At 32.4% G+C, this 64,503-nt stretch overlaps 7 protein-coding genes and 1 pseudogene across 14 annotated transcripts in view; 3 read left to right on the top strand and 5 right to left on the bottom strand.

Moving 5' to 3' along the window:
- Nucleotides 1–8,554: 8,554 nt before the first annotated feature.
- Nucleotides 8,555–11,463, bottom strand: LOC145954616 (glycosyl hydrolase 5 family protein-like; annotated as a pseudogene).
- Nucleotides 11,464–12,992: 1,529 nt separating this feature from the next.
- LOC109799341 (glycosyl hydrolase 5 family protein) lies at nt 12,993–16,293 on the bottom strand. The gene is given in 5 exon segments (XM_020359870.3): nt 12,993–13,052; nt 13,054–13,514; nt 13,838–14,358; nt 14,667–14,914; nt 15,625–16,293. Coding segments are annotated over 5 exon segments (1,665 nt in total). The 5' UTR covers nt 16,045–16,293; the 3' UTR covers nt 12,993–13,037.
- Nucleotides 16,294–18,941: 2,648 nt separating this feature from the next.
- LOC109799499 (E3 ubiquitin-protein ligase RGLG5) lies at nt 18,942–23,996 on the bottom strand. 3 transcript variants are annotated; one of them, XM_020360070.3, is made up of 13 exons: nt 23,751–23,996; nt 23,007–23,315; nt 21,819–21,903; nt 21,598–21,738; nt 21,388–21,501; nt 21,215–21,312; nt 20,501–20,580; nt 20,328–20,433; nt 20,108–20,235; nt 19,806–19,986; nt 19,609–19,665; nt 19,377–19,510; nt 18,942–19,294 (listed from the first exon to the last, which is right to left on the bottom strand). In XM_020360070.3, the coding sequence occupies exons 1-12, from the start codon at nt 23,760–23,762 to the stop codon at nt 19,430–19,432; spliced, it is 1,392 nt and encodes a 463-aa protein (XP_020215659.1). In that variant the 5' UTR covers nt 23,763–23,996; the 3' UTR covers nt 18,942–19,294; nt 19,377–19,429. The 3 variants fall into 3 exon arrangements, with proteins under 3 accessions (XP_020215659.1, XP_082925404.1, XP_082925405.1); XM_083069278.1 differs by lacking the exon at nt 23,751–23,996 and adding an exon at nt 23,508–23,715; XM_083069279.1 differs by lacking the exons at nt 21,388–21,501; nt 23,751–23,996 and adding an exon at nt 23,508–23,717.
- Nucleotides 23,997–28,218: 4,222 nt separating this feature from the next.
- Nucleotides 28,219–33,007, top strand: LOC109799408 (paramyosin). The gene is made up of 5 exons (XM_020359959.3): nt 28,219–30,126; nt 30,222–30,298; nt 30,479–30,590; nt 30,787–30,903; nt 32,345–33,007. Exons 1-5 carry the CDS (start codon nt 28,780–28,782, stop codon nt 32,696–32,698), a joined length of 2,007 nt encoding a protein of 668 aa, XP_020215548.1. The 5' UTR covers nt 28,219–28,779; the 3' UTR covers nt 32,699–33,007.
- Nucleotides 33,008–39,241: 6,234 nt separating this feature from the next.
- On the bottom strand, nt 39,242–43,329 carry LOC109799766 (Pentatricopeptide repeat (PPR-like) superfamily protein). 2 transcript variants are annotated; one of them, XM_020360389.3, is made up of 3 exons: nt 41,384–43,329; nt 40,242–41,263; nt 39,242–39,708 (listed from the first exon to the last, which is right to left on the bottom strand). In XM_020360389.3, exon 1 carries the CDS (start codon nt 43,091–43,093, stop codon nt 41,516–41,518), a length of 1,578 nt encoding a protein of 525 aa, XP_020215978.1. In that variant the 5' UTR covers nt 43,094–43,329; the 3' UTR covers nt 39,242–39,708; nt 40,242–41,263; nt 41,384–41,515. The 2 variants fall into 2 exon arrangements, with proteins under 2 accessions (XP_020215978.1, XP_020215977.1); XM_020360388.3 differs by having other exon boundaries at nt 40,242–43,329.
- A 7,740-nt stretch (nt 43,330–51,069) lies between these two features.
- LOC109790732 (protein-tyrosine-phosphatase MKP1) lies at nt 51,070–53,553 on the top strand. The gene has a single exon (XM_083069277.1). The coding sequence runs from the start codon at nt 51,277–51,279 to the stop codon at nt 53,176–53,178; it is 1,902 nt and encodes a 633-aa protein (XP_082925403.1). The 5' UTR covers nt 51,070–51,276; the 3' UTR covers nt 53,179–53,553.
- Nucleotides 53,554–55,862: 2,309 nt separating this feature from the next.
- On the bottom strand, nt 55,863–58,865 carry LOC109790726 (uncharacterized). 2 transcript variants are annotated; one of them, XR_014431848.1, is made up of 7 exons: nt 58,571–58,865; nt 58,311–58,410; nt 58,107–58,227; nt 57,874–57,995; nt 57,046–57,167; nt 56,653–56,956; nt 55,863–56,209 (listed from the first exon to the last, which is right to left on the bottom strand). XR_014431848.1 is itself a non-coding variant. In XM_020349935.3 (7 exons), exons 1-7 carry the CDS (start codon nt 58,695–58,697, stop codon nt 56,195–56,197), a joined length of 777 nt encoding a protein of 258 aa, XP_020205524.1. In that variant the 5' UTR covers nt 58,698–58,860; the 3' UTR covers nt 55,863–56,194. The 2 variants fall into 2 exon arrangements, 1 of the variants encoding a protein (XP_020205524.1); XM_020349935.3 differs by having other exon boundaries at nt 56,787–56,956; nt 58,571–58,860.
- A 4,027-nt stretch (nt 58,866–62,892) lies between these two features.
- Nucleotides 62,893–64,503, top strand: part of LOC109790734 (uncharacterized) — a 6,012-nt gene continuing 4,401 nt past the window's right edge. For 2 of the 4 annotated variants that reach the window (XM_083069275.1, XM_083069273.1), the window contains exons 1-3: nt 63,178–63,223; nt 63,359–63,422; nt 64,476–64,503. The exon at nt 64,476–64,503 is cut by the window's right edge and continues 132 nt beyond it. In XM_083069275.1, coding sequence (XP_082925401.1) covers nt 63,193–63,223; nt 63,359–63,422; nt 64,476–64,503 — 123 coding nt within the window. In that variant the 5' untranslated portion in view covers nt 63,178–63,192. Of the gene's footprint in view, nt 63,091–63,177; nt 63,224–63,358; nt 63,423–64,475 lie in introns of those variants that run through there. The other 2 variants (XM_083069276.1, XM_083069274.1) reach the window with 2 other exon arrangements.

The raw sequence follows: 64,503 nt of genomic DNA, 5'->3' as shown, positions 1-64,503 counted from the left end.
GAGCTGAAAAGTTTGATAAAAGATGTCTTAGATCTTAACTAACCTTTAAAGATATTTAAACCATCGGTTGGACGACTGCATTGGAAAAAATATTTCCCTGAAAGTATATAAGTGCTAGATTTATTGAAGCAAGTTTAAACAAGTAATAAACATTTGATTTTTGATTTTCTGACAATATTTTCTCTCGGATGTCTTTGAAGCAGTATGAATATTTATAAAATATCAATAAAATATTTTTTAGGAATTGACTTGTAGATAAAAATATTAGTCAGATTGAATTTTATGTTTGGAATTGTTTTAATAAATACTTTTTTTGAATCGCCTCATTGAAGTTTTATGTTTCAAATTGTTTTGTGGCATATCTGGCATGCCCGGAATGCATTGGTCTTCTCAAATCGGAGTTGAAATATTGTTCAAATCATTTATAAAGCAAAGTTCAAAATAGTTTAGTATCATTTGGTTGCCAGTTCAGAAGTTTGGAGTCCTCTTCCTCTTGGTTTGGGTCAAATACAATGTTGATGGGGTTGTTCGTAGTGGCTTCTCAGTTGGGTGTGGGGGAGTCATCCAAGATAACCATGGTCTCTAGTTACTTAGGTGGATCATCTTCTTTACCATACCCTTTGTATGGGTCACTTATTAATTAATTAAGAGTGGTTAGTTAAGGTTAATCATGTTTTGCGGGAAGCCAAAAGGGTGGCTAATTCTTTGGCAAATTTTTCCTTTTCTATGTCGGATGATTTATCTTTCATGACCCTCGAGCTAGTTCCTACATCTTTGGCAAGATAGTTTAACTCCCTTATAGTTGGGTTGTTCTCCCTTAAACCCTAAATCCTATACTCGAAGTCAAACGTATCACACCATAGGCTCTATGACAATTAGAATATTCATTTTAATTTTTGTTTTGCTTTTTCTGTGATATTTTCATAGATGTTTTATTCCCCAAGTTGGACTTACATTACACTTTAAAACTATATTGCATGATTAAATATGCATATATAAAAAATAAAGATAAAAGAATGTTTTGAACTAACCCAATCCAAAAGTGACTGATCAAATTGTATCAGCCAATAGTGCAAGGTCCCATGTTTCCTCATTCCACTGTGCTTCTTCCTTTGAGCTGGGAAAAGGATAAGCTACCCCAAATGCACATCATGGGTATTGTATTAAGATTCACTACCTTTCCTTGTGGATCCAACACTACAAGGATTGGCTTCATTTTGAAATGTCATACCTTCTTCATGTATATGATGGTTGCATGCTCCAAAAGAGAAGGGTCATAAAGTAAGTACTATGACATTTTCACTTTAAACCATTGGATTGCCTTTTCCACAACTCGAGTCCAAATAGTTCGTATTGATTCTCTAACTTAAATGAATTTTCACGTGACTATAGGTACATTTGTTCAAAAATCACAAACTCTTGATTAGAGACGTTGTGTAGGTCTATTATGTAGAGTAGCACAATTTTCTTCCTCAACACCTCAATGCTAATATGAAGACAAATATCACAACATATAATATATCCATATACTAAAGATTAAGAATGAGAGGGAATTCAAGGTTAACTTTTTGTTTGGAAGAACCATCAAAAAGTGGTAACAAACCATCCTTCTTGGAAATCAAGGTTTTGAGAACCTTAAAATTATCTTGGTGGGGATCTGAAAAAGGATCCGAAGTATTTTAAATGCTTCTATCTGTTTGTTTTCATACGAGTCATATATAACAGATAAAATAGATTAGAGATATTTCAGACAAAAGAAAACTGGACAATTCTTCTTTTGAAGTGCATATATAATGTAACTCGATAATTAGTTTGATCTACCTAAAAGTTGTTGACAAAGGCGAGTTGCTTTCATAGGTGATTATTTATGTTATCAAGCCTATGGGCCAAATTGGAAAGCTCCCAAGTCTCTGTTGTTGATGTCATGTATCTAAAATCAACCAAAGAAAAGTTAATAATAATGATAACAAAACAAACAAATTTTGATTAAAGATTTTTTGGTTTTAAAAAAGAATAGATCAACAAGACTTACCAAAATAAAGTTGTGATGATTATAATGTGTAATTAATGGACGTATACCCTTTACCCTAGTTAATTATGCCTAAAATATGCGACACACGAGTCACAATACAATAGATAGCATCGAGAATAAGAGTGGAGGTAGTCAAGATCGTTGGGGCCTTAAAGTCAATATATTGTGAGGGAAGCTCATGGAATTGAACGATGTAATTTATTAAATCCAATTAAAAGATTGTTGGTTATTTCGAACTTTGGTCCCAAATCTTCCCTTTGTTTCAGTGTTTGATGGATGTGCTTCAACATTGCAACAAACTTAACAAGACGGTTGGTGGCATAAAGTCGAGTCACCAGCCAAAACTCCCCAAAAGTTGGCTCAAATGCTACAAATGTTATCACAACCTTTGCAACCCATGAACATCTTGAGAGCATGCTAGTATTCCCATGGTTATGACACATACATCTTCACCACACAATCATTTGCAACATATATGTGACTAAAACATGAAAACATGATTAAGTTATAGCGTTAAAATTCTAAGAGAGATTTATTCTTCAGAATAAGAAAACCTCATCGAGAATTTAATTAATTGTGGTACAATATATCTAGAATGTTAGCTAAATCAAATTGCAGATTGGTGGGCACCGCCCTTCATGGTACTCATTTGCCCTTGTTGTCCTTTTGTAAATTTTCAAAACCTTAATAACCAAGTTAATTAAGAACCAAAATGCAAAAAGATTATAGAGATTATTATGCAATTAATCTTCACGTAACATACTTTTATTAACTTTTTTTACAATACATAAATATTGTGTAGTGTATGTTGAGATTTCCATTGAAATACTTTTGTTATAATTGTAAATCAGTTTAATTCTATCAATGGTTTCAAACACGGTAAGTATACCGATCGTTCAAGTAGTAAAATTATCGTATCTACTGGGATTAGAAGGTAACATAAGCATTTATTGACTATTCGTGACTAAAGAATAATTTCAATTTCATAGTTTGTCATGCAAGTGTAAATTGAAAGTTATGACTATTGGAATGTTTAAACTATAAAATTTGTTTGGTTATGAGTGGAAAATGCTAGACATGGTATAATGGTTTTTGTGAGATTGTGGGGTCAGATTTCACTGAACATTATACTAATGAATCCTTAATCTCTTGTTACATACATTACTTAGTCAACCCATAAGTTTACTCAAACCTAATCCCTTAGAGCAAGAGCCTAGGTGCGGATATTGAATATCAATCCCTTGAGTACCCAATATCTACACCCGCATTACGGACTATGATTTAAGACTACTAATGGGCCAAGCTCCATTCCTAGATACATTTCCCACTAGGCATTTGTTTCAGAGCTAGTTTCAATGGTTATTTTCCAATACCCAATGGAACTTATATCATGCAAGGAGAATCAATCCAAAGCAAGCATTAAGAATAGAAACATACACAACAATGAATGAACAACATATATATATATATATATATATATATATATATATATATATATATATATATATATATATCATTGAAAACGTAAGGATTACAATAGAATACGTTGGTTACATCTAACCCCACAAAAAATGGGTAGAACCACTCAAAACAATGAGGGTAAATACAAAATAGAGATGAGGGGAGAATGAAGAAACCGAAGGAAAGGCCCACACGCGAACGGCTCCAAGCTCCGGGAATCCCTTCCACAGCTCCTAAAACACGCCCAATGTGTGAATGAGGAGCAAAGCCTCGCTTCAAATACGAGCTTGGGGAGTCAGATAAGGGTTACGCGCCCGACACATAAGTCTTTGCGCCCGGCGCAGGGCCTTCCAGTGAGGTCAAGTATTCTCTGCCTCAGAACATGCCCGGCGCAATTCCTTTTACGCCCGGTGCAATACCTTCCAGAGAGTTTGAGGTACTCTCTGTCTCGATCACGCCTGGCGAGGGTAGTCTCGCGCCTGGCGCAGGTGTGACTTGCAGAGGTGGAACACTCTGTTCTTCTCAAGCCCGGCGTGGGTCATCTTGCGCCCGGCGCAACTACTTTGCTCTGCTCCTTAGCTCCTTAGATTTCCAATCCTAAGGGTCTTCAATCTTCAATTCTCTAGCTCAATACTTGCACAAAAAATGAGGTGTATTAAGGTATTGTTAGCTAAATTCTGGGTTAGCTATATCTGCATAGAAACTAAATCAAAAAGAGAACAATGATGTTGTAATGGTTCAAAGAATGAGTGGAATTGTTCATTAAGTCTTGTCCAAAAGAAGTATAATTAAGACTTAACAGTGTACCATGCTTAACATAAGTTTTCATATTGATATGATATTGTCCAATTTGAGTTTAAAATATCATGGATTTATTTTTTATCATCACCCGAAAGGCTTCATATTAATGAAAGCTTTTGTGTGTTTAAAAATCCATATTTCTGTTGTTCAATTAATGCAAAACTTTGATTGTATCTCAACAGATTAACTAAGGTTATAGACTCAAAATGATATTGAACTATATAATAATCATTAGAAAGTGAAAGGAAGCACACACATATACCAGAACAATGGGATGGGTTAGAGAGGTAGTGTTAAGTCTCAATTTTACCTCTTTTTGGATGAGACTTATTGAACAAATTTCACTCATCCTTTGAACCATTGCAATATAATTGTTCTCTTTTTTGTTCATTTTGCGTGCAGATATAACTAACCCAAATTCAGCTAACAATACCTTAATACACCTCATTTTTTGTGCAGGTATTGAGCTAGAGATTTGAGGATTGAAGATCTTTGGGATTGGAAACATAAGGAGCCAAGGAGTAGAGCAGAGTGGCTGCGCCGGGTGCAAGATGACGCCGCGCCGGGCTTGAGAAGAACAGAGCAGTGGACTTCTGGAAGTCATACATGCACCGGGCGCGAGACTCCACCACGCCGGGCGTGATCGAGGCAGAGAGTACCTCAAAACTCTCTGGAATGAATTGCGCCGGACTTAATAGAGAATTGCCCCGGGCGAGATCTAAGGCAAAGAATGTTTGAAAGCCTCTGGAAGACACTGCGCCGGGCGTAAAAAGTAATTGCGCCGGGCTTATAATGAGGCAGAAAGTGCTCAGAAGACGCTGCGCCAGGCGCGAAGACTTAGGCGCCGGGCGCGAAACCCTAATCTGACCTCCCAGGCTCATATTTGAAGCCATTTTCGAGGGTTTCTCCCTCATTCACACATTGGACGAGTTTTAGGAGCTGTGGAAGGGATTCCCGGAGCTTGGAGTTGTTCGTGTGTGTGGGTCTTTCCTTCGGTTTCTTCATTTCTCCCTTCATCTCTATTTTGTTTTGCCCTCAATTTTGAGTGGTTCCACCCATTTTTTGTGGGGTTAGATGTAACCAACGAATTCTAGTGTAATCCTAACGTTTTCAATGATATATATATATATATATATATATATGTTGTTCATTCATTGTTGTGTTGTTTCTATTCTTAATGCTTGCCTTGGATTGATTCTCCTTGCATGATATAGGTTCCATGGGTATTGGAAAATAACCTTTGAAACTAGCTCTGAAACAAATGCCTAGTGGGAAATGTATCTAGGAATGGAGCTTGGCCCATTAGTAGTCTTAAACCCTAGCCCGTAATGCGGGTGTAGATATTGGATACTCAAGGGATTGATATTCAATATCCACACCTAGGCTCTTGCTCTAAGGGATTAAGTTTGAGTAAACTATTGGGTTGACTAAGCAATGAATTTAACAAGAGATTAAGGATTCATTAGTTTAACGTTTGGTGAAATCTGACCCCACAACCTCACAATACCACAATATCATTTCTAACCTTTTCCACTCACAACCAAATATTTTTATAATTTTCATTCTAGTAGTCATGATCTTTAATTCACATTCACATGACAAACTACAAATTGGAATCATTCTTTAGTCACGAATAGTCAATAAATGCTTATATTACCTTCTAATCCCTGTGCATACGATATTTTTACTACTTGAACGGCCGGTATACTTGCCGTGTTTGAGACCTTTGATGGAATTAAACTGATTTACAATTATAACAAAAGTACTTCAACGAAAATCTCAACAGGTAGCATAGTGAAAAATGTCATGAATAACACTAAAAGAGGTCTAACATGAATGTGACTAGCAACATGAGTGGTACAAATATGTTTGGTTAATGTAGACATGTAGTGTCATCTCATGATGAAAAAATATGGTAGCTAGGTCGGGATTGCATTTTCTAGGGTACATTGCCATTTTCTTTGACGAAAATTAAGGATACAACAAAGGAAGAATCAATAGATAATGTTTAGAAGCAATGATGAGTTAAAGAATTTAGGTTTGGTGAGTGCTAGATTGCTAGTTAGTACTAGTGGCCTCTTATATAGTTATTGATGCCAGTTTCGGTTGAATTTCTACCTTACTTGTGTTTGGGTTCATACCACATAAAGTAACAAAGGAGAAAATGTAATGCTGGATAAAGAATTTTTCGAATTTATACCTTTCATCAATTATCACACAAGTGCATAAAACTTCTATTATACTCTATTCATAACTTAATTAGTCAATTTCATATTGGCAACTTGATATTGTCTGTCAATACTATTTTATCACATGTACTTTTAACCTATCATGTTTGAAAATGTTATAATTACAAAAGTTTAACAAATTCATAAGATGAATCACAAGCTACAAGTTATTACAAGAAAGGTATAAACTTTTTGTAGTTTGAGTGTTAAAGTAGTTAAAAGTATTGGTGTCACTTTATGATGTCATTAACGGATAGAAACTTGTTGAATTTTAAGAGGAGTTAAAGTGTTTTTTAGTAATGGAAGTATGTAAAGGATTTGCGTAAACAAACTTAGTGAATTTTATTAATAAAGTTTGACGGTAGGTACTGTGGACCAGTTTTACATGTGGTCCAGAGTATACCATGAATTGTATGTATTTTATTTATCTCATTATAAAATATATAGTATATCCATCTACACTAGGTTAGGACTTATTTGTATATTCTTTATTTTTTTAATAACCAATTGTCTACCTCCACACTGGGGCACCTTGTCGATAACTTTCTCTGCTAAATTGAAAATCGGAGCATCGCATGGTGAAAACTCAAACTTAATTAGAGGGCCACACATGATCTTTAGGCCTGGAACCAACCATGGATCTCCACAAGTTCAACGTTAGATGGTGGTTAGATAGTAACAACAAGGCAACAAGGTGAAGATGAAAATTGAGAGCTAGAGAACAAAGCTTAATCCAATCTACAAGGATGAATGGAAGAAGCTAAAGTAGATGTGTTGGTGTGTGAAAGACCATTGTGTTTTTGGATAGGTGCCTTTTTTTTTTATGGATAGGTGTATTACATACTTTTGTAATGAGATGAATCTAATGGATACAATTCATTGTGGACTGTCCCCGATAGCATCCATCATGAAGTTTTGGGTTGGTAAGTTTTGCAATGCTAGAATATATATATATATATGACACATGACACCTTTAAAAATTAAGACATGAAGAAACTAGAGGCGAGGAAGACTCAATCCCGATCTAATGACTCGAACATGCTCATCCTAATTTAATCTATTGATTATCGAGTTTGTTTAAGTTTAAGAACGGGTTAAGATCTAAAAATGCGTCTTAATTAAAGTTTAGAAAAGAGTTAGGGAGAAACATATTCCAATTTAATCCAATATTTGCTCCCTCTTAGCTTTATTAGTTATTATTATATTTTTGTTGTACAATTTTTTGTCCATATTTTTCACATTAATGTCAATTATTTTTTAGGGATTATAAGTGTACCCTCTCGGTATGAGTATTGGGACGTACCCTATTGGTAAGTTTATGGATATATGACCTTAGCTGGTATATCAAGTCAATTACTTATCAAGGCATTAAGAAGAAGATCCAATGATTCAACCTAGTATTCTCAAAGCTGCAATAAACCTTGGAAAAACCTTATAAGGGTAGGTTAAGGCTTCTCTGTATACAACTCGCTCAAATGTTTTGGACTTAGATAGTAATTAGGGTTTTCTAGAAGCAATCCTCTATATCAAAACAATTAGTAATCATTATTTAATTTACAAAATATCATGTATGATAATGAGATACAAATTATATTTATAATTTCAATTACATTAATTAGAAATGAGAGCTTAAGTTTCTTATATTTTGGGATGAATTGGTCTCATCTAAAATTGACTCGATCTTAATTTAACTCATAAATCATCAAATTCATTTAGATTCAAGAACGAATTAGAATCCAAAAATATGTCCAAGAATTACCATTGAAATTGTGTGTTTATTCCCTTTCACATTCAAACTTAAGGGGAGTAATAAATAAGTGATAATAACATAAATTTATTTCTATTATCATTTTCTTAGAAGAATATTTTAAATATTTTTAGCTTAGTTGATAGAACATATTATCCTTTTCTATTATCTCATTTTATCTCAATGAAAATAATGTTTATCTTATTATTTAGTTGTTATGATCCTTTTATTATAAATATGTGTAGTTTATATTATACATATTGATAAGTATACATAAACCAAAAATGTAACAAGCACAACATCATATCCTCACACAAGCTCTTAAAAGAAACTTATATTGAGTTAAATTGTTTCCATAAATGGTATGGTGAATTCAACATGGATAATGTTGAGATTGTTGAGATTGACCTCCTTTCATTGTCAATAAGTTTGAACCATTGACTTTCAAGGTCACATTTATCATCTTTACTCAAGTAATTATAAGCATTGGTCACGATGACGTTATCATCTACATCTAGATACACATTAAAACCATCACTTAGTTTAGATGAAAGGTGCATGCTCGAATATGAGATAATTTTCCATTTAGAGTTGAGAGCTGAACATGTCGTGCTAAGTGTTGCAAACTTTTTTTTTCTTTCTTTGCATATATGCAAGAGTTTGTATTGTTCATCAATAGAGTCTTTTAGGGTGTGTATGTCCAACCATTAGAAAAAGAACAAGGCCCCAGTATTCACTTATGATGTAAAGACCTATCGAAGGGTGGAATATCAATTCATGTGGATTGCCTCTTATAATTCTTGCTTTTGCACAATGTCAAACAATATAAAGCTAAATTAGTGATAATGATATTATGAAACCAACTAATAGTGCATAGTTGGGAAAATAACATTTGCACAAATTATGTGGCTATGTGTAAAACTGGATCATTCAAAAATAATTTTAATAGAAAAAGGGTGAGTAAATTAGCAAAAGATAAGAGAGAAATACTAGCATCCTCTTTTAAACATTATTTTCTCACACTATTTATTATTAACTAAAATTTATTAGAAATAAAAAAATAACTCACCAAAAGATATACCAAAATTTACAATTTTTAATAAATAGTCGATAATAGTGTTAGAAAAATAATGTATTGCTAAATTAGAGAGTACAAAAAGGTCTTGATTAGTGGTTATGGTCATAATCATGCCTCGAAATGGATCTTGGAGGGCAATGATTCTATTTAAGAAATTGGTACTTCTAACCTAAGTCAAATCTCAAGTGAAAAGCCCATAAAACTCTTCCATTCCTATAACCCCTTCTCTAAAGTAGTAACTGTCAACAAGTGTCCAATGGGCACAATCCAAGTCAAGCTTGGCTAGCAATGCCATAAAATAGTTTAGATATGAATTGTCATTTATGTTGGTACCTCTCAAGTCTCCACCAAACTCACTCACAAATAATGGTTATCCTTTGTCCAATAAGAAGTCAAACATTCCCCTTATATTTTCTGTCACTTCTCCACGTACTTTGTTTGGGTTCCCATCAACCCAAGCTTGACCATCAGTGAAGCCATACATGTGCACCTCAAATACTAGCTTTCCTTTGAACGCGAGACTCATTGGTCAATCCTAAATGAATGATAAGTCTATGTCAAAATTCAGACAAAATAAAATGGCTAGAACCTTTGGATTTATTGCATGAACTGTTTCTGCTCCTTTCACCATGTGTTTTCAATTCAGAACAACAACTTATTATCTATAGAGAATTTTTTTCTTTATTTTTTAAATATTTTTCCTTCAAGTAAGACATTGTTTTACTTTTGTCCCTCCATCACAAAGACATCACTACTTCCACGTTTTGTTTTCTTTTCCAAATAGTACTTAACTGATTGAATTGCTATAATATTATCATCTTGGTGATAAAAATATTGTTTTAATTCTTTACAAACTATTCATTTTTATATTTGTTCTTCACAATTTTTTCTTTTTAAAAAATAGTTATTTAATTTAGTGATCACATAAGTTTAAGAAAATGACTATGCTGGAATAAATTAGGAGAAAGTAATTATATCCAATTTGAACTTAAATTGTATTTACTCTAATGCATGATAATCGAAAAATAAAAAGCAATGTAAACAATAAATTAAAAAAAAGTTGAATGAGCCTATTTAATTACATACAAATTTAGAAATTGTTTTGTTTTTAGAGTTTTTCTATCAAAAATAAAATATTCTTTATTTATGATAAAAAAATCTAAAAAAATATTTATAACTTTATATCTAAACGTATTGAATGTATACCGATGCATGATGCATGTGAAAGCAATATTTTACCTAATTTTGTTGTGCACATGTTATTTCAAGTTTCAACCCGCAATTACAACTTTAAACATAATTAAAAAATGGGTCTAACAAACAAGTAGTCAGCGTACAATGAGGCAGTTGTTAGTGACATGTGTTTTTGGTAGATATTTTCTATGGTTTGAAAAGGTGTTTTTGGCAGGTGGAGCTGTAGTTGTTAGTCATTACCTATACCAATCGTTGACGTCTTGTTTGGGCCCTCCGAGCTCATTCCTCAAGCTTATGCTCACCATATTAGTGACTCATTCGAAAACGGTGGCCATGTTGGTGAGGCCCAAGATCCACTGGTTGGGCTCAAAAAATTTGTCGCCGAAGAAGCCATTGTCGGTGCTACCGCAGCACCACCCTGGCTGGGTCACGTGGTTGTCCGCGAGACTCTTCACCACCACCTGGACTCATCAAATAAGTTGCCCCACACTCCACTCATCATTTAAGAATTCAGAATTGCAATTGATCAAAAATTACTTATAACTACATTTTGAATTATGTATAATTTCATTTTTCTCTTCCATCTTTTAAACTAATTAAGTCTCTATATTTTTAAAATTAAACAATTTTGTTCTCTTTCTAAAACTTGTCAAAATCACTATAAAATGAATTGATTGATTTTTTAAAATAGTATTTTACTAAAAATTTATAAACTAAAACATTAAGTTTCGTTCAAAATAATAATTTTCAAAATTTTTCTTTAGAATTTAATCTCACCCTACAAAATTTTATTAAATTTTCAATGATTTTTTTATTTATAAACTTTTTAGAATTATTACACATGCTATATTCATCTTGAACCCTAAATTATTTAAATATAAAATAATTATTTGAAAGTTTTAATTAGAAAAATTAATTGAAGGGAAAATTTTACTTATTTTTAAAAGCAAGATGATTAAATCAGCTCAAACAAAATTTGAGAGTACAAAATTATACATATCAATTTTAAATTAGAGAAAATAAAAATATAATTAAGTTAAAAATACTTACAATGGATACTTTTTATTATCAAATAATTAAATTAAAAATAAAATTTACATGCACTGATTTACACTATTAACCATCAAATATATATATATATATATATATATATATATATATATATATATATATATATATATATAGAGAGAGAGAGAGAGAGAGAGAGAGAGAGAGAGAGAGAGAGAGAGAGGAGAGGAGGAGAGAGAGAGAGAGAGAGAGAGAGAGAGAGAGAGAGAGAGAGAGAGAGAGAGAGGAGAGAGAGAGAGAGAGAGAGAGAGAGAGAGAGAGAGAGAGAGAGAGAGAGAGAGAGATGTGAAACCCAACGTGAACGACCACCTACCCATTGTATATCATATTCCACATTCGTTCGGCACGCCAGAACAAACCAATATATATGTATATATGTATGTTTAGGATCATGATTCATGACATACCATTATTTATTTATTTATTCATGTGGGTAGCTTGTTTGTTTTCTGTGTACTCTTCTTTTGTCATCTCTTTTCCATGGATTCCCTTCTCATAGTGTTCATTCAATTATTTCTTACAATATACTGTTTGGAGTGTATATCTTTTCCTGTCTGTGCTTGCCAACTGCCAAGTGTTTCTTATCTAACACTTTTTTGCTTTTTTAAACTGTTTATTATTTGCAGCCATTCTCAATATAAAGTGCTCCTATATAATTATAAAATGATAAAGAAAATAAGATACACTTAAAATCTTTCTAGATTAACTTCAAGTTAAATTGTACAAAGTAGCTTCAGTAGATTGAGCCCCCCTAAAATATATGACAACCGTTAGGAAAACAATTAAAAAAGTGTAGTCAATATTTTTACTCCATAGTTATTAAGCGAATATGATTATATATATATATATATATATCATCTTACGCATAAAAGCTTTTAACTCTTATTTCTAAAATCATAGCTTTGAAAGCTTGTGCAAAACCAATTCTCTCTCAAGATGGTATATACTGTACATATAGTAAACAAACACAAAATAAATACACTTTACAACTATTTGTATCATTATTTTCTGTTAACTATCTCCCCACCTAATTAATTTAAAGAAAGAAAAATACAAATTCTTTTAACTCAAATTTTTAAAATAATTACTATTATGAATTTTAAAATTTTATCAAATGCTTTTTAACTTTAATAAGTAGCTTAATAAAAAAATTTATTTATGTATGCATATATAAAAATACATGTGATATGTAATTCTTGTTTAACGTAATTCTATATTGATTTTGTTGAGCCTAAAATCCCAGCCATCGTTAGTAAATTTTGTACCATTTTTAAGGGTAATATAATGAGTTGAATTCAATATTCATGTGGATATACTTGATGCATTATTTCCCACTACTAAAATATAAGTGGTGACAATTCTGACGAATAAGACAACACATGGTTCGAGAAATTTACAATAATATTACTATAACAACTTATGTTAAGCTTAGTGGTTTCCATAAAAGGTCCAATGGCATGGATAATGTTGAGGTTGATGAGATTGACCTCTTTCCACTATCAATAATTTTGAACCATTGGCTACCAGGGTCACATGAACGATCTCTGCTCAAGCATTTACAAGCATTGGTCACAATGAAATTGTTGTCATCTACATCTAGACATACATTAGAACCATCGCTTAGATTGGATGAAAGGTGCAACTTTGAATCTGAAATCATTTCCCATTTAGAGTTAGAATCTGAACATACTATCCCAAGCGTTGCAGGCATTCCTTCATTCTTTGCTTGGATGCAAAAGTAAGTACCCTTTATTGATAGAATCTTCTGGGGAGTGTATTTCCAGCCATCGGCTAAATAGCAAGGACCCAATGTCAATGGATCTAATATTAAGTTTCTCATGACACACAAACCCGTCAAAGGATGGAAAATCAATTTGTATGGATTTCCTTTTGTTATGCCTGGACCTGCATGTTGTCAAAGACACATAGTTAAAGTTTTCATTAAGTGCTAAATTGATAGTATAGATTTCTTTTGATATATGTTGATCACATCACATGAATCCTCTAAAATGCTATTTTATTTGAATTAGGTATGATCACTAAAAATAGCAAAATTCTCCATTTAAATATTTAACATAAGTCCCAACTACCTACTAAGGATTTGAAGGCAATATACTTTAACCTGAAACAACTTCATACACTAAATATATTGGCAATTTAGTTTATCTTAAATAACATATATATCAATGGTGGCAAAAGCACAAAAGCAAAAGTGGTTATGAACATACCCCGAAATGGAAGTTGGAGGACAGAGATTCTGTTTAAGAAAGTGGTGTTTCTAACTTGGGTCCAGTCCGAACTAAGAATCCCATAAAACTCTTCCATTCCGATAACTCCTTCTCTAAAGTAGTAGCTACCAACGAGTGTCCACAAGGCCCAATCCAAGTCAAGTTCAGCTGCCACTGCCATGAAGCAGTTAAGGTAGCGGTTGTCGTTAATGTTTGTACCTCTCAAGTCTACACCAAACTCACTAATAAACAATGGCCAATCTTGGTTCACCAAGAAGCCAGAGGTTCTCATCATATTTCCTGCTACTTGTCCACATACTTGGTTTGGGTTTCCATTAACCCAAGCTTGACCATCACTAAACCCATACCAGTGTGCCTCAAACACTAATTTCCCCTTAAATGTGAGGTTCACTGGTTTTTTTTGAATGAAAGATAAGTCCTTGTCAAAAGATAGGCCAGATAGAATGACAAGAACATCTGGATTTGCTTCATGAACAGCTTCTGCTCCTTTCACCATGTACCTTTAATATTGAAACAACAAAATATCAGTTGGTATTAGAGATCTGACTAGAGATATAGTCAAATTATAGTATTATCCAAGTTGATTTTGTAAAATTAAAATAGACTCAATCACTCCTTATAAATTATAATAGATGTGATTTCTCAATATTGTTAATGAAGAAAAATGTCCAACATGTAAAAAAATATTTTACTCCAATCTTGTTAATGACATGATACTCAAATATTATACAAACCGGGACTATGCCAAGAAATTTCATTTGGACAAATAACAACCTAGGTAGGTGGTGTTGTAATTGTTACCACTTACTTGTACCAATCATTGACATTCTGTTTGGGCCCTCGGAGCTCGTTCCTTAAGCTCATACCCACCACATTTGTGACTCCATTAAAAAGTGTGGCCATCTTGGTGAGGCCCGATATCCAGAGGTTTGGGTCGAAGAATTTGTCGCCGAAGAACCCATTGCCGTCGGAATTACTGCAGCACCACCCTGGCTGAGTTATGTGGTTGTCCAATATAACCATCACATCGTTGTCCCCGAGACTTTTCACCACTGCCTAGAGTAGTCACAAAAATGATGCCCACACGTAACTCAAACTTGAAAAAACTCATACACTACGTTGACACAATACTCTTCTCTTAAAAATACCCACTAAGAAATCGTGAAACATAAAAAGACACAAATTAATAATCTTCATAATAAAATTTTAATTTAAAAAGTGATTTATTGATCAATTTGTAAATATTTTATCATGCTCGACGTGGACCCGAGAATTTTATGTATTCAATTAAAATTAATATATCCCTTATGTTAAAAAGTAAAAGCACACTTGATTATACAAAAAACATATGACATTAGATCAACAATGTTGTTTTTTTTTACACGACAAATGTCATTTTTTTATTGTGTCATATATATATAAAGAAATTAATGTCATTAATCTAAATTAAATATAAATAACTATATTACACTTCTTTAAAAGGTGGGGACCAAATTGAACATTTGAGATGAAATATCAAAAGACTAATTTGTAAAGAAATTTTATTGCGACATAAATGGCAATTACTAAGGAAGTTGGCTGGAGATACCAAAATATCAGTAACCACCGTAAGTCAAGTGGCATCAAATAAGGTTCATCAAACACATCAGTATCAAGTGATAAAGCTAATAGCTAAGAAGATAAGGATGATGAGATAATTGAAACTAGTCAACGAAGTGGTTAGGCTAATAAGGCAATTGAATTGTATAATTAATAAAAAAAGTCACCTGAAAAGCTTGGATGAGGGTAAGATCAACGATGGAGGGGTTGTTGGCTTGGAGACCCGCAATGGATTGAAGAAGAGCAAGGTTCTGAAAGGAGCGTCTAACGGTGAGAGAAGCGAGAGAGTCATTGGTGAGCAAAAGAATGGGCCAAGTGAGCCTGACACAGTTGAAGCCCATGGACTTTATTCCGCTGGAAATGACGTCCACGGGCTGCTTGCTGAGCCCCTCGGCCACCACAACTTCCAAATGGGAAACCCAATTCACACACGCGAGCTTCACCCTCTGCCCATCTTCGTTCACGATCCATCGAGATTCCGTGTGAAGTGGAAGGCCCGTCACAGACACGGGCTTAACTTCAAATATGGCTCCCGAGAGAAGGAGAAGATTGAAAACCAACGTGCAGGACCACCTACGACTACCCATGTTGTGTTAGTGACATTTTATGAACGCCGGAACATGCCAATTTATATATCCAGGAATGTGGAAATTTTATTTTTTGAGTTTAAGCGACTTGTTGCTTTGAGTATTGTATTATATTTATGTCCTCCTCACCAATCATCATTAAGTAACATACTGATTTCAAAGCCATCTTTTTCTCCGCCTTACAAGAGTGCTCTAGACTTTTTCTGCCATGTATAGAGTTTAGATTATATTAAATGTACCTTGGTTTTTCACTTTCTTAGGCACTTTCGTAGTAGTTCAACATATAAAAAAAATAGCAAATTAATCTCCGCTCTTTCTTTTCATTAGTGATTTTGGTCTCCTTCGCCACTAGACATTAACAACTTCAATTAACGTGTGACATAGTATGCTAAGTGTAACATTAAGAATCTCATAAATGTCACATGTCATGTTACATGAATGATTAAAATAATAATTGTACGTGATAAAATGAAACAAAAAACTATTCAAAATATACTATCATTTTTATTTTATTTTTACACCAAGGGATTCTTTGCTAAAATAATAGTTTGAATGAAATAAAAAAATATTATTATGAATATTCTCATAATTAAGAATCTTTTATGATGAGTAAGTGATCTCATATTGATTAAAGGTATTTATTTCTTTTATTTATCAATGTGATTGCCTCATAAAGACTACACAAAAATCGGATATTGTGAAATAGAGATAAAAAAAAATAAATTATTGAGCGATACTCAATGAATCAAATAATATCTTCTGCTTATTTAAGTAATTTTAAATTACTTCTTGTGTTATACATTTTATAATAAATAATTATATTAATTTGATGATTGATTGTTGATCGAGAATTTTATAATACATTAGTTCAATGAATATTTATATCTTCAGGTGATAACTTTTGCATCTCCACATCAAAAAAAAAAAAAAAAACATCTCCAATATTTAAGACACAAAGAAATCATACAAGTAAATTAATTTTTATATATAAAATACAAGTAATTATTTTATGTGAAAACATTTTAGGATTTTTTTTTCCACAAGAGCATTTTAAGTGATTCTTTTGACTTCATATCTAATTCAATTTTTTTTATTATAACTATTCATAAACTAAATTTTAATATTTTAAAATAAATTATCAATAAATAAAAATAATATTATGATACAATATAAATCATTTATCATAAATCTAAAATATAATTTATAAATTTTAAAAATCTATTTATTCAAATTTTATATATAACTTATATATTCAAAATTAATATTTATTTATATACATAATTTATTTTAAATTTAGTTATATATAATAAATACTTAACTTGTACATTGTACATACTAAAATACTAGTTTAATATTATATCTCTAACTCAAAACCTCAGTATATGTTTGGACTTTAGTTGCTAGAACTCAAAAGTATTTTTCCTTTGAAAGAAAAAAATTGTTTCTTTATTTTGTGCATTGAAATTTTTATAAGTTCTTTTCCAAATTTTATTTAAATTCAGTCTTATAACATTAGATTGTGTGAGTCTTTATTAGTTATATGTTGTCAACTTAATTATTTTTTTTCAATATAAGACTTCTTTATTCACACTAGTGACTCTAATGATATAACACAAACTTTTTTCTCATGTTAGTACAAGTTGATACAAGTAGTTAAAAGTCTCACAAGATCTCTTAACATTTAAAAATTATGTTGAGTAATCATAATTCGGTGACATTATTTAAGGTTAAGGTGTATACTTTCTCTAGATAAATTTCTACTGATAATTCCAATATGTCATATAACATCTTGGTCCTAGTATCGAAGACGACTTTCCATCTTGCCACTTTTATTTAAAAAAGAAACTTTCCTCTCAAACTTTATTAGCATCTTATTAAATTTTAGTAAAATGTGGTTGATTGTTTCTTATATATACTTTTCTCTCTCTCTTGGTTAAGTGTTGCTTCTTAACATTATTATGACATAGATGCAAAAGTAAAATAATTGTTGGTTAATTTAACTTGTTACTTGTAAAATCAAACTATCTGTCATGATTTTTTCTGTTAAGAAAACAGTTTGGCTAAAGTAAAGTGATTGAGTGACACCTACGTATAGTATTGCATTAATTAGCATCATAAATGCATGGAAAAAGATTAACATCCAATTTCATTTTGGTGAGATAGATTCAGGTAAAGGAAAAGAAAAATAGCAAAAATATTTAAGAAAAAGTGATAAGTGATGTAATGATAAAGAAAAAACAAATATAAAGAAAACGTGTGAAAGTGAGATGGAAAACAAATGAATGTGTTTATGATTATCCATAATGCATTACGCGTTGTAGTGTAGACGTACCGTGACTCCATCCAGTTTGCTAGTTTGAAGTTAAATAAACACTTGAACTTAAACGTGGTGTTAAGTAATAATTAGGTAGGTGATATCACGCAACCTTAGGCAACATTCTTTCAGAAGATGGCAAATTAATTTGTATCGTGCGTGCACTCTATATATAGTTCCTCTTCGACCAAAAAAGGAAATAAGACAAAGTTCAGACTTGAATTGCGGTGAACACATTAACACTTACAATGCAAGGCAGTGGAAAAAACTGGCTATTGCTTCTTATTTTGGTACCTGTGGCTATTGCTTCTTATTTTGGTACCTGTGGCTATTGCTTACTACAATCTTATTTTGTGCTCGTCTTTGCACGATTGCGCCTCTTTCTTCCTGACTTTTCTTTGGTTGGTGTTTGAAATTTTAAAAATTCAAAATAATTCGATAATGAATAGACAAAAATGAGTCCCTTGATGGGAAAGTATATATTTACAATAAACAAACTAATAAAAAAGTTAAGAAATTGACAAGGAAATTAGATTAATAAGAAAAAAGAAACACTTAACACGAAATTAGAAGTGCGAAAGGGTAAACTAAAAGCATTACTAACCATATAAAATCTAATCAAAATACGCAGGTTTAGTTTCTCATGCTCCAGTACAACCAATACATGTATCATTGTACATGAAGAGAAAACTAAAACAGTATATATACTTAAAAAAATCCTAAGAATTTTTTTTTCAAGCAGCTTACTCAAAACATGAAACCTACGAGATGCACAAGCTTCATATGTACAGTGAGGCAACGTGCATTCACAATTCTTCCTACCCTGGCATAATGATTTAACTTTGTTCAAAATTGCGAAATGCAGTTTTGTGTACAATACGAGGCAAAAAACGTATCTATCATGATTCAGGCAACCATGCTCCTCTCTTTGCTACCCTGCATATGATGTATCAAGTTAGTTTTTGATTTATTGGATCAATTAGGCACTCAATTTATGACATTGTCAAACGTATATAACCTTCTTCTGCATGCATGCAATTGCCACTGAAAGCAGGTCTGAAGCAAGGTTAACTAGTAAAGCTTTATTCTGGTATTGATTGTGCTTCGGCAAATGGGACATGATTCGAGGGTTTCTCCACAGTCGCAACAAGTCTGCCACGTTTGAGGATATAGCAATGGGAAGAAAAGTTAATATAATGTCCCAGTCTTAGATTAAAGATGAATGGGTAGCATATAAATAAACACGTTACCTGATGCCCGCAACCAAAGGCCATATCCTTCCCATTAGTAAGACAAATAGGACAAATCTGCAGTCAACCGTGTCATATGTAAACCATTGTTGACTTGTTGAAACATCATAAATCATGATTCATGATGATCATGTCATGCCTCAGAGTTATATGAAACTAAAAGTCACATCTTAAGTTGAAAATAATGGTCTAAATACCTTGTTATCATATAAGCCAATTGAAGATGATTCTGCGTTAACATCATCGTTGACAGAATATGTACGTGTACTCTGCTGAAAACTGTTTGAACGAAAAGATGTTGTGCTGCTGCTAGCAGAAGCCCTCTCATAATGAGGTGGAGGTAGAGGAACCCTGTCTGGTGAATGTCCATTCCGTGCACTACATTCATCGATGAAGACATGATGCAAATTTAGTTATTACTTATTACCTTATAAGAACTTCTATAATAGGCTATAACTATAAGTACCAGGTTTTTCTATATATAATATTCATTTATTACCCCAATATGCCAAGATCTATGGTTGCCTTATATTGAGAAGGTATCTCCATCAAAGCTGCTAGAGCAAACTCTGTCTCCTTTCTGCTTGAATGTATACTCCTTGACATAATTTCGGTGAAATTCACAAACTACACGCAGCAGAAAATAAAATATTCACATTTCAGCATAATAGGAATTGTAAATGTGGCAAGTCAATATGGCCAAGTGAATTAAACCAAACCTGAAAATTGTCAAATGCTCGAGCTGGAATGTTATCATCAAATTCCCTCATCATATCCCACGGTCCATCTCCAACCCCGACCAAAACTATTGAAAGTGGATACTCGCTGCAATTATAAAGGAGTATAAGAATGTAGGGCGGCATTGCAGAGGAAAGAAAACAACAAAATTTACCTGGCTTTTACAATTGCATCAATTGTCTTCTTTTCCTGTGGACTTAACTGGCCATGTTCTGTGTCAACGCTCCTAGTCACCTGTGGCAAAATTTTAAGTATCCATTTTTTAGATCTTATACATCGAAGCATAAAAAGGAATACCTACAGTAAAAGATTAATCATTTATTGAAGCTTGACAAACTTAGGGCATTTCGTACCAAATGAACATTGACCATGCTAGATAATTTTTGTTGTGACAAATGAAATTGCTTGAAGCTCCAAACACCAACAATATATTTATTAAAGGTTCAGCACAAATTGATAAATAAATAAGGAAATCCACTTTTCTAAAGCCTCCTAGGTATAACTGTTTGTTGAATGATGCGTGTCACCACAGGACTGTCTATTCAAGTTCATCTTTAGTTCAGCTGTATTCATGTAATTAACCAATTAATTGTAGCAAAATACTGTATTCTGCAGATATCAATGCCTAGATGTTTACTTGTCAAAGGTAGATATTATAATTATCTACAACAACAGAAGCCAAACAAAAAATAGCTGTCATGAAACTACTAAATCATTTTAGTATTTTTTTTTAACCTATGATACTTTAGAGTCATATTCTCAAAGTTAGCGTGATAACTGCCAATGAAACAATTGATAACTGGTGCATATTTAAACTAGTTAAAAAAAATGTTCTTTTCAATGGTAAGAACTAATGTATTAAAAGTACCTGTCCATCAGCAATTATTAGCAAGACATGATACTGGCCGCCACTTTGCTCAACTATAGTCATGGCCATCTCAATAATAGGGGCAAATGAAGTGGGTCCTGTCACATAAATGCAATGAGTTATGCTGAGCCTAATTCAAAAATGCTATCTAAGATCATTGGTGAAAGCAACACCTGCCAGACGCAGGCTAGGAACAATATCTCTATATCTTAATAAAACTTCCTCAAATCCATTGCAGAACCTTTCATCAGAATGGAAACTAAAGACATCTTGATCATGTGTTGATGCTGACAGGGGAAAAAAGACAAGAAAGAAACACAATCAAGTTGGCAATTTGGAAACATAACAATTTGAAAGGCACGAAGATTTATATCTGGAATTACCATCTCCAAATCCAAAACAAGGAATCAAGTTGTCCTCGTCAAAAGCACTTATAGTTTTCCCAATAATTGAGATTGCTTGTTCATAAGGATTATGATCGCTTCCTATATGATGTAAACTTTTTCGGTTGAATGACCTCTTCCCTGGTTTCAAAGTGAATTATGCAAATTTAGTACCACAACTTACAAGAAATCCAAGCATCAATATGTGAGTAAGATAAAACCTGTCCACTCGTTGCTCTTTGTAAAATCAATGCCAACAATGAGATTAGAAGATTCCAGGCCAGCATGTGAAAGAGCAGTGGTAACCTGTGCCCAGGTATTTCATTAAATAAGGTATTTTAATGAGTCGTAAGTTGTAACTGTGAGAATGGTAATTTAGGGGTGAAACAAGCAATAAGATTAACAATCTTGATCGATCTATAATTTGAATAAGGCTACCCTAGTACTCGTTACATCTTGTTATGGATATTTAAATAGAATAAAAGAAAAAAGTAAGATAAGACAAGCTAGCAGTAAGCTTCCTCTAAATATTTTCTAAAACCAACCTTGTTGCACACTTGGACCAGTTTGCTCCGGGAAATGTACTGGCTACTGACAAAATTTTGTCTTAACCATGTGTGCCCAAAGCAAACATTGATAGCATCTATACTGCTACCAATAATATAAGGTGAATTATGGGATGCTCTGCTGATTCATGCATACATGATCAGGAAGAACAATAAAAATAAGAAATAGTAGTCTTTTCACATAGCAGCTTTTCTTAAGCCACTTCTATATTCAATGGCTTGAATTTAAAGGTCATGCCAAGTTTCAAAATCCGCTGAAGCATAAAGGTCTTGTAAAGAAAAGGGTATAAAGTTTTTACACTATTACTCATAGTAAAAATGTAAGTACTAAGCAAGGGTCTCGCCAATTTTATTTTTTTTCAAAATTCAGTATTTTATATACATTTTTTCTTTCTTGAACATGGTCCCCAAACAAGATCCTTTTGGTGGTCTAGCTCTGATAGTGATTCTGACACCCTTTTGCTGTAGGGAAAAAACATTCAACAAAAAGACGTACTTCAGAGTTTCTTGTTACAATGAACCCTATTTATGAGCCTAAATATTTCGATTATCAACGTGGGCCATCACAGGCAGAAATTTGAAGTCTGATATCAGAAAGAACAAAACTGATTTCCTTTCTTTTCCTCCCGTTTGTGCTGACTGCTGAGATGAGACTTGAACTTTTTCCATCGATGCCATTCACATTGAAGTCAATTTCCCTAACCACAAGGTCCCTATCCCCCTTTCTTACTAAACACAAAAGTCAATGATGTAAACAAACCAAACCAAAACCGATGAAAAAAAAATGCTCATATAATTCATAAACAAATCACAACAGCTCAACATAAGCAGCGATAAAATTACCTCATCCAGTGAATGGTAATCATCAGCTATTCTGGAATATCTCCTATCCAACCTCCTTTTTGGCCGTGAATAATCGTGGAATGGAGCCGTTGCAGGGTGGTGAAGAGGTGTGTTATATGGATTTTGTTGTGGGTATGCTTGTGATGACCGAGGGTATTCATAGTTATCCCATGAAGATGAAGAACCAGCAGATCCATACGATGAAACATGCCTCCTATCAGACCCTTTTGAACTCTTACCTCCCATGATCGACTCCTTCAGAATCAACACAAGGAGAAACAAAACCACCAAAGCAGTCCAAGTCTCCAGCTGCAATTGCAAACTTGTTAATTGTTAAATTAAGTTGAGAACATACATTTATATGTTCACGGATGAACCAAACTAGAACACTGAATAAGAATAGATTGGATATAATCTGTTATTTAAATTTGAAATATGGTTGTTATCCCTTTCTATATAACAGATTATATCAAATCTGTTATAATCTATTAAAAACCTTACAACTTTGACCCGCGATAAAATTGTGCAAATTACAAATTCTGGGAAACTCATAAAACTTAACGAAGCATCACCCCAAGTTTGGTTGGCGAAATTTCGAGGTCTAAATAAGGAATTTGAAAGAGAAGACCAAGAAAAATAAACTGAGGCGCCGAAAAATGGAGTAATGATGACTGAATCAAATGTCAGCCACCATTCCACAATGGTAGTAAAATGAGAGTTTCAGAGGAAACATTTTTTCCATACCTCTAGAAGCATTGTTTCCACAGAAGAATTGCAAATGAATTGTGAGAGAATTAACAACACGCTGGATGTTAATATTTCACGCTAATCACGTCAAGTAGAATAGCTTCTCCTAGTGGAACTAAATAGAAGGAAGAGGACAATGAATTAAGAAAGCTCCTGTTCGAAGGAAACCAGCAAGGTCAAGTCAACACCTATCCACACATTATTATAATATGTGAAAGCCTTAAAACCAAACACCAGAGCAAATTAATTAACACTTTAATTTAGAAACTTTGTTTACATTGCCATTCGACAAGTAAATGAATATTCTGCTGACAACTAAGTAATTATAATATATTTGTCAGTTTGCGATGATATTAACAAATTCAGACAACAAATCGTCTTTTTGATTATTTATTATTTATTTATTCATTCACTCATTCAATAGGAAGTGGAAATCACTTTGTGTTTTTCCTCGATCCTTCCCCGTAACCACGGCGTTATCGCGTAAATAATATTTACACGCTGATAAGAAATGTCACCATGTTGACGAGTCCCACTGTCCCAAAGGACCTAAACTTCCAAGAAATCTCGTCAACTAAACCAACATCAACTATGTTATTAAGGAAAAAAATAATGGGCAATTTTTTTTAAAATTTGAGAATGGATAAATTGTATTTCTTATACACAAACTTAAAGTATTTCAAAATACGACTCCTCTATTTATAATTTTAAAATATTTTTTTTAAAAATTTAAAAATCAAAGTTGTATTTAATTATAACATGACTTTCGTAAATATTTTATTTAAAAAAATAGTAAAATCTATTTATTCTCTTGACTTTTTTAAAACAAAAAATTACTCTGTTCCCCCCTTTTTTTTACTTTTAATTTTTATAATATATAATATTTTTAAAATTGAAATAAATTTTCTGAAAAATTGTTTGTTTCACTATTAAATTTTTTCTAACGTTTACTTTTTTAAAATTAAAATAAATTTTCTAAAATTACTATTAATATAATCTAAATTTTTTATATGATAGTAAAATTAAATAATAATTATTATATCAATAATTATTATTAATTATTATATAAACACCATAATAATAATAATATTATTAAAGTAATACATTTTAATTAACATAAATTTAAATTTAAGAAAGTTATAAGATAATATTCTACATAGGATAATTACTACAATAGTTATAAGTATACTATGTTGGTTTAACACTTGCAAACAGACTTTGTATTTGTGGAATTTTGGGTTATATTATTTACTATTGGAATTGATTCAATTTGGCTTATGAGGAATTGCATGGTTTTTAGAGTTTAGGGTTTAGTATCTGTCAAATATAGATCATCCAAACAAACCACTATTATCCCATATCAATTAGCACAAAATAGTGAGTAATTAGATGCTTACACTAACATAACTTTCTAGTAGTTCCTATTAACAAATTGATAACTATGCACGAGGCCCAAAAAGGCACATAGGCTCACTAAGATTAGTACAAATACAAACCGAGTTAAATGGTAGGTATTATTGATTAGATAATTCTTTATTTAATAATATTTATTATTTTGATCAAATACTTTCTTGAGTGTTGAAGTACCGTTTGTCTCATAATAGGAGACGGAGTCCCTTCACACAGAATGTATAACCCATCAAAGAAACATTTGTCAAGACCAAGACAAGATGCTAGCACATAAGTGTTACTATACTAATACAATACTTAAATATTCATACTTACACACACTACCCATATTTTACTTATGTGTTAATTGTTAAATCAATAAAAATAATAATTTAAACATTACTATAATTAAATTAAAAATTAATTCTTGAATTATCTAAGCATAATATTAAATTACTAAAAAAACAAAAAAAAACTTTCAAATATAATTTAAAATTATTTAAACATATATCATAACTCATAACTAAACAACATTATAAACATAATATTTTAAATATAATGTTATAATAATTTAATATAATCATTAAAAACTTACAAATACTCTCTGAAACCTACCAAAAAAATATACTATAACGTTAAATAACTTATAATTATATTATAAATTTAAAATAACACATTGACATTAATTACCTTTAGAATCAAATTCTTTATATTTATGTAAATGCTTATATATTGTTTTGGTCTCACAATATTTTTTGTTATAATATGTAAAGACGACAGAAGGAGTAAAAGACAAGGAAAAATCGAATTTTTGCAGATGTAACAACATTTTGGCAAGTTATATATCGTGAATAATTTATTTTAAAGTTAAACAAAATTGATAATCTTAAATTTAATTTTAAATGATTAGATGAAATTAATAATTTTATTTGGTTAAATTATTCATAATTACTGTACAAGTTTTATAGACAACCATATATATATATATAAGGAGGGATCCGTTTACTCTAAGAGTAAGGAGTAAGTCTAGGTTTAGAGTTTAATAACTCATGTTCTATATCAAATTTCAACGATTCAACCGTTTTTAAAATTCTGAATGCATAAATTAAGTCTGCAATTTTTTTAAAATTTGAAAATCATTTGATACTTCATTCCATTAATTCAAATCGACGAATAATCATAAAATTATTTTATACATTGATTTAAATTAATGAAACGAAGTATCAAATGATTTTAAAATTTTTTAAAAAATTTGCAGATTTGATCTATGTATTAAGAACTTTAAATTCAACGGTTGGATCGTTAAAATTTGATGTAAAACATGATTTATTGAATGAAGTAAATTTAGATAGACTTACTTGTGAAGTAAACGGATCCCTCCTCTCTTTCTCTCTTTATATATATATATATATATATATATATATATATATATATATATATATATATATATAACTAGTAAATAACTTGTGTGTATGTACGTTTTCTTTTTTGATTACTTATAAAATAAGTTTTGTTTAAATAATTCTATATTAAATTGAAATAAAATAATAAGATGAAAGTATATATAAAGGAAAAAAATGATGCAAATTTTATATTAGATACAAATGAAATTCATTTAATTAATCATTTTATCTTCAATTAAAATATTTAATTAAATAATGCATAATATCATATATAATATAAGTAACATACTCTATCAAGTTAAACAAATGAGTTGTATAACTCTATTCACCCAATAATCAAAACCAAGCTAACACAGATAATAATGTATTATTTAATTAATTATTTTAAAAATTAAACTATGAAAATATATAGAAAAAATAAGACAAGTGAAGTAGTTATATATAATAATTTGACTTCCAACAAAAAATTTCTCTCTTTTTAAACATGGATTTTTGCTATAAATAAGATAAATCACTTATGTAAAATTACATTAGAGACAAGTAATTTATTTGAATAATTAATATGTACAAAATTATAAAACTTATATAAAAGTATTTATTTAGCCAACATAATATCAACCAAAATAGTAAAATAAAAAATATATATATTATTACGCATAAATTTTTAAAGAGTGTGATTAATTGATTTTGTAGTTATATAACTAAAGTTTAATCCTGACTTATTATTAATGTAGGTTGTCTTTGAACATTTGAGTATGTATTACTTGAGACATTTTTAAAGTTAATTTATAATACTTTTTTCTATTTACTATATCATCTAATTGGTACTAAATTTTACTAAAATAAAGTTATAAAAAAAAACTAAAAAAGTAAATGTTAATAATTCTTTTTACTTATTTAAATATTTACACATGACATAATATAGAAAAGCTTAATAACATAAAATTGTTATTCTATTATATAGAAGGAAGGGATCAAATGACTTCAAAAATAACTTTTGCTTAAGTTATTCGACTCAATAACTCATAACGTGAGTTAAATTTTAACGATTTAATTATTAAATTAAAAGTTCTTAATATATAGATAAAATTACAAATTTTAAAAACTGTATGATACTTGCTTTTGTTAATTGATAATCGATGAATAATTATAAAAAAAATATTTTATACGATTTAATATAATGGAATATTGTATAATTTTCAAAAATTTTTTAGAATAAACACAAATTATTTAATACAAACATATATGTGTGATTATATGTTGCATAAAAAATAAAATACATAAATAAAATATGAATATAAGATAAATATAGAGATAAAGTCAAAAACAAAATAAATAATAAGATTAAGAACAGAGAAAATAAATAAAAAGAAAAATATGAAAAGAAAAATTGTATCTTGGAAGAAGAAGAAAAAAAACTGTAAGAATTAAATAACTTTAATAATAATGATGGTGACTTTAAAATAAATAAAAGATAAAAAATTAGATTATGAATTTTGTTACAGAATAAAATATCCTCCTTTTATTATAATTTTAGATAGGATATTAGAAAATTTTTATTTTTTAAATTTTAAAAAAATTAAGAGTAAAAATGAAGTCTCAATAATAAAAAAGAAAACTTGATAAAGGCTATTTTGTCTCTCTTTAGTGATTTATTATGCGTTCCGTGACGTGAAGGAGCGCTCTCTCTCACCCCCAACGCACGGTCCTTTTCGCTTCTCCTAGTCTTTCTCTGTCGCCACTCGCAATCTCTTGCAAACGAAGTTTCCTTCCTCAGACTCACCCACCATCACTCCAATCTTCTGGACTCGCGTCCACCATTACCATTTTTACGTCCCCAATCCTAAACAAATAATTACCCTTCCCTTATATAACTTTCTTTCCTTTTTTTTCTTTCTTTCTTTCTTTATTTATTTATTTTCTTGACTTATATATTCATCCAATAAACAATTCATCAATCAGGTTTATTTTACACTCTTATTTTAAGAATTGTAACTCCAAAAACTAAATAAAGATAAATTCTGAATTCTCAATCTGAAATTCCTATATTCTTTAGAGGCTGACTGGTAGGTACGTTGTGGCGATGTTTCTTCATCAATCAATAATCACCAGCAACATAATCACCTTAGATTAGAGTTCTTAGTGCTACTTCTTATTCCTCCTATATTGTTGCTTCGCTCCAATTTCTAGGGTTTATCACATAATATCAAATTAAATATATGTTATTAAATTGAATGGCCGGCGCCGGCGACCTAGATGCTGATGCGGTGCTCAGCGACGTCGAGGACGACGCCGGAGATCCCACTCCGATCGCTAAACCTCCCTCGCCGGAAGATGTCTCCGTTGAGAAACTCCGGGAGGTTATGGAAGAACTCGATCGCGAGCGACAAGCGCGCGTTGCCGCGGAGAATGCCAAGTCCGAATTGCAGGTTTCGTTCAACCGGTTGAAGGCTTTGGCACACGAGGCAATAAAGAAGCGCGACGATTTCGGGCGTCAGCGCGACGACGCTGTTCGGGAGAAGGAGGAGACGGCAAAGCGATTGGAAGAAACGACAAAGCATTTGGAAGAAACGGCAAAGGAACGTGACGCACTGCGATCGGAGATTGGGAATTCGAGCCACATGCTCGTCACCGGCATGGAGAAGATCTCGGCGAAGGTCAGCAGTTTCGCCGGCAACGCGCTGCCCTTGCCGCGGTCGCAGAAATACACCGGCATGGCGGCGGCGGCTTATGGCGTCATCAAGCGCGCGAATGAGATTGTGGAAGAGCTTTTGAAACAGAATGAAGCGACTGTCAAGGCTAGGAACGAGGCGAGAGAGCAGATGGAGCAGCGGAATTACGAGATTGCTATTGAGGTTTCTCAGCTTGAGGCCACGATCAGTGGCTTGAGGGATGAGGTTGCGAAGAAGGTTTCTGAAGTTGAGGGTTTGGAGAAGGATTTGGCTGTTAGGGATCAGAAGTTGAATGTTGTTTCGGAGAATTTGAGTAAGGGGGAAAATGAGGCTTTGCAGTTGAGGGAGTTTGTTGGTGAGTGCGAGGACAAGTTGAGTAAGTTGGAATCTCGGATGGAAGCTCAAAGGCCTTTGTTGATTGATCAGTTGAGTTTTGTTTCCAAAATTCATAACCAGATTTGCAATGTTGTTAAGATACTTGATGATGGTGGCACCTCGGAGCTGTCTGAATCGTTGTTTGTCCCGCAAGAAACGGACGTTGAGGAGAATATACGTGCCTCTTTGGCTGGTATGGAGTCCATATATGAGTTGACTAAGGTTGTTGTTCAGAAAGCAAAAGATGTGGTTGAGGAGAAGAATCACGAGATCAAGAGTTTAGATGAGACGGTGAATCGGTTAGTTAAAGAGAAGGATCAAATTGGTTCCTTGCTTAGGAGTGCCTTGTCTAAGAGGATGGCAATCGATCCATCCTCTAGAAAGAGTGAGTTGTTTCAAGCAGCAGAGAATGGGTTGAGGGAGGCTGGGATAGATTTCAAATTTAGTAAACTTATTGGAGATGGAAAGGTTGCGGATTCAAATGAGAAGTCGGATAGAGCGGAGAAAGAAGAGGAAGATGAAATATACTCATTGGTTAAGCATTTGTTTCTCTCTCCAGTTTTTAATGAAACTTGAAGTTTTCATCTTATTTTGCATATTGAAGAACCCTTGATGAATTCTTTGTGCAGGCTGGTGCTTTGGAGGATGTAGTTAAAGCATCTCAGCTTGAGATCATTGAGCTGCAGCATACTGTGGATGAATTAAGGTACTTATTATCAGAATCAAATGCACAGATTTTTGTTATTTGTCTAGTTTAAATTTTGATAAATGAAAATCATACTCCTCAATCTTCATTACTATTGGCTGAAGAACTTGTCTATTTGCAATGTCTAGTTGTGTTGACATCATAACTTTTCTTCTTTGCATATTGCTTCACTCCATTAAGGGCAGAGTTAAGCTTACTTAAGCAGCATATAGAAGCTCAGGCCAAGGAGCTTGACCATAGAATGCATCGGATAGAGGAACTTGAAGAGAAGGAGAGAGTGGCAAATGAAAATGTAAGCTTAATTATGTTTTATTTAAGTTTACTTTGATCTTAATGCCTTAACTGTGGACAGTTTGATCTTATGTTTGTATATTGTAGAACCTAGAATTTGTTGTGATTCCCTAAGGTGTGTAATTTTTAAGGAACATATGATTGTTTATACTTCTCTGTCTCAAAGTATCTATCAACTTGGCCTGTTTGTATTGTAGATTGAGGGGTTAATGACAGACATTGCTGCTGCTGAAGAAGAAATTAACAGATGGAAAGTAGCAGCAGAGCAAGAAGCTGCTGCAGGCACAGGTGTCGAACAAGAATTTGTGGCACAGGTATTCTATCTATTACAATTTTGTTGTTGACAAATGTGCTATATTTGGAGGATACAACAACAACAAAAGCCTTATCCCAAGCCTGTGTAAAGGAGGAGGGTTGTGTAAATTGTGTTAGCAATCAATGTAAAACTTGTAGATATACCAAATATTTGGAGGTTGTGACTGCAAAAAGAAAACAAGTTCTGCCCAAAGATTTTAATACATTTAATATTTAATTTATGATTTTTTCAAAGTCCGACTTTGAATATGCAGTAGTGGTGAATTGAGGAGTTTGAAATTTGCAGTTACTGCCCAAAGAAAAAAGCCAGTTTGTTGTTTTGCTGTTGAAAAATCAATCTAGCACTTCCCAATGAAAAACACATGTTCCAATGTAAATTTATGACCCGGATTAATTTGGATGCACATTCTGATTATAATAATTAGTTTGACATTAATTTTATCAAAATCAATTTTCCTCAACTTTGAAACAAATAATGGTTACTAGTGGTCAACTGGTTATTAACTATCTCAAAAACTTAAGCTATTTGGGTTGAAGCAAACCAATGGTTTTATATCTAACAGCTTCCCTCAGAACCCTGTGCTATGTGTTTTTGTGTGTGTGAGGGGGGTTGCTCACTGATGGGAATCTCAAGGAAAAGTGCTTAACCGATCATGTGAACGGCAGTTGTTACTTTGTTGTGACCAAATACCGTTAGTTGTTCAGGCTGTTAGAACCATTGTAAATGGTACCTGTTGAGTTTTTAGGGGGTTATCAGGTTCTTATGTGTATAAAATAAGTATAGGCAAGCTAATTTCTGACCAATAAGAACAGTTCATGAGGATGTAGCTGGAGCGGAAGTCCCCTAGATTCTTCTGTTCCTCCATTGTCTCTCCTTTCTGCACTTAATGCCTCTGATACCCAAGAGCTATCCCTCACTTACCTTGTTCTTAAATTTAAAATTTTATTTAGAATAATGGGGTCATGGACAACAAAAACCAAAATCAAGACCCCATGGCCATAAATGTGTTATTACCGTGTAGTGAATTAATTATACCAATTCCCAAGAACTTAAGGGGCTGTTTGATTTGATATGACACTTTCTATTTGAATTGTAATTATTAAAATGTTGTCTTATTTTCACTTTGTTTCCTGATTTCTCAAATCCAACAGGCCCAAGTTTTTTAGGTTAAAGTACAGGAACGCTTTTATATCTACCACTAGTGACATCTTGTTTCCATGGATTCCTTTACCAGAAATATCTTTCATGCATTCATTGTCTGATACTTTCTTTGCACTCTAGTCTGTAGCATTAAGGTCTCGCTGAAAAATTAATTGTTGTAACTACAGCAAGTTAATATGTTGAGATCATGGAAAGCCACCTATTGGTGGTATTTTTTTCTTCACTACTGTGTTTTCATTGAATATTCCTAATCATAATTGCTGTCATCAAATCTGCAGTTGTCAGCACTTAAGCAGGAACTTGAAGAGGCAAAGCAATCCATGTTAGAATCAGAGAAGAAACTAAAATTCAAAGAGGAGACAGCAGCTGCTGCCATGGCAGCCAGAGATGCAGCAGAAAAGTCTCTTAAGTTAGCAGACATGAGGTCGTCTAGACTAAGAGATAGAGTTGAGGAGCTTACTCATCAGCTAGAAGAGTTAGAGAACAGGGAAGATTCAAGGAGCCGAAACCGGCCTAGATATGTGTGTTGGCCATGGCAGTGGCTCGGCATGGACTTCGTTGGATTTCAGCAGCGACCTGATACACAGCAGGAGGCTTCTAACGAAATGGAACTTTCCGAGCCCCTGTTATAATTGGACTTTTTCTTTTTCTTTTCTTTTGTGTATTTATGTTGATTTCTTCAAATTTGTGTTACAAAGTTGTAGTTTATAGCATTAACACGTTCCACCATCTCTTAAAATGCAGCCATGGTGGTTATTGGTTGAGAGCATTAGGCCCCTGTAAAGTGAAAAAGTCTCTGGAAGTATACAAGTGAGGGTGTGATCACTCTTGAATCAAAGTAGGCTAGGTTCCCCAGTCACTTTAATTATAATTGACCTAAAGTGCATCTTCACTTATTCACTTTAGAGGTTTTCTCACTTCAGATGAGCTGTTTTCCTGCATTCATGTTGCAGCTGCTTCTGGCTTCAGTAACTTTTTATTGCAATTAGCTTGTTTTGTACGATCATTTCATGAAAGCAATCAACGAATACACTCTGATTTTACACTCACGGAAAAGTCTAGATATGATTGTTCAATGTAAGAATTTATACATGTCCACGGAAAGGTGTGTAACTCTAGTTTGTGTATGTGCTCAATATGTTACATTCTTTTTGGATTGGTGCCTAATTGCCAATTGAGTTATAGCTTCTGTAAGCCAAATTTTTCCATTGACCAAATAGGTTTTTAAGAGATCTATGGATCCGTCAACCTCTTCCTGGCAAGGCTATATTGGAACAGGTGGAACAAGTAGGTCAGTCATCCACACCCTGTCAAATCTCTGGAAACTAGTGCGGTTTCAACGTCATTGAACGATATTCAATTGTCGATCTAACTTTTTGTTTTATTGTAAACAGATTTCATACAATTTTACTGATAAAATTATGATTTTTTTTACCTGAATTTTACTTTCATTTCAAATAGATACAGACATTTTATTTTGTAGGCGAAGGTTTTCTAACTATTGTTCTAAAGAGACTGCATTAAGGGGTGTTCCTCAATCAAATTAGATCTTCACTCAATCATGTACTTTGATGACTTCAGATATGAAGAAATCTGGCCATACATCTATGTCTATAATTATAATAAAAGATATTAAGCTTTTTGTGTAATTTTACTTTTATAATTACTTTTACTAATTATAATTTTTTATTTTTTTAAATTTTACTCCATAATCATTTAATTTTTAATAATCATTTACTTTATATATAATTTTTATTATTTATTAGTATTTAAAATAATTTATAGAAGTACGAAGTACTTCTATTCATTGACAATTATAACTAAAATGGGACCTAAGATAAAAGAAATTAAGAAATGATGTGAATAATCTTGTAATCTTGTCTACATAAGTACCATATAAAGTTTTGATGGGACCAATTGTCACCTGCAAAAAGTTAAGTTGGGATGGTCATGTAATATGTAATTGGGAAGTTATAAGAAAATAGATGTTAAACAATAATTTAGGGCATAGATTATAATATTAAGTATAATTAACGAGTCATAATACCACAAATATGTACGGGCCGGGCTGGTAACATGAGGATCAAGTGAGATAACCCAAAATTAGGTCTTTCAAAAAAGATATTTTACAACTTAAATTTTGCTTGACTAGAAGTAAGTTTTTTTTTTAGTTTTTTTTATAAGGGTATTTGTGATTCGGTTTCAATTAATTTTATCTGAAAAGTCACCCAATTTAAATGAAAAAAATAAATCAGTTTGATTTAGATTAGATTGAATATCATATCAAATCTTCTTCTTTTTCTGATAAAATTTTACTCCATTTAATTTAAAAACAATTTTGGATTGAATAGAATGATTCAATTTTTATTTTTATTTTAATTATTTTTAATACTAGAATAACATGTTAACACTTTTTTATTTGATAGTGAAATATAACATCTTTTTACTAGATTAACACCTATAAAATTAAAGTAATATCTTCAATTACAATCTTCAAAATGAATATTGAATCTCAATCCTTAATTATGAAATACAAATGTCAAACTACTTAAACTAATAACTTTTGTTACATGTCAACACTTTTCAAATAACATAATTTTTCCTTTCTTTTATTTTTTATAGTCTAATTATATTTTAAATGTCTAATGATAGTTAAATATCTCTCACAAGTGATTACTAGTAGTTCACAAAGTTATTGAAATATCTAATAATAGTTGTGTTAAAAGTAATTAATTGTCTGATGGAAGCCACGTAGTTTAAAATTGTTTTCAAGTTGCTGGGAGCTCAACGTTAAACACTCACCCCACCCATCTCAAGTCCCAACGCAACACAAGGGTGTGTTGCTCGTGTTCGTATAGATCTTGTTGTGAACTTGTAGCGGTGGCCAACGCATGATGGTGGACATTAATTAAACTTGGAGCATGTTATACGCAGCCTCTTCTTCGCTGTCCAATTTGTTACGATGAAAAATTGAAAATGTAATGTATAAGCATTTCACTTTTTAGGACAAATCTTGGACCAGCCGTCCGTCCATGTATGATAAATACGATAAAATTTGTGAGGCCATTAGCAACATGTCACATTAAAGCCACGCATCCTAGAAAAACTATTACTACTTAATAATAGTATGAGCTAAAATGTTAAGGATGTTATTAGTTTATAATAATCTCTAATTATTCTCGTTAAGAAAAAAATAAGATACAAATTTGTGGTTTAACAAAATTAAATGTAGCGGGGGGTAAAAAGAAAAAGGCTAACCTTCAAAGATGTTATTTTCAGGGGAAGAGGCAAATTAGTAAGATGAAAACCCCCCAGTTTTGAAGGACTAAAAAAGAATACGATGACATACAGTAGCATCTGTGGTGATAAAATATAGCTTCAGCGTTTCGTTCTGCATTTCTTTTTGAGCAAAATTCCGTCAGGGGGGCGTGTTAGCATGACGCTGCAACGGCCATAGAGATTATATGAATACCTCAAGATGCTTCCCAATTTGGACCTTGCACGGAAAACTCCTCTGACTTCAAGCAAAACGCCATTGCTTTCCATTTGCTTAACAAGGCGCTGGCTCTCTCTTAATGGCAGCTGAACTTGACTAGAGACCATGTGGATGTTTGCAAACCTTGATTGAAGCCTTGCAGCCGAAAAGGGCTCAACATATTGAGTGGCAATGAGGGTACTTCCATAGTAGAGATAGATGATCACGGAGCTGAAGTCCACGTGTACCTTCTTGTTTGGATTTGTGAAGTTAGCAAGCATGGTTAGATCAGCATTGAGTAGATATCCAAGGTCAAGGTATGCAGCATTTAAGGTGACACTAGAGACATCAAAATGAGGACTTTGGGGACGAAAAATGAAGTACACTATAAGGACTATTAAACCTCCTATGATTATGACAAGCCAGAATATTACACACAAGCAAGCAGCTAACCATGTTAAGGTATGAGACTTTTTATCTTCAGGCAACTTTATACCGTGGTGGGGGTGGTGATCATGGCGTGGCCGGTGCCGAGGCTCGAGAGGATAGTCAGGTAGTGGCTGCGCTGGAGTGCCAGCAGCCAAGGGTGGTGGCTCTTGAAAATTTACCTTAGCAGATTTCGGTGGCCGGAAACCTTGGCTTGTTGGCTGTTTACGTGGACTTCTTTGCTGCGATTTTCCGCGGTGTGGCTCTTGCAGTATAGGTGGTGTGTGTGAATGATGTTCTGGCGCATGTTGCAGTGGAACATGGTCTTCATGACGTACTCGTAATGGAACACGATCTTCATGATGGCGTGGCGACACATCTGGTATAGGTGCAGCTCCATGTGTGGATGGTTGGCCACGGCGTTTGTGGCGTGGCGGCACATCTGGTGTAGGTGCAGCTCCATGTGTGGATGGTTGGCCACGGTGTTTGTGGCGTGGCGACACATCTGGTATAGGTGCAGCTCCATGTGTTGATGGTTGGCCACGGTGTTTGTGGCGTGGTGGCACAAATGGAATATGTTGTTGCTCAGTATCATGATCTACGTATTCAGGCCGTGATGATCTAGTAAAATGAGGGTTGGTCTCTCGGCGAGACATGGTGATTGTGGAAAAATGTAAGAGGATAATGAAAAGGAGTACTATGAGAATGCTATTAAGCTAATGGTAACGGGGACAAATCAAGCCTAAAACAAAAATTAAAGTATATAAAGGGAATGGGAATGACTTCATGAGAACTTCAAGGATGATTCATATAAAGGAAAAGAATCAAACATAAGCCACTTATGTGGGGCAAAATGTTTCTATTCTTTATTTTAAATATTAACACCCGATGCCAGTTTTTCAAACAGAAAGTGATCATGCATCACTTATGGTTGCCATGTTTAGGTCAAGCCTCGAGTGAAATTTAGTATTGAGCTGCTGAGCTTATTATTGTCCTATAATATAGAGAATTTGAATTCACATTAGAGAACAGGACCTGGTGTGAATTTACAGGTGACAGGGATTCTTGGACTATGAAGATTTTAAAATTGATTGTAAAATTCCCTTAAAATTGTAAAGGTTACCAAAAAGACCTGATCAAGTGAGGCGAAAACACACACATTGTAACTCTCTAGCACTTTCAGTTTCTTCTACCACAATTAACATGCACACAGACAGACTGCGGAAGATACCTTTCCCCTACTTTGTCCAAAATACGTGGACCCCAAACACAGACTGCAAATTCGAGCACACTAAAATGTTTAGAACAGCCGACTCAAGAGAGGAATTCGTTATGAGTCAACATTCGATCAATATTTTAAGCAATAAATAAATAAACCAACGTGTTAAAAATAAGAACAGCCTTGACATGCACATCTCATCACAAAGAGGTAAGTATATGAAGAAGAAAAAAATGGAAGCTATATGCCCACGATCAGTGGAGTACAGCATAACAAACTCATTTTATCGGTGAAAGCTTATATTGCATTGATGAACTTCATATGCTTAGGCATTTTTAAAAATTTTACGGCATTGAACTGCGACGGGATAAATCATATTAAAAGACATCTCGCCTGATAGACTACATGAGAAAGTGAGTTCCAGTTACTCACTAAGCAAAGACGATGGGGAAAAAAAAAAAGAAAAGAAAAAGACGTAAATATAAATCCTTACAAATTACCTTCATATTCAAGGGATGCAGGAATTGGAATTATCCACTTGAAATCATTAATTTAGAACGAAATTGGCACCTTGAGAATTTAAAAATAGCATTATAGCATCATTAGATCAATTCAAATCTCTATTAAGAGAAAAACAAGTAAAGAAACCAATTGAAAATCAAACAGAAGCAGGAATTTGATTCAGAGTGATATATCCCCGTTTTTTTACTGCAATAAGGAGAATAACCTAGTTAAAAAGAGGAGAGAAAAAAAAGTGTCTAAGGCTGTAAAAAACTTATGCAAGTTGAAGTTTTTAATTATACAGAATGTTAGTAGATTAATTAGTGTTTACTTCACTAGAAAAACAACAACAACAAAGCCTTATCCAACTAGGTGAGGATTTGTTGTTGTTCTGCTGGTGATGTAACCGTAAATACATAATTAATTACAAGTTCAAGTTGTGGAATCTGCCTCGTGCAAATGCTATAATAAATTACGCCACTAGCACAGAATGAAAAAGGTTCACTAGTTCAAGTTGTGGAATCCGCCTTTTGCAAATGCAAGATGACACTGCCTTATGATAGACCCACGATGGGTCTAACCCTTCCCTGGAATGCAAGATAAGGCTGCCTATGATAGAGCCATGATGTGTCCAACCTTCCCTGGACCCAATCACGGCAGACGCTATGTAGCACCAGCCACCAGGTTGTGCTAGTTTCTTATGAGTCCCCCCAATTCTATCTCTTTTAATCGGAAATCACATTAACGAATCAAAATTCAAAAGATACTTATCAAATTCAAAACCTTGAAAAACATAAACATGAAATCATAGAATTCAAATTGTAACATGGATATAGTACCGGAACCAGGTATTGATACATAAGATGAACCTAGCCATACCCCAAGCCACACCTAGTCAAATTAGAGTCATAGCTGCTTACCTATTTCTTTAAAGAAAAATTTACAAGTGCTCGTTCATACCCAATGAGTACCCATATCCATTATGAGTACAACTTAGAAAATGAAGTACCCATGCTTCAAATGTAAAGTATCTTAAAAGAAGAAATTACAACCGAATGGAGACATGATTTGAATATTCTTTAGAAGTCCAACATTTAAGCACTGGAAGTCATGAAAGTATGGATTCCGAATGCAAAGTATCTAAAGAGTTAAAAAAATCCAACTGAACAGACTGAATTTAGCAACTCAACAACAAGCCTGCAACTCAAGAAATGCGGGAAGAAACATTCTTACACTTGAGAATTTACAGGGAAAAAGATACATTGTTTCATCTATAATTTGTCATAAAATTTTATGTCCATAAACCAATCCTTTGATTATTCCTGGTCTAATGATGTTCAATACTGGAGGAAAAAATATATTTCTTCTTCTGATATCCTATACTCAGGCAAGTTGATGTCCAATTTCATTTTGATGCCCTGAGATCACATTGGAAATGGATTTTCAATATAGGCTGAGATCATATAGGAAGTGGATTCTCAACATAGGCTAGGTTAAGAGTTTCTAAAATTTGTGTAATAATATGTATGGATGAAGAACTTGAGATACCACATGTTGGACAAATATTTATTATTGAAATGAAAATCTTTGAGAAATACACAGTGAAGAGAGTGAGTGAATGAATGAAAAAAGGATTTGTAACCCAGTCTCAATACTGCACTTCTCCAAAATATTTCTAATATATAGCAGTTTCAAAACTAATTTCCTAATACAGCTTATTTTCTGACATTTAGCCACCAACATGGCATTTACTTAATTTCCCAAAAAAAATATATATATATATATATACACACACTCCAGAAGTTGCTTGGACGGTGGACCCCAGATGATTCACTTATATTTGGGAATCATTAAGAATCCAGACACGTGTCCTTCACCTGAACTTTCTTTTTGCCGTCCTTTCTGTTTCTTCTCCGATTTTCTATTAAACCAGATTCTGCAAATTGCTTTCTGTGCTGGTTGTAGTTGTTCTTCAGATACTCCTATCCTGCTCCAAGGTGCACCATTGTCTAGGATAGAATCTATTGGCAAGGATAAACATTTATTTTCAAAATTTACAGCATTATATATTGGCATGCAATGGACCAGGGTACATTAATATCATTATATAAAGATAACGAGTAAGAAACCTATTTGTTTCACAGACATGTTAGTGGTTTGGGTTTGATACCATGCATCCCCCCCCCCCCCCCCGCCCCCACCCTTTCTCAAAACAAAAATATGTAGTCAAAGTTGCAGTGAAACCATGTTCTATTCTAACTCCTTAGGTTCAATGCAACAACGAGAATCCACATCACTGACACTATCTAACTGAATGGAAGTATGAAACTACTGTAAAAAGTGTTATTTTAACATAAGATTCTCCATCCTGCATAAATGCACTATAAACTAGTCAAACAACAACAGTGAAACACTATGCAACCTTTAAATGATTCATAAATCAATTTTTTTTTATTTGTTTTGTTTCATATTGGAGTTGGCAAGGGCAAAAGAGAACAAAATTATATTGAATATAATTAAAGAATGCAAGGACATTAAAGGAGTAGAAACATACTTTAGATAAATGTAATGATCACGGTGACATTTCTTTAGAGAAGCTTGAAGTTCCATACTGCAGAATGCTGATACAGGCAGAAGCGCCACAATTCACCAGAATATAATGCTATAAAGGTCAGACAAGTTGAATTTTATAACAGTATTATCCTTCAAATATGTATTCTTGTATGCTAATCCAAATTCCAGAGGCCATACATAATTTATTCCAGCATCACACAGTCTTCGGAATATAATAAATTTGAATCTTGAAATGTAACAAGGCTACCTAGTGAATCTTGTCTTTTCCACATCCACAATTCTGCACTGAGTTACATATGTCTAAACATATAGACAAATAATAAACCAATGATCTGTTGATAAAGGTTCCAGAATGCTTGTGTTATGAAACCTGAGTTTATTGTTCAAAAATTTGCAAGGATAGGCAGCAAGGAACTAGGTGTAAGTCACACTAAGGTGAGATCACCAATGAATGCATATCTTCATAGCTCAAACTATGCTCTGTACCCACAAACTTGATCTTGATGAAACAAGACATATTTTACCAGCATTAAAGAGTTGTTATCCCATAAAGGGTGGTATACTTTTATAAATAGTTAGAACCATAAAAAGACATAACTTGTTCACCATTGACGTTTCTGCTATGCAAGGCTGGACATGAGTCAATCTGAATTGAGCCACCACTGGTCAAAGATTTACTCAAATAGCATAAGACTAACTCAAAGCCACCCTATATATGAACTCGGAAGAAACACCAATTAGAATTTAAGTTGGCAGCCGAACTGATTCCAATCAAATCATCAATTACTGATATTAGTTGTGCTGGGTGAGAAACAAATCCATAGCTCTCCATGTATAACAATGTGGCTCAAATGTAAATGAATGCTCTATTGTATTGACAAATAAAATCTGCCATGTGAGTCTGTTGACAATATGAAACAAAACTTGGATACCATTCTTCCATTGGTAGCAAGAAACCATTCAAGCACTGCCCTCATTATGGATCCTTTACAAGAAGGTGGCCTGTGAATTAGTAGTATGTTATAGAGCACATAAGTATATAGGAGCACAGAGACACAGGGTTATGGAATGGCACCATGAGCATCATAAAAATAGGACAAACCTATTTACAGGTGTCATTACCTGCAGAAAACGTTAAGGTCAGGTTGGCTAAGCTTTTGTGCATTATACCCGGAGAAAACTTTTTGAGTCAGGTTTCCCATTCGTAAGAAAGGCTTGATGAATTTAAGAGGATCACAACACGAACTAGTGTGTTCATGGGCCATCACTTGATTGAATGGCATTGACTAGAGTCTCAGAAAGATGTCTATCAAGTGTAAAGCCTTTCTCCATCATCTGATCCCAAACCCTACAGGCCAGTGAAAGCCTTTTCTCTCTTATAAGCCCTCCAACTATCAACTTGAAAGTTACCTCATCAGGGTACAACGCTTTTCTCTGCATTTCATCATATAGACTCATGGCATCCATAACTCTGGAAGCCTTGCAAAACCCATTCACAAGTGCATTGTACGATATGACATCTGGATTTACCCCATTCTCCACCATGTCACGAAAAACACTATGAGCCATATCAACCTTCCCAACCTTGCATAGATGATCAACTATTGCCGTATAGAATATTCGATCAGGAAGAATACCCATCCTTGTCATCTGATCAAGCAGCTTCTTAACCACTTGCGTACTCCCTTCTCTCAAAAACGCATCTATAAGTATATTGAACGTCACCATGTCCGGCCTAATCCCCTTCCCACACATCTCCTCAAACAGCTCGTAACCCCTCCTAGTCCGGCGCCTCTTACAAAACGCCGTGATAACAGTATTATACGAAACAACATCACACACCCCTCTGGCCTGCATCCTCTCCACCATCATCAAATAAGCCCTATCCACCATATTCGCCTTGCAAAAACCCTTCAACAGCTCATTATAGCTATACAAATCCGGCTCCACCCCGCTCCGCTCCATCGTCTCCACCAACCTCACCGCCTCGTCCACCATCCCCTCATCACAACAATAATTTAACAGTATGTTATAAGTAACCAAATCCGGCACACACCCATTGCCACTCATAAAAGCCTTAATCTTCAAGGCCTTATCAACCCTCCCCATCCTACAAAACCCGTCGATCAAAGCATTATAAACCAAGCTATTAACCTTCACCCCACCCTTGATCACCCCAACAACAAGCTCATAAGCCAAATCCACGCGCCCCCCGCCGCACAACCCGACGACAAGAGCAACACACGCTTTACAATCGGGACTCAAGCCTTGGTCAATCAAACGACGCCAAACCCTAGCGGCCTCGTCGAAGCGTTTCGCTTTGCACAAGGCGTGGACGACGATGGTGTAGGAAACGACGTCGGGGTCTCTTCCCTTGGAAGGCATGGAGTTTAAGAGCTCGAGAGCGGTTTCTAAGCGATTTTGGTGACATAAGAGGTTGAGGTAAGCGTTGAAGGCCCAAATATCGGGGACGAAGCCCAAGGCGTCCATGTCGAGGAGGAGGTCGTGGATGAGGGGGAGGTTGTGGGCGGAGCAGAGAGCGCAGATGAAGCGGGAGTAGGTGAGGGGGAGGAGGGAGAAGCCGCGAGGGATGACGTGGCGGCGGTAGTAGTGGTGGGCGAGGTGGAGGCGGGAATGGCGGATGAGGACGCCGATGAAGCGGTTGTAATCGACGCTGAAGACGCGGCATTCTGCTTGGGTCATTTTGTCGAACAGGTGGATGGCTTGGTTGATGAGACCGGCTTTGACTAAGTTGGATATGTGAGAGCGGTAGGCGAGGCGGTGTGCGCCAATGCTGCTCTGATACATATCACGCACTTCCAATTTCCTCATTCATTCAATTCAACTCTGCATCTCTCTCTATCCTACTAACCTTCATTCCGCTCCGTCAGTTATATAATCAATGCACTCGCCCCAACAAAAGCTATATAGACCCACACCTCTCTCTGTTCCTTTTACTTTGTCACACTGCTTGTTTGTTTTGTTTCTCTTGTGACTCCGTCTGCAACCGGAGGGAAGGCTGGGAACTGGGAAGAGAAAGCCTTGTTTGATTCTAGGAAACCATTCAGCGCCTTATTGGGCTTCCAGGTTTTCGGCCTTATTGGGTTGGGTTGGATTAGTATAGTTGCACCAATCCAAAATAAAATATATGTTTATTTAAATTTTTTTATTTTCTTTTTTGTAATTGTACAACATTTTTAAAATATCTTTTTTAATTTTTATTCTATTTTAAAAAATAAAATATTAAAAATATGTTTATTTAAACTATTTTAAAATATATATATATATATATATAATGTCTTTATTATACATATATACATATATAACAATTTTATTAATAAAAATATATTTATATTGCTATAAATTAACTATGTATATACATATACAAAACTTTTTCACTTATATTTATTAATAAGTTTTAGAAAATATATGTAAGACATTTATATGTTTTTGTACTTATAACCACTTCACATGTTTAGAGAAAAAAAAAATCATAATAAATTAACTTGCGTAAATAGTAAAAAGACGATGGAATGATGAAATCCAAAAAGAAAAGAAAATGTGTGCAATTACGATTTATGTCATTCAGTTTTCAATTTTTTGAAAATTAATTTTTTGTTTTTAATTTTGGTTTTATTTTAATAAATTCCATAGGAAATATTTTAAAAAAATAAAAAATAATGTTTTTGCCACTATCTTTTTTATTTTTACTAAAATAAAAATATAAAATGGACATATCAAACAATCTTTGCTTGTCTCATTGAGTGATTTCTATTTTTTATGGTTACACAGTAGTGGCATGGTTGTTACTCTCTTCATTTAATAATAAATATTATGTAAGAAAAAAGTAGTTTTCGAAACAAGTATTGATATTTTTAAATATAAATTTAATTATTTTTTTCATTTATACTTCTACAATATAACTTTTAGTAAAAAGATTTGTCGATTTGCATTATATTTTTAGATTTCCTTAATTGAATTTGGTCAAAATATTTTAGTTTCGTGTTTGCCCCAACAATGGTAGCATGTTTACTCTTAACACCGATTACAGCGATCACATTTAACCCAACACATGTACGGTTAAATTCACTTATTTTGAGTTAAGTTAGAATATAAAAGGAATTTCGCAAAATTAATATACTTCACATTTAACTATCATATATTCAATGGACAACGCACGTAGCGTAATTAAATGCAACAAGCATAACTAACTTTCCCACCAATTAATCTCTATACGATGAAACTCTTTCATGGTGATACTATCTATTCTTCATTTTCACAAACACTTTAGCATTGGAATTCTTGTAGATGACATTTTTAGATTTTCCTAAAATTTGTGATTCTCATCATCTACACCGCTACAAAAACCATTAAAGACATCAATTCTTATTAAACATCACACTACGTCATTTCCCGTAAAGAATATTAATAAAAATAAATAAATTTTATTAAATTACTATTTTCTTTAATTAATGTTTTAGTTTTTATTGAATTGCACAAAAAAAAAAACTTAAAACAACACTTATTATGGAACAAGGAGAGAATTTGTTTTAAAGTTTAGAAATTTTGACTTAAATTAATAAGTTTTTAATATTCATACAATTACTTTTTATTTGTATCCTTATTCAGACAAATTTCATTTTACTCATTCATATTTTAATACTAAATTTTAATCTAATTTGTATTTTAACTTTTAACCAAATTTTTTATTTGTATTCAAACTTTTAACCTAAATTTGACGTCGTTGATGCATTCCATGAATATTATTTTTCACGTAATTATGTCTTGCATGGTCACGAAATTCTTATCGTGAGAACAAGTTTCATCGTTTTCTATTGTCATCTGTCTCATTAGGTGAAATCATGGTAATGTTGGCTCATATTTAAAATTTGTAATATCTCAAAGTTAAAAGATTTATGAATATGAAGAAAAATATTTTTTTTAAAGAAATTTATGTTAGTTTGAATTTTTATTTCAATTCATGTTATAACAATCATCCAAACATGCTTTAAATTAAATTTTCACCTTTATGTTAAGATAAATAGCGTACATGTAACTTATGACATCATTCTTTAAACTCTCACTACTTTTTCAGCCTACAACCTATTTATAAAACCATTTGATAAAAAAAAACAACAACTGTGATTTAAAAATAACAATGGCAACAAATAAAAAATAACTTAAAAAGTACTAAATAAATTGTAACATGTGAAGAATGATGAAAAGAATGGTTTAAGGTGATTGGTGATAAAAGTGCAGTCTGAAGTACAAATTATAAAACATTTGTACATTCACAAAAACACACAAAATCACAATGATATTTTTTACGATATAAATCCATATGATTTTTAATTAGGAGATTCAAAGGTGTTCCCAACCCTCTAAATTTAGTTAAATTGTTCATAGTGACATTTTTTTATAACGTTCTATTTCATGTTTAGGTTTTTTATCATTCGTAACAAATTTTCATATTCATCCTTATTTAACCTAATGGACTTTTGTGGTGGTTAAATATTATGTATCCATATGTCATGAAACATTATATTTAACAAGAAATCTTGTGTTCAATTCCTGCCATGAGTTTGAACAAGTGATAGTTACAATATCAAGAGCTTGATTAGTCTCTCACCTAATGGGTTGAGAGATACTCTTGGCAGTCCCAACAAATATCAATACTTATTTTAATCAAAACATCCCATCTCTCTCTTTCCCCACTTATTCTAGCCTTATTTTTCAAAACCCACACTCTCTCAAAAAGTTATCCAACACAAGTGTTTTTCTCTACTACATCTTTACTTTAGCATAATCAATTCTCTTGAAGTTCTCCTAGGTACAACTTTTTTTTTTTGGTCCCATCTTAGGCCACACGGTGTTTGGTGGTGGGGGTTGACGTCTCTTTAGTGTGTTTGGGTTATTCTACCCTTTTGCTAGCAAGTTCTAGGTTTCAGTGATGGTGGGGTTTGATGCCTATTCACTATGTTTGAGTCTCTCTATCAGTTTTTTAGCAAGTTCAAGCTTTCGGTATAGATCGAGTTTGGTGCTTCCTTGGTGCATTTGAGTTTCTTTGACAACCAAAGTCTATCCAAGTTAGATCATCACCAAGTTCATCATGTAGTGGAAGTAAGTTCATTTTGCAATTTTAAGTTATTTATTATTATTTTTTATTATGGTTGTGATTTTGATTTTTTTGGATCTAAGTTTGATCATACTTTATTTTTTATTTTGGACAATGGTTTGATTGCAATTTAGTGTTTTTGTTAATTTTCAATCCCTATAATTTTTTTTGTAATCATGTTATTGATATAAAATATCTACAAATTTTTGTCAGTAACTAATTTCTATCAGAAAACTTAGGTACCATAAGTGGAATCTCCCCCTCTCAAACTATGTTTTTCATTTATAATATTTAAACTCAAGATATTACTTAAGGAAATCGAGTTCAATATGAAGTACTCACTAGCTTGTCAATGTCTAATTTACGTTATAAAAAAAAACCTAGTTGATCACATTTAGTGAGATATTTTTTTTGACTATAATATTTTCATCTACAAAATTTGAATATAATCCTAGTTCATTTCCACTTAGCATAGTGAATTATTAATCCTTTTTCTTTTTTCTCAATTGATTAAGAACCTATTTTTCTTATTGTTAAAAGAATCTAAAAATACATTGCTTTTACCAATATTTTAAAAACAAGTTCAATAATTAAGCTAGTAAAAACATTTGTGGCTTATTGATTGAATCATGATAGGTGAGTAATAATTAAAATTTAATTTTTTATATATATTTATATTAATAAGGTAATATAACTTTATAAGAAGTCAAGATATAAAAATTAATAATTAATTTAAAAGACTAAATTATACATTTTATGAGATAAAATGAATGACAATTAAAAAAATGTATACCTATATATTATAATTCTTAAATAAGTACTTTTATTTATCTCGGACATGTTTTCTAATATATTTGCTAAAACTTGTTTTCTACGTCGATTTTTACCAATTTTCATCGTTTTTAACTAGTTTAAAGATAAATTAATTATTTTAACCAAATCGATTTTTAGTCATATTGACTAAATTTTCTGGTCCAATTTTTCAGACCTTGAGTTATACAAACAATGCATGTATAAAAAAATGTTGCTTCATTTACTCCAATCATAAATTCAGTCAAACATTGTTTAACCTTAATGAACCCATATAAGAGATAATATAATTTTATAACAAGTAAAGATATTAAAAAAAAAATTGACATTATTGACTATATTATATGTTTCACGAGATAAAATTAATAACAATTAAAAAGTGTATACCTATTATAATTCTTAATAAGTATTTTTATTTATCTTAAACGTTATTTTAATGTGCTTGTTCAACCTTTTTTTTTTTACATTAATTTCCACCAATTTTCATTGATTTTAACCTTCTAAGTTAATTTTTTTTATAGCAATGATTCATTCTTTGAAAAATGCTTCCGATTCATCATCTGGAAAATATTAATATTTTATAAAAATTTATTATAAAATAATTATTTAATTTAATATTTTATAATTTAAATTAATATTTTATACATTCAGAATAATTTTTGAAACTTTTTTATGACAATCTATTATTTTTTTTTTAAGTTAACAAATTAATCACCAGACTCACTTTCACTCAAATCGATTAAATTAATTGGCCTAAATTTTAAGATCATGAATTATAAAAACACACAAACACACATATATATATATATATAATATCACTTCATTTACTCTGAAATAAATGTGGTCAAACAACATTGCTTAACCTTAATGAATCCATATAAAAAACTATAATGAAAATACACCAACAACCAAATTTGGTGATGAAAAACTATTTTTGTCTGTAAATCTTATTTTTCATAATTATGATAATATTTTTTTTATAAAAGTAAGTATCTGATTTTAAATTATTATCTATAACTTTTATATTAGTATTCAATTAAAGTAAGTGTATTAAATTATTACAAAATTTTGACGAAATAAATATAAATTCTTTTAAGGATGTTTTAAATGTTGATACTACAAAAAGAATTTTACAGATAATAAATAAATAAAATATAATAAAATCCAAATTCTAGAACAAACAACTATTTCGCTGGTCAAACATTTTCTGATTGTAACATCCACTAATAAAGAACTATTATAATAGTTTGACTAGGTGATAAAAAAAATTCTAAAAATATTAAAAACATTTAAAAAACGCAATAATGACTGAATAATATTAAATAAAAATACTACCCATATTAAATACCTATGACTTTCTTTACAGCTTTTAAAATGCCTATTATATTTATACTCTTGTTATATTATTTCTTTGCGTTACATGTTTGACCCTTTAGTAAAGAATATATCTTATTTAATTATTATTTTCTAATATCAATAGTATTATATGTATTTTTTAGTATAAACATGTTTTTAATTCTAATAAAAGTAATAATTTTTGATAATTTTTTCTCATCTTCTAAACTTTGTAAATATTATAAAATGAATAAATTTTAGCTTTGATTTTTGTATAATATTTATTCTTTGATTTCTATCCCTCTTTAAACTTAAATCATTATTTTTAGTCTTTAACAATAATTTTCATTTTTAGTCTTTAACAATAATTTTAAAATATGTAAATAACGTTTATTTTATAAACTTATAAAATATTCTAGAAATATCATATACTAATATAATATTAGTTGTATGTAACACTTAAAGAGAATTACATAATTTTTTAATGAGTAAAAAAAGTTATTAAAAATGATTTCATAATAATAAGAATTAAAAATAACAGTTCTAAATTTTAAAAAGAATAAAAAAACTATAGAAAAAATATTAAATGACATCGATATAACTTTTATCAACTATTACATAATTTAATAATTTTATATTAAATGTGAATTTTCTCGATTCAACCGTTAAATTATAATTTCATATCATTTTGTATGTTTATGTCAATTTTTGTTAAAAATAAACAACAATTTAAAGATAATAAAATTGTTAATATTTTAAAATATATATATATATTATGTTAATTTTAATCTATATAAATAATTATATTAAATTAATATAAATTTATATATATATATATGATTTAGAAGTATCATACTCTTCATCTAACGATAAATTTTTAAAAAATTACATTCAATATAAAATTACTGAATAGTGTAAATAATTAGTAAGAAAAAAGTTTCCCTACTCATTTATATACATTATAAAATATAAAAAAGTATAAAAAAATCAATTAAAATAAAAATAAATAGTATATTAAAAATGCATGATAATTTCTATTGAAATCTAAAACATGAATTATATTTCCCAATACATACTATATAAAATATTAATACCATTTAAAAATACAATAATGACCGAATAATAATACTAAATAAAAATAGTATCCAAATTAAATATATGACATTTTTTATAGTTATTCAAATGTCTTTTATATTCACCGTTGGTGAATTGAAATATTTCGTGTTTTTATATTTAAGATTTTTAAAATTAATTAGAAATTGAAGTTAAATAATAAAAATATTAAGAATTTGAGTAATTAAATGTAATTAATTTGAATAATTACATAAATAAATAATTTTTAAAATTAATTTTTATTATTTAAAAATTTAAGTATAAAGCTTTCTACTAGATGTAGAGACAATAAAAAAATTATAAAATCATGTATATCCATTATATATATATATATAAAGAGAGAAGGGTTAAAACGATACTAATTTAACTTTTATAAAATATTATATCACTTAATAACTTTATATTAAATATAAATTTTATTGAAGGTTTTTTATTCATATATACAAGACTTTATATTAATCTAACATAATTTGACATTCACTTTTATAGAACAAAATTAATGTATTATATACATTTTAAAATTGATGAGAGTTTAAATAATATTGATGTAACTTTATTTAATTATTAAACCACTTAATAATTTCATATTAAATGTGAATTTCATTGAAGCAACTATTAAATTATAATTTTATATCACGTTGTAGTATATATCAAAATTTGTTAAAATTGAATAATAATTTAAAAATAATTTAAATATTTATATTTTAATATATTTTTAAATATATATAATGCCAATTTTATTTTATAAAAATAAAATATTAAATATTTTAGGTTAATATAAATTATATATATATATAATTTTAAAAAACTTTCAATTTAATGATAAATTTTAAAAAAAATTATATTTAATTAAAATTTATTGAACATTAAATTAGTTAATAAAAATTATACCAATACCATTTAAATTTCCTCCCTCTCTCTCTCTCTCTCTATATATATATATATATATATTATTCAGTTACATGTTTGACCCTTTAATAATAAAAAAATAAATTTTATTTTAATTATTATTTTACAATATCAATAATATGTAATATATGTATTTTTTATTATATTGTTAACTATATTCTATAATGTAAAAAATATAAAAAAGAAATATATATATATATATATATATATATAATATAAAAATAATTAGTATGGTAAAAATGCATTATAATTTTTATAAAAATATAAGCATTGATTAATATTTCTCAATACATACTATATATTTATTTATTTATTTTACAGAAACATTTATAAAAAAGTATTTTTTTTTGTGACAGTACATTTAAAAAAATCTTAAACATTAAATAAAATGGAATCATAAATACATTAAAACTGATAATAGAATTAATAGCGAGAGAGAAAGGAAGTCAAACAAAAATTAATTCAATAAATGCAGATTTAAATAGGCACAGTATTATTATTATTTTTGAGAAAAAGAATCCAATCTGAGGTGGCACTTTGACGGCCTATATGAATGTCTTGGTCAGATTGAAGGACCATGTCCACCACCCTTCTTCACTACCCTCTGCAAGATCCAACCTTTCTTTCAATTGTTTTAGCCCCATGCACATTCCCCCCTCTCAGCTTATGCTTTCTACTCCCTAGTCCCTACTCCCAACCCTTCATGGCCTTCAAACCCAATTAAAGTTTTTACATGTTGGGTGGAGAGGATACCAGCAAGGACCGCCCCGTCGCTCACAGGAGAACGCATTCCTGGGCGGAGCGGACCCGGAAGCCGCCGCGCCCGCTTCAGCCGCTTGCCATCGACAGGCGCACCGGCGTGGCGGACTGGCCGAGCGCGGGCTGCGACGATGTCGGAGAGTGGCTGCCGCCGGCGACGCCAAGAGGGTCGACGAAGCTGTGCCCATCCGATTCGGGGGGCAAGGTATTCCAGTTCAAGAGGGACAAGCTGGCGTTCTACGACAAGGAATGTTCTCGCATCGCGGAGCACGTGTACCTCGGCAGCGACACGGTGGCGAAGAGCCAGGAGCTTCTGCGGCGGCACGGGATCACGCACGTGCTGAATTGCGTGGGGTTCGTGTGCCCCGAGTATTTTAAAACGGACTTCGTGTACAAAACCCTCTGGCTCCAGGACAGCCCCTCCGAGGACATCACCAGCATTCTCTACGACGTCTTCGATTACTTCGAGGATGTCCGGCAGCAGGGTGGCCGCGTCCTCGTACACTGCTGCCAGGGCGTGTCGCGATCCACTTCCCTTGTCATCGCCTATCTCATGTGGAGGGAAGGCCAAAGCTTCGAGGACGCCTTTCACTACGTCAAAAACGCGCGTGGCGTCACCAACCCTAACATGGGTTTCGCCTGCCAGCTCTTGCAGTGTCAGAAGAGGGTGCATGCTATGCCGGTGAGTCCTAGCTCTGTTCTCAGGATGTATAGGATGGCCCCGCACTCTCCTTATGACCCTCTCCACCTTGTTCCCAAGACCGTTTACCACCCTTCCCCACGCGCTCTTGATTCGCGTGGGGCTTTCATTGTTCATGTTCCCTCCGCTATCTATGTCTGGGTTGGGAAAGAGTGTGGCTCCGTCATGTCTTGCAATGCCAATTCCGCCGCTGCTCAGGTTGTTCGTTATGAGCGAGCCACTGGGAAGCTTTTCAGTGTGGTGGAGGATGATGAGCCTAAGGACTTTTGGGTTGCGCTTTTGAACAACCACGTGTTGGGGGAGAATGATGATGGTGAGGACAAAATGGAGCTAGTTCGCCCCCGGAGGGTTGAGGACTATGATTTGGATTTCGCCATTTTTCATAAGGCGCTTGCTGGTGGGGTTGTTCCGCCTTTCGCTTTGTCCAATGCTGGATCGGAGAATTGCCTTCCGGCTAGGGAGAATGGTTGGGGGAGATTGACAAGGAAGCTTGCTAGTGGTATCATGAAAGGGTTGTTCACATCTTCTAAGTGCTGTGAGTCGGGTGTGAACAATGTGGAAGAGGAAGTTTACCTTAAGAATGTTGATTCTGTGCCACTGCCAAAGGATAATGTTCAAGTGATGGACCACTTTGTTGTTGCTGGTGTTGGTTCGGCAGCACTGCCACCATCTCCTCGTGCGTTTGCTTGTTTTCTAAGGAACAGCCCCAAATTGAGCTCCCAGTCGCCAACAATTTCGCCCAACAGTTCTGATTGTGCCAGTTCCTTTTCATTTTCGCCGTCATCCACTGACTTTTCGCTCCTGTCTCCTCGGCTGCCATCCCCTTCCGGCGTGGAATCAGTTGAACCCTTTTATGTCAAAGATGCACCTTCCTCTGAGAGTTGTGCTTTACTTCAGACCAAAGCTGTGTCTTCATCCTCAGAGGAGGCGCTTTTGGCTAATGACACCTTGGTAGGGGCAAAGTCCATTTTGCCGCGCAAAGGATCTTACCCTTCCATTGCCGAGCGCAGAGGGAGTAAGCCGCCCCCCATGTTGCTGCCCTCAGCCAGCGAGTCGTCCCGTGCCAGCAAGATCAGGGTAAGATCCGGATCATTCTCATTGGCTGCCTCGAATGATACTTTGATGGAGGATGTTGTTGCAAGCAATCTGACCCGGAAAACAGGGGAAGATAGCTAATATGAGGTGTTGGTATCATTAGTACCGCTGTTGAGACTGAGGTTAATGGCAGAGGATCATTGTAGTAGGTTAATGGCAGAAAAAACTGTCATCTAAGATAGGTTATTTATGTTTTAAGTAGAACAAGAGTTATAAGAGAAAGTTAACTTGATTATAATCGTTCAGTCCCTTCCTGTATAGATTTAGCCATAGTTTGGCTCAAATGATATGTTTTTGGAGGTGAACTTTCACTCCTCTTTGAATATTGGTGCATGCCTGCAATGTCTAGGCTTAGCAATAATAACCACACAAGTATGCAGGCAATGCACCGGTAGAATCTTAAAGTTCACAAGAATTATCAAATTTAAATGAATATAAAGTCTATTTTTCTCTTCATTTTTGGCTGTTTTTCTTGTTCGATCTTGTTTGTTCCAGCTACCTGCCGGTATGAAAGATTAGATGTTACATTTTTTTAATGAAATTTGTTCATTTTAATTCCATGATCATTATCATTGCAGAAGGGCAATGGTTCGCAAAATCAATATAAAATTAGTGCAAAAAGGTCACCTTTGTAGGGAATCATTAGTAGATAATAGATGTTATCATCATCCTTTACTAGTTACTGTTTCCACTAATAAATTAAAAATAAGCTTCAGAAACAATATTCTACTTTCGTGGTTTATATGAATGGCATCAACTATGACTGAACGTCAAACTACAATAATATTCTCCGACTTAACCTACAAGATCCTACTTAGTTTTCAGGGACACTGCACATAATGGCATCCGAAAGAGGTATTATAAGACCCCAAATTTCTTTCCAACCATGGCAAAGGGTAATGTTAATATTTTTGTCCATATATAGAAAGATACACATAACATGCGCAAAAGTGACAAACAGAGCAGACATAGCTCTTGAAAATGGTATCGTTTGACCTTTTCTTTCTTTCAAAGAGACATGACGTGATGTATTTATATTTCTAGAGTCCTTACCTTTTGTAGAGACATGAGACCTTTTCTTAAGATATTGTTGCATGCAACTTTCTTTGGCAGTTTGATTACCCACAAGTTGTTCGTCAATGCCACCGTTAGTTGCTTTTGCCATCAACCATCAAAAGTGAAAGCGACTAATTTGCTGAATCCGAGTTGCCTACCATATCTGCACACCATCAAGCGATAAGTAAAGTTTCCACAAACGGAATACTGGCCGTTTCCAAGTATATTTTTTTATTTGTTGTTACTTGTTTTGCTTTATCACAATTTTGGTCCCTTTAATTTAGACTCTGCAATTTTAATCCTTAGGAATACATTGTTAGACAAAAGCTACACGGTAGGATACCCCAATGGCCAAATCTAAAAATATCAAACTCACTGCCGAATTTAATTCGCACATATTTCTTTACATCATGTCTACCACATAATTTTCTCTACTATGCAAGCTTCACCAAAAAATATATGTGGAAATGAAGGTGTGAGAAAAAAAAAATCAAATGAGGAACTCTACCTCTTACCATCTTATCCAAAAGGAGATATTGGTCAGAGTCGGACTGTACACAAGAGTAAAACCCATTCTCATTTATTTTCTTCCAAAAATTAAATGGATATTTAAAACAGGTTCCGGCCGAATATCATTCAGCTTCATACCGTGATAATTCCCCAATCTGCACAGAGATGAACGCTAAAAGTAGTGAACTTATGCGTAAATTTTGTATAATAGTCCAAGGCAGATAATAATATCTTCTCCCTGGATAAATGAAGAAAGTAATCAAGTTAAAGAACCCAAAAAATGTTCAATTAGTCTAATAACTTCTTCTAAAGTTCAAAAAGAAACAATTTCGAGCTGAAAAGAGAGATCCCTAGAGAATCATATTCTTACATTATTCTTTGCAAAAGGTGAAAGCCCTCCATAATGCATTTGACCTTGGAGATACATTTGATTAGAACTGAGATAGTTTGGGCTTTGGAGTGAGGTTAATACTACTAGTGCTCAAACTAAAAGTGACCAAGTGAAACATATAGAGTCCTTATCACTTCTACATCGTTCATCGGATAACAACTGGATCTATTCCAGGATGAGATTACCTTATGCTTCAACTATTGAGCATCCCAAATTTGTAAAACGGAGTTCCTCCCTGGAGTTGGATAGTGCTTTCCAAATTACAGAGTTATACTTGCTTATTAGTTAATTTGTTAGGATCATTGGACTCTAGAGTACAAACTCATGAACATGGTTCAATTATCCAAACAAGACATTTATTTCAAATTGATTTTCAATCAAATTATATTTTGTTATCCGTACTCCGTTTTAAAGAAAACTATTTTATTTGCATAACTAATTAAACACAGGCTGACTCGTGTTCTTGTTTGATCTTAATATTTTCTCACCTGCTTCCACTGCAGGTCATGATTTTCCCAACCGTGCTTGTTAGTTAGTTCGTATGTGCGAAGCTCAAAAGTCAGAACTAGTATTAATTACCAAGCAAAAATAGAGAACAATTTACGCTCTGTTGAGGATCCTAGCTGTTAATATATAGGAATGCTACAGACCTACCGTTGAGTCTTACTGATTTTAGTTACAATATATCATTAGTTTTAATTGCTAGTCCTGTGTATTTTGCAGCTGCAAAAGCTTCTTTCATATATATCAGAGAACAGTGACTGAACGAGTCAAGATTCCATTGTTCATCTATTCGGTCTATTGACTCTTTTAAGTTTCAATACTTGCTATAAATTGAAAGATAGGAACTGTACAAACAAGCTAGTTAAGGTGAATGCTACTGTATCACAATAGGGTCATTGTCCCATTCACCTTCCTTCTTTTTCTTTTTTAGTACAAGTGTACAACTAAAGCACTAAAGTTTAAACATGAAATATTTAACAAACTACTTGTGCTCCACACACCATTAAACTACCTTAACAGCTTAACCTTTCTATTTTTTCTTCAGTGGGAGGGGAGGATGGCATTACTGAGATTCCACAACCTGTACATGAAAATCAATTGCCTTCTTTGGTCTTGGTCTGGCAAATGCTTTACGTGTTAAGTAGACTTTGCCTGCGTACAGACCACATCAATCACATGAGATTGATATTCTAGTCATTATAGGAAGACGTAAATGAAAATCATCTTCTGAAAAAGGAGGGGAGGTGGAGACAACAACAACAATAAAGGAAGCAACTACCAAACACCAAGTTTCCATTATAAATTAAGTAATATCCAAAAACTAAAAAGTGCTAAATTTTAGTTGGGTAACAGAAACAGCTGCAGAATGCTTTACCAGAATTTTTTTTTTTGTAGAAATGTAGAGTACAAGAAAATTGGATTGGAATTCTTTCAAGTGCAAAAATAACTCAAAGAAAGTTTTAGAAATCAAGGGAAATTGGTAATAAATATAAAAATATTCCCAAATTTCTTTTTTCCTTAATTTAATTTTATTAATGGTTTGGTAGCCATATATTGATGACAAGCAAAGAGTTTTTATGAGAAATATCCATAACCTGCACGGTAATGCCAACTCATTTTGTGTTGGCAATATCAACACTCTTTTCACCGAAATTGTAGTCCATAATCTTCAAAATTCAAATTTGTAAAGTAGAAAGTTCACAATTAGATGGAGCTGAGTGTTGCCTACATGTAAAAGCTTTCCCAAGTAAACACTTCTCTTTGCAAGCATGACTGTTAGGATGACAGGAACCATTGCAGCAGACAAATGCTTGAGTGTGTGACCGCTGACAATATGAAAAGTCAACATATAAATTGCTTTATCGGCAGCCTCTTGCAGCAGAGCTAGAAGATAAAATCCTGCCAAGATTTAAATTGAAATTGAGGGTAATTGAAAAAAGTATCTGCATTAATCGAAAAAGCTATTATACAATACCAAAAGTACAAACCTGAAGCCCAGAGCCAATATGTTGAATGCGTATACATTGGAGGCAACAAAGCAGCCATGAGAGGTATGGCAATGCATGATGCACCTTGGGCCAGAAGATATAAACGGATGTCACCAAAGAATCTTCATAAAAATAAAAAATAAAAATAAAAAAAAGAACGGGTGAGAAATGTAGCAGCTCTTCTCAAGAGCTGAAGTTCAGTAAACTGGATGCTCAGTTACTACAGTGTTAAGAACTTTTTATTTTTGGTTCATCCATGAAGTATCCACCGCCGATAGCAGTGACTAATCTCCTCGCTACGTTAGAAGCACCTCAAATGGTGCCCCAAGATTTAACACGGCTGCATACACAAGACAGGATTCGAACCCCAAACCTTACTTAAGCATGGATCAACCCCTACCGCTGAACCACACGCTTGGAGTTCTAGCGTGTTAAGAACTAGCCTAACTTTTGGCATAATCTTTAACCAAACGATGTTGTCACTCGCAATAAATCCAATATCTTAATAAAGACTATGCTTATAGAGCTAGCAACATTTTAGAACACTACTAAAAGACCTATTTGAATAAACTTCTTCGAAGTACTAATAACTGCTTCTGGAACAACTTATATGCAATTCTGAGTGCTTTTGGTGTTATTTTCTAATTATGTGGAAATTCAATTTTAATTAAAAAACAATACTAAACATATTAAAAAAACTGTAGCTAAATTTTGTCCAACTTTTTATTTATCCGTATGAAGAACCATTTCAATGAAAAATGTCCAACTAATGCAACAGGATAAGGAAAAGAACTCATGCAAATAGAAGAATTGAAGAAGTGGGCTTGCCTCCAATACACACTGCACATTATGCCCGCTGTAATTAGAGGTACAATTGAAATCGTTCCCTTCTTCGCATCAATCCTTTCAATGATGAGGATTGCCAACAGAGAACCAAAAGCAACACTCATCTTCAAAAACAGACATTAATCAAGGAATCAAAATTGTGAAACTAAAACGAGAAAATTAAGGTTTCAACAACAATGGCTGAATTGTATTAAAAATCTATAGGAGAAACTCACCGGCAGCCTATCCCACACAAGGCCTGCATCCTCTGGGTCAAGATGATAGTATGAAGACCCAAAAGTAACTGAAATCACACCAACATAAAAGCATGTCCAACCCCATTTTTCACCTTGCAAACTAATGCCACGCTGTGTTAATTATACAACTGACAACAACAATCACATAAGCTAAAGGAATCGATGGTGACAAAATGAAAATACCTGAGGTTGAAATAGTTCCCTCGATGGCAAAGCACAAGGCCAATAAGACCAATAACCATGAATGGGAAATTTGATATCACGTTAAGTGCATTGGGAATGCCTGATGTTCACATTTTTATGTTATCAATCAACCAATTAAAAATCGACTTTTAAAGTAATCCATTTATAATTCAACAATGTTACGTTACAAGACAAGTTCACATTTTTAAGGGTACTTTGCTGGAAATGAAAGGGTAAAAATAGTTTTGATGAAAAATTACCGAAGAATTGGCGCTTGTCAGCGAAATCATGGTATCGCTGAGGCTGAGGAATGGATGGGGTTAGGAGGATGAGTAGAAGGATGCAAGCAAGCGCGAGTACCAATGCTTGCACAGTGCATTTTCTCATTTGTGTTGCAGCTTGAGATTAGATGGGAATGGGAAGAGAGAAAGTGAGTTAGAGAGAAGCGAGTGGATGAGAAGGCATCATATTCATGTAGGAGGAAGGAGACGGTGGACGGTGTGGCGGTGGTGAATAGCGCCATCCGCATAACGATGATTAATCTATTTTGATTTTTAATCCTCCGAGAAAGATCAAGTGAGGATAACTCCGCAAAAGAATCCTTCATTTTATTTTGAGTAAATAACAATATACTATAATCTAATTTTGGTCTTTATTTTATTATAAATTTTGATTTAGTTGTTTGTTTTTTTAAAAATTATTTTCGTCTTTCGATTTTTAAATTTATAACTTTAATTTTATTAAAAAATAATCCTTGGAAAATTATATTTAAATTTGTTTCATAATATAAAAGTAGATAAAAATTCCATCAGATAAATATAATGTTTTTAAAAAACAAAATTTATCATCAAATTGATGTACTAGAAATCCTAATAATTGGATAGAAAGAGATTAAAATATTGGAGGTACAAGACTCTAGATTTAATCCTTATTATAATCATTTTATAATATTTTTTTTTGAAAAAAAATTGACGTGAAAGATGTTAAATTTATGGGTAACTGCATAACTCTAACCTCTATTAATTCTATTTTAAAAAATATTTATATTATATATTTATATTTATAAATTTTAATAAAACTCATAACATGTTTTAAAGAAGAGCTCCTAAAATAAATTATAATTTATCTAATAATAAAAAAATAATAATTAAATTGTATAAATTAATATAGAATTTTAATTTAAAATATATTATATTAAGTTATTTAAATTAATTGTATAGCAATAACATAGATTAAGTATATAACAATAAAATATGTTAAATTCTATCTTAATATATTATTCGAGTTAGTCTAGTAGTTAGGTGAAAGGTTGGGATAATTAGAAGAATGAGAATTTAGATTCAATTCTCATTACTATCATTTTTATAATTTTTTTTATAAAAAAATCTATCTTAATAAAACATAATTTAATATAATATATATTATATTTGTAACGCATTATAATCTCAAATTAATTGACTTAATCTATACATATTATAAAGAAAATATTAGAACATATAACAGTTTTTAGTCTCCATGTTTTAGTAGGTCATTATACTTCTCAAATATATATATATATATATATATATATATATATATAATATTTTCTTGCAACTTTTTTATAATATATTATTTGTATATAATTATTAAATGTATGAAATATCCAGACCCCTCTAACGTTAATAAAGCCCTTTAATTATATGGGACTCGAGAACTACCAAATACCATATTTTAGTGTGAGGATAATAATAGCTTGCTTTTTATGGTATGGTTCTCTCCTCCATGTTTATATCATTGGTTCCGTATATGATATACAAGAAATAAGATTTGACTGTTAGTTGTTTTTCATTTCTGTGAGAGCTTGTCTTCTTTTAATTTGTACAGAACGTGTAACATTTTTTACCCTTGATCCTGGATGGATGAACTTTTTTGTGTGTGAACAATAATGCGTAAATTTTCTCCATTATGAGAACTAGATTGATTAGATGAATATGTGAACTTTTTCTTAATATTATATTCAGAAATATTATTCTTATTAACATGTTTAATTATATTTAGCAATTTCAGATAAATAAATAAATTTTATTTAATTAAAAATGAAAGAAGAAACATAAAAAAATGAAGTGAAGATAAATTACTTAATATGAAAAAATAACATATTTTCATGAAAATACGAATACTCGTCTTATTATAAAAAAAGGTAATATATATATATATATATATATAAATATTTTATATTCTTGAAAATCAATCTTTTAAAATAATATTTATTCAAAACTTATACTAAAATGAAAATTCCACATTCTCAAATTCACTGTTCCAAAAATCTTTTTGGATTCCTTTGAAACAAACACCGCCATATGTAAACCGCTTCGTGCCAAAATCGGTGCAAGGCTGTAAGCAATGGCATTTATCTGTTCCTTTCCCTAGTTAGCTAGTAGTGCATGGATACTGATTTTTTATTTTTTATTTTTTATTTTTTATTTTTTATTTTTTTATTTTTAAGTTAGGTGTTTGATTCGGTTCCTATTTTTCTCAATCCGCCAAGAAAAAAATCCAACGAAAAGAATGAAACGGTGGTTGAATGAGAATCTCTCGTGGCATACGTCGCGATTAAATTTAGTTAACCATCACTAAATTGATCATTTCCAAATTTTAAAACTTCACCTGTATATAGAATATTAGACGACAAATTTTGGTTAAAAAGCATAAAACCACCCAACGCACCTCACCGTACCAAGATAGTAATAAATTATTGAATTATATGAGAATAATATAGATAAAATATAAAATACTTTAAGAAACAAGAAGGTTTGATGTTTATCATAAAAATTTATTGAAGAGAATTAGTTTCGCACTAGTTATTAAAAAGTGAAGTACAGTCATTTTGGTTCGACACAAGATAATGTTTAGAAAAACTTGACCAAAGTCTCAGTATATTTTTTATAGAGTTAATCATCTATATATTATTAGTATAAAATTTTTTATATTAATAATTAATTAGATCTTTTAATTATGTCATGTAAACATATTTACTTTAACAGTAATATGATACAATTAAAAAATTTAATTGATTGTCAATATAAATTTTTTTTACACTGATGATGTATAAGTGATTAACTCTTTTCTATAAACTGTAAAAGTTTTTTAATCATTGGTATAAAGAGTACTTTTCCTTGTTAATTGGGTCTAAAGAAAGAGACCATTTCCTTACAATACAAGAATGACAAATCACGATTCAAGCATCAAGGGAAACCCTTTAGTCTTCTTAAGAAGGATACTTGCATGTAAAAATCTAAAAGAACAAAAAGAAAGATTAGTTTTCCTTTGACGGTTAGATCACGGATTAATCACAGCTTCCGTATCATATAAGCATAAATATATTTTATAGAATGTTTACATTTAATGAGTTGTGAAATTCTCTAGAATGGACAAAGATTGTGAGTGTGTTTGGTAGTAGGTAAGTAAAGAATAAGAGAAGGAAAGACGGGGAAAAAGCATAGAAAAGTTGAAAAATTGGTGATTTTTTGGTAAAAGGGAAGCCTTTAAAATTATGTATAAATATAGGCGGGATACACGTATTAAATATTCCCCACTCAAATGAGGGGAGTGTGAAAAAAAAATGAAGAATGTGAAGATTTCAGTTGTTAGCTTGAAATATATATGTGTATATATATAATAAAAATGATTATTTTTTTATAATAATTAGTTATTATTTTTTAATTTACTTAAAAATTAACTTCTTAATTTTTCTTTTTTTTAAACAGCTTATATTTCAATTATATTTCTTATCTGTTTTTCTTTTATTAAATAATTAACTTTCACCTTCATTCTATTTCATACTCTTTTTTTCTTTACTAATCACAAGGTATAGAAAGACAATTTTAACTAATAAAAAATAATCGAATTGATTAGGATTGAACTCATCACAAAAATATAGATGTAAATTTGATTGGCTATATGATAACTTCGTAGGTAAGTAATTCATACTTATTTTTATAAGTATCTTTTAAATCTTAATTTCATGATATTACTCACCTTAAATGAAATGTTAAATGTCTCTTTTATTTTCTTAATTGATTCAATCTGATTTCGTATTATTAAAAAATAAAATATTATTTTAATTTTTGAAAATGATAGATTATTATTTTTTTCATTCCAATTTCGATTAACGACACTATTATATATAGATATAATTTTTTATTAGAAAAAATCACGAGTTGAAATTAGTTACTAACAAAATTAATAATTTAAATTAATAGCATAGTTTAAAATTTAAGAGATTAAATGATTTTTTATTTATAATAAAGAGATAAAATTAAATGAACTAAATAAAAGATAAAAGAATAATTTAGTAAAAATAATGGCAAAGCCAAAGGAAAGGTCGTTTACTTTAGTTGTATGTTGTCTTGTGCCGAGGAATCTACACGCACGCGCCATCCCCCGCAATTTTCTAGACACATGCCCCGACATCAAACCACACATCATGTGATGTTCTCTCACCCGCATGTGCGAAACTCACCCCTCTACTACTACATTCCTCAATTTTTTTACTACCATTTTCTTTTCTCGTTATTATTACCACCCCCACGGATATACACAAAATTTCCATTTCAAACTAGAAATTTCGTGCACTTTTTAATCACAGAAACCGTTGTTCATTGATCGTAGCTCGCTGACATGCACACAAATCCGAATTTTGGAATGAATTGCAACATTAGAGGTGGCAGATACGTTTACTCCTTTGCGATGGAGATCGTGCGCGTAGGGCAACGTAAACAAGTGGCATGTGTTAAATAAGGTAGCGACAAAACCAAAATGCGCATCCTTTCGAAGACAGCCACGCCTGTATTCAAGTAAAAGAGATAATAAACGTCACCGTTATTACGCTGTTTTCAATGTCATGTGTTATGACGATGCATCATGTACATATGGTGCACAACGCATTATCATTATTTTATCATTATATTTGCTTTATCGAATTTACATTTTTACTGCTATAAATAATGAGCTAAGAAGTTGGAGATTTATTAGTATTTAACTCTGGGAACTGTTGTACGGTGGAACAGACCTTGCCGCAAGGATGAAGTGTTTCTCTGTGTCCTGGGTTCTCCTTGCTCTCTGGTTTTTGAGGTATGCATCCATGGAATCTTCTGCTTCTTCTGCTTTGTTCAGTAGTTTCAGTTTCACTTGTGTAGTCCTTTATGGTACATTTTGGACATTGTTAAGATATATGCTTGATTGGTAATTACTAATTTCCTTGTCTTCTGGTTAATTGGAGGCTTAAATCTAGAACCTTTATAAATATGGTATTCTAGTTTTTTTCCCCTTTTTATTTACATTGTCATTGCTAGCTGCTTGAGCTGGTCGAATGGACTGATTCACGCTGGTTTCATTACTCTGGTGGATCTGTGGACAGAAATCTGCCTTGTGAGGAAACAGTTACAGTGATTTAGAGAATATTCAAACTTTCCACTGCTTTTTGGAACTATTACGTTGAATGTGTAGTTGGACTGATACTGCTGTTGTCGATTAGTCTAATGATACTCAAATAACTGCCATTCTTTGTTGTCGAGGAAACAGTTTGGATGTGTAAATTCATAATCTGAAAGGAAAAATCTACTTACCTATTTGTTCTCGAACTGAAAATAATAATAATAATATTATTATTAATAAATGAAAAAATTATAGTGCATTTGGAACACTGTTGTCATTTTTAACTCAAATTATATAGACACAAAATGGGTACAGAGTTCACTCACAATTAGGGTGGATTTTAAAAAGCTGGTTTTATGCATTGCTTTAAATATATTTGGCAGCTAAATGTCAAAAGCTATCGACAAAAGTTGCATCAAACGCGGTTATGGTAAGGGTGCTGCTCCTGCTAACCAGTGTTTAAGGGCACTGGTTAAATAATTAATAACTGCCATTCTTTTTTAAGATTACATTGAAGTTGTATTGGAAATCAGCGAAGAGTGTATTTTTACACTCCCACTTAAAATTTTTCACTTCTGTCATAAATTGGAAGTATATCAAATTGAAACCTAAGTTGTTCAATCATATCCAAAAGGCAACTAGTAATCCCTTAATCTTTGGGGCCCTGTTCTGTCACTATTTGTCAGATAATATTAGACAAAATTAGTGAAGAAAGATCTAACTCAATATACACTTGATGTGTCATTTCAGTGTGTCATCTCAAAATATATCAGAGAGT

Source organism: Cajanus cajan, chromosome 2, assembly GCF_000230855.2.
Source record: "Cajanus cajan strain Asha chromosome 2, NIPB_CcT2T_4, whole genome shotgun sequence".
NCBI classification, from domain to species: Eukaryota; Viridiplantae; Streptophyta; class Magnoliopsida; order Fabales; family Fabaceae; genus Cajanus; species Cajanus cajan.
The sequence above is the reverse complement of the archived record's forward strand: the minus strand, read 5'-3'. Positions and strand labels throughout refer to the sequence as shown.

Excerpts from the sequence above, each read along its gene's own strand:
- LOC109799766 (XM_020360388.3), bottom strand. The coding sequence starts at position 43,093 with ATGAGGAAATTGGAAGTGCGTGATATGTATCAGAGCAGCATTGGCGCA.
- LOC109799408 (XM_020359959.3), top strand. The coding sequence starts at position 28,780 with ATGGCCGGCGCCGGCGACCTAGATGCTGATGCGGTGCTCAGCGACGTC. Across the intron at positions 30,299-30,478 it reads CATACTGTGGATGAATTAAG|GGCAGAGTTAAGCTTACTTA; the intron begins GTACTTATTATC and ends CACTCCATTAAG. Across the intron at positions 30,591-30,786 it reads AGAGAGTGGCAAATGAAAAT|ATTGAGGGGTTAATGACAGA; the intron begins GTAAGCTTAATT and ends TTTGTATTGTAG.
- LOC109790732 (XM_083069277.1), top strand. The coding sequence starts at position 51,277 with ATGTTGGGTGGAGAGGATACCAGCAAGGACCGCCCCGTCGCTCACAGG.
- LOC109790726 (XM_020349935.3), bottom strand. The coding sequence starts at position 58,697 with ATGAGAAAATGCACTGTGCAAGCATTGGTACTCGCGCTTGCTTGCATC. Across the intron at positions 57,168-57,873 it reads ATGTGCAGTGTGTATTGGAG|ATTCTTTGGTGACATCCGTT; the intron begins GCAAGCCCACTT and ends ATTTTTATGAAG. Across the intron at positions 56,957-57,045 it reads ATATTGGCTCTGGGCTTCAG|GATTTTATCTTCTAGCTCTG; the intron begins GTTTGTACTTTT and ends AAATCTTGGCAG.
- LOC109799499 (XM_083069278.1), bottom strand. The coding sequence starts at position 23,558 with ATGAGTTTCCCAGAATTTGTAATTTGCACAATTTTATCGCGGGTCAAA. Across the intron at positions 23,316-23,507 it reads TTTTATCGCGGGTCAAAGTT|CTGGAGACTTGGACTGCTTT; the intron begins GTAAGGTTTTTA and ends TTGCAATTGCAG. Across the intron at positions 20,236-20,327 it reads GAGCATTTGACAATTTTCAG|TTTGTGAATTTCACCGAAAT; the intron begins GTTTGGTTTAAT and ends TGCTGCGTGTAG.